A 56,341-nucleotide genomic window follows, 5' to 3' on the forward strand; every position below is an offset into this window, starting at 1 on the left:
TTATGGATGGATGTTATAAACTGCACTAAATATTGACTGGTAAAGCAGTACATTGTACTGAAATCAAAGTTGCCATGGAAACAGTTTCATTGAACTGTTCATTTGATACAACAAAACACAGTTGGTACACTTGGCTTATCTAAAGATCAAACAACAGGCTCTCCAGTGCATTAGAAAATTACATGTATATTGGCATAAACACAATAGCTGTATTTAATTAGATGCATTCCACTTCCGTTATGTACAAATATTTATGAACAAAGTCCCACATATTTATTTGCATTGTTTTATAAGTAGTCTTAAACAGATTTTGACTTTGGTACGATTGTTGGACATTTTGGATAGTAAAATAATTGTACATACGAAAAAAATTAGGAAAAACAAAATTTGGATAAGAAAGACACAAAAGAACAAGAATATGAAAGAAAAAAAAATTAGGTTTGAAAAAATGTTCTTTTTTTTTTGGAATGCTGCATCTTTTTACACTGCAATGTGATTGAGAAAACAAAGTGGTGTGATGCATCTTGCTATTGGGTGAGAGGGGGTATAATTCGGGATGAAGTAATTAATTTAATAAGATGTTTAAAAAAATGTGATGGGGTGAGGGGGGGTGGGGGCGGACGTTGACCTTTGACAAAGTGACCTGAAAATCAATAGGGGTCATCTGCAAGTCATGATCAATTGTGACCTTGACCTTTAACCTAGTGACCTGAAAATCAATAGGGGTCATCTGCGAGTCATGATCAATCTACACATGAAGTTTCATGATCCTAGGCGAATGCGTTCTTGAGTTACCATCCGGAAACCATTTTACTATTTCGAATCACAGTGACCTTGACCTTTGACCTAGTGACCTCAAATTCAATAGGGGTCATCTGCGAGTCATGATCAATCTACCCATGAAGTTTCATGATCCTAAGCGTATGCGTTCTTGAGTTATCATCCGAAAACCATTTTACTATTTCAGGTCACCGTGACCTTGACCTTTGACCTAGTGACCTCAAAATCAATAGGGGTCATCTGCGAGTCATGATCAATCTACCTATGAAGTTTCATGATCCTAGGCGTATGCGTTCTTGAGTTATCATCCGACAACCACCTGGTGGACGGACCGACCGACCGACCGACCGACATGAGCAAAGCAATATACCCCCTCTTCTTCAAAGGGAGGCATAAATATTTGTCGAAACCTAAACGCTAAGTGTGACGGACGGACAGATGGACAGTGCGATCACTATATGCCGCCCTTCGGGGTCATAAAACGTTGTTCCCGGAAAATTTTTCGCAGGCACAAGCAAACAAGGTAAACTATTTATTAATGAAATGTACATGAGCGTCAAGGTGCACGTTTTATAGTTTATTATAGTCTCATCCAATATTTACAATTTTCACAATGCATATATAAAACATAAAGCTATAGATACAACATTGGCCATTCATGAAAGGAATTATAAGAGACTTATTCAATGCTTATCAATGTATGTTACATGACTATCATGACTATACCTGGTAAAAACTACATTACCACCACCGACCCTATCAAGAATGCCATACACTTCCAATATAGTGTCCTTCATTACAAAATGCATTATTGCGCAAACAATTACACATCTAAAAAGATCTTCCAATTACCATGGCAGTGCTCCAGCTAGAATTTGAAAAGGGCAGGGTGGCTTTTTTGTCAAAAGGGCACTTTCGACGCGCAGTATTTTGTGAAAAGGGCACTTTCGACGCGCAGTATTTTGTGAAAAGGGCACGTTCGAGCGCGCGGGTGTTTCTGGAATGCTTTTATTTGCATGTTAATTTATATGTTATAAATAATTGTATTATTCCCATTATTATTAAACCATTCAAATATAATGTCTACAATGAGGATTAAACTAATTACAATGTAATAAGAGATTTATGAATTATCATATGTAAAAAAAAAAAAAAAAAAATTTTTTTTTTTTTTTTTTTTTGAGGGGGGGTGGGGGGGGGGGGCAGGGCGGAGGTTCGGGGGGGCAGGGCGGAGGTTCGGGAGGGCAGGGCGCGGCGCCCTTCGATTTAGGCCTAGCTCGAGCACTGCATGGTCATTCCTTGATTAAGATGAATCGTGGTGATAATATAAATCTCCAATGTAATATCAACTTAAAATCAGTTTTCATAATGTATTAAGTAAAATTGCTAGCCATACGTAAGCTTGAAGGGAAGTAACTCGAACCATATTGCCAACCATTTTTAAGCCCTAAAGAGTAACCTTTCTTCAACTTCATTCAAATGTTTTAGCAAGCAATTTTAGTTCATTGTTATAGTCCCAGTCTATATACAATGTATTGTACAAATGTCTTTCAGCATTCATAAAATAGATACATTGCATTCTATATGACCGTTCAACAAAAGACGTATAAGGGACCTTAATGTACATACATGTTATTCATTATTTACACTGATAAAAACATCAGTAAATTGATACAGTCTCACCTATGTACTTTTAAAATGTATTAAAACTAATACATGACTATTTTTATGCAATAATAGAAAAGTATATTACATGTTTAGATATAATAGTTTTAAAAACAGATTATAACCTGCACTATACTATACACGTCTTATTAACAGAATAAAATTTGTGTAAGAAATGTTGAGAATGCTGCTACTCTAAATAATATCCAGAATTTAGAAATTCTAAATTTAATAAATACAATACATCTTTGCATGTGGACTCGCAATTGGTGGTTACATATTTTAAAAGTGAAATAGTGGTTGGAATAGCATTCATACTCCAACTGAACATTCAGCATAAGATCTTAATGTGCATACTCACTAACAATAATGGTCTTTTAATGGTACTTCGGTGTAGAAAATATTGACGGTTGCGATCTATGTGGGGTCTGAGTTTTAATATATATATATATATATATATATATATATATATATATATATATATATATATATATATATATATATATGATCAAAATGTGTGATTTTGACCTTTGTGTGTGACTTTGACCATGACCCTAGCAACCTGGATCTTATATTTGAAACTCAGCTAGATAATGGAGAACAATTGTGACAGTTATAACAGAATTCCTTGATGCATAGTAAAGGAATTACCAATTAATGAATAATTCCTCAAATTTGTGACCTTTGACCTCAATGTGTGACCTTGACCTTAGCCCCTAGGATTATGGGTGTTGAATGTGAAACAACCCCAGATGATTGGAATAACTATAGAAAGTTGCATGACTCTGGCTCATGTGTTAATGAAGATAAAGCTCTAAGCTTCTATCAAAAAGCATTTTTTTCAAGATACAAAGGGCTATGATCTTAGCCCCTAGAATTATGGATGTTGAATGTGAAGCACCCCTAGATGATTGAGAACAACTATGGCAAGTTTCATGGCTCTGGCTCATGTGTTAGTGAAGATAAAGCTCTAAGATTATATTAAAAAGCATTTTTTTCAAGATACAAAGTGTACATCATCCTCTTATCCATATAATATACTCATACCAAGTTTCAATGAAATCCGCTAAAGCACTAACAAGATATGGCTCTGGACACAAAAGTGCCGGACGGACGGAAGGACGGACAAACAGCGCCAAAACAATATCCCTCCGCCTATTACTGGGGATAACAAATGCCTACGAAATGTTCACGACTTAAGTAAGGCTAACGGGTGTATACTTTAAATACAATATTTAAATGGTTCACTTTTTTGCAAATAGGACTAGATGGTGAATTATAAAAAACATTTATTAGAAACAAGATGGTAACATTTCAAACAATGTACAAAGCAAAAAATACAATTTCATGTTATGGTACAATTCTGCATTAACATGTTATACAATTTAACAACCGACGTTTAAACATGTGTTCAATTTAGGAACTAATCAGAACACAGAGCCCACTACTTACAACTAATAAAGAAAAAAAAATGAAATTAAGCATTCTACTAAAACTAAATTAAGAGTGAAGGTAGGTAACAACAATTTTTCATTTCAGAAACTACAGAAGTGAACTGCCAATAACGATTATACAATGATTTAGTGACAATTGTTTTGCTCTAAGGAACATATATATCTGAACTAGTTTTATGCAGGTGAAGTGTACCTGAACAGTTTTAAAAGATAACAGTGCAAATAAGGGACATTCTGCTATATACAACACAGGATTAATTTGTACCTGTATTTAAATTAGTATAAACCTGCATTTTAAACATACTGTAGTACATCATAATGTAGCCTAGATATTAGTATACATGTATAAATTTCATAGATAAACAACACACACACTAGGCCACCATGCCACTTTAAGGATTAGAAGATGCAAGATACAACCTTTTATTTATAATATGTATATAGTAATAATAAAAGTAAAAAATATCTATGTTCATGTTTAGCTATGGACGGACCACAAACTGATTATAACAAAATATCTAATATTAAGCTTTTTTTTCCTGTGTACATGCTATTTTTAAGGAAAACCTTGCACATTGCCTTAAAATAACTTTCTTTACCAGACCTGAAAATTGAAATATTAACACACTGACCAGCTAAGCAATTTTTTAAAACAGGTTGAAATTTGCAAGCCACAAAGGGATTCCACAGATCTCCCAATTCCTATGAGTGCTCTACTGCAGCTAACCAGGCAGTAAACGGTTCTTCATACATAAGCTTTATAACCAGTTCATAAAACTTGCAGCACAAACACAATGAATTTTAAAACATCTGATATCTTAAGACCCGTCAGGGCTCTAAAAAGACAAAATTAAGACACACATTAATTTTTTGATTGTACATAGTTGGATTCCAGATGATGCTTTTGTAGAGAGCTGGAGTTGCCATTTCAGGTTCTAGGACCACATCTTTTCAAGTTTCAAGTGTTTAACTCTCTTGTTTAATACTGTAAGGCAAAGTCAGGAAATCATATTGCTCACAGGAAACTTGAATGCATTCATGTCTTTCCTTCCAATAGAATATCCTTGATTTCACAACCATTGATGGACGCTGAAAATATAATTTGACAATTGTTAAGGACTCTCTATTATACCATTACAAATGTTTAAATTAATGTATAAAAACAAATTTAGTTGAACATGATTGTTAACAACTGTTTTACAATTGTTTGTTGAAATGTTTTATGACAATTTACAACATTTTACACTATTTTGAGTGTCAGTAATACAGTCCACCAGAACAATGTATAAAAGAGAGTTGTTTAAAATGTGGCAATCTAATTTAGATAAAATGACTGAATGGATAAATACAAAAAAAGATAATATAACTTAAACTAATAAGATATTTTAGAGTAAGCGCAATAAACTCAATGTTGGAAAGTAGAAATTGTTAATTTTTTTGCAAATAGCCATTTGGAAATATGCTTCCCCTGGTTATAGATAACATGCATACTCAATTTGAACACCATGTCTTATATCTCTGAAAAAATACAGACATAAACTGCCTAATAGAAATTGGAATGTCCTGATTAAAGCTATACTGTTTTACTATTAATTAAAGCTAATGTTTATGTTAATGTTTATTTAAAGTTAATTAAATACAGTGTCTTTATGTTGCCAAAAATTTGCTCATAATATCATTATAATTATTGTCTTAAACCTAGTTATATCAATTTATTACATACTATTTTATTTTTACTGTGTTTTAATATTGTAGCCGGTATAGTTTAATTGCTTAAGTTTCGTACGGCATTTTTATTCATATCACACAATTTTAGATTATTAATCCTTTAAGTAATGCTGCATAATAGTATCAATCACTCTTATATTTTATCAATTGAATGTACATATATATGTTTTGTACAACGCCATTGAGTATAATTATATAAATAGGTGTTTCATCAAATTAGCAAGTTTCAAGTTGCAAAGCTAAAACATAGTCCCACACAGATTTAAAGCAGGGTTTTGGGATAACAAATAAAACTCGAAACAGGCAGCAACTGGGTAATCCACAACAGGAACAACTAGGCCGAGAAAAAAATTGTTTTCAAAAGCCGACGGACCCTTTTTGTGTGCGGAGCAGACCCTAAGCATTTTATTGCCGTTTCATTTAAATCATTTAAAAAAGGAAATGCCAACCTACCTACTCTAAATCATATTGAAATATTTGTTTTGCAATATTAGTGGAAACAAACAAATTTTGTACGCACTAGTAAAATTAACATTATTGTGCAGTTTTTACCACTATTGTCACAATTAATTTAGTCCAAATATTATCAAGATAATGAGTACCGTTTACAATAATGAGCTATGAAAACAAACACTTCATTACTACACATGTAATTCTAAAAGGTAAATTGTATACGCACTAGTACAATTAACATTACAATGCAGTTTTTAACCACTATTGTCACAATAAGAAAAGAATTAATGTAGTCCAAATATTTTCAAGATAATGATTACCATTTATGATAAAGTGCTATGAACACAAACACTTAGTGACTATACATGTAATCCTTAAAGGTAAATTGTCAACAAGAGACTCTTTAAGTTTGTAAGGAACATAAAAAAATGCATTTTTGTATCCTGCAACATTATTTGCAAAATTTAAAACAGTCTGACAGAATTTTGACTCCGACTTAACAAACGCATCTCAATTGTCAAAATCTACAGTAACAGGAAACAGTGTTGATGCAATGTATTTACAGTTGAATAGTGTTGTTGAAGATGGATCCTTGTTATACCCCGTTATAAATAAAGGCATAATTTGAATAAATGATTATTCAGGGCCCTCAATCTATTGAATCTGCGGCTGAATTTGGGCCGCAGTCCCCCACTTGAAAAGTTTTTTTTTTCCCTTTTGGGGGGAAAAATTCCCCCTGATTATTTTTTTTTATATATTTTAAAGATGTGTCTCATGATTATTATATCTCAATTCTATTTCAATTTAATCTTGTTAAACATACTTAATTATGAGAAAAGAAATGAATATAGTGCAAACATGTACAAATGTAATAATTAGAGAGTAGTAAAAAAATCCCCCAAAAAGGGAAACGCCGCAAAAATTCCCCCTCATGAGGGTAGCGACCCGCTTCCCCTAAAATGGATTGAGGGCCCTGGATATAAAAACTGGTAGTGGTATCAAATGTTCTTGTCGCCGTGACGTAGTGGATATGGTGTCCACCTAGCGATTATGAGGTCAAGGGTTGGAACCCCTCTGTGGGAGCGTTCTTTAGATCTCCCCCATTGAAACCCAGGAAACAGACTCGAGAGTGTTTCAAATATTCCTTACTTTTAGGCTTTCTATGCAATCGAGCTTAAATAAATAGGTTTAAAAAAAAAATATTGTCAGGCTGACTGACAGTCTTTCATCTACACCTTCTTTTTTTTTTTAATTTAAACTGTACAGTTGTTTGCTTGAATTTGTTTTCTGCAATTTGGGCCCAATGAATTTACATGTACATGATACCCCACCAATGTCAACATGATTTAACTTAATTTTGACAATGGTACATGTATGTTAAATCACCTGGTTGTCACTATTGTTTTCAAAATTAATTGTATCGCGGGCATCAATTATTATCATGACCATAACAAAGGGTAAACGCAGATCTAGTACTTAATCTAGAATATAATTAAATCAGTATAAACAAGATTATTTACAATAAAGACTTCATTTGTCGATATCGTGATACATAAAAAAACAATATCATAGTGTAGTGAAATAAGGTCACTTCCAACAGCCTTGCTGTTGGGCTAGCTCTTTAGCGACGTGGTTAAAGTGTCGGACTACCACTCTGGAGGTCGTGGGTTCAATCCCCGGCTTGAGCTCAGTATTTTCACATTAATGGCGACGAGGCAAAAAAGAACTGTAAATGCGGGAATGGGTCTGAGCTGTTTAATGGTTTCTGGGAGGGCAATGCGAATGCAAGACATGCTGAAGCGGGCGTGTCTGGGCCTTGAAACATTAAAAGGGGGAGGAGTGTAGTGAAATAAGGTCACTTCCAACAGCCTTGCTGTTGGGTTAGCTCTTTAGCGACGTGGTTAAAGTGTCGGACTACCACTCTGGAGGTCGTGGGTTCAATCCCCGGCTTGAGCTCAGTATTTTCACATTAATAGCGTAAGTTCGACACACTTTCTTATAAACTTTATGTAGGAATGTTAATCGATAAATGATTATGTAAGTATACCTTAATTGTCGTCATCCTTGTGTCCGAAGATTAAAATTACCAAACTCATGATCTGAAAAGTTGTTTACAGTATCGACGAGTCTTGAAAACTTCGCAGTAAATATTCGCCGATTTGCCGTTTTGCAAGACGTTGTTTCATTGGTTAGTTCGATTTAGCTCTTATCAAACTGTTTGGGTCAAACAAAGTATCACAACAGTTACAAATATATCACCGCAGTGATAACTTTATTACCGCAGTGACAAAAATGTCACCGCGGTAAAAATTTTGTCACCGCTGTGATATCTATTTTAAGCTGTTGGCGTATCCGTACTTTTGACCCAAAGGGTACGTCATACACTACAGAATATTTCCGTTTATTGCTCGCGCTGGTGGGATAATGCAGTCGCTCCAATCCCTGGCACACCCTCAGTCCGCGGCATTCAGCGGCTGAGTGGCCACTAACGAAGCGTCGCTACAGCGCACCAACTGCATCGCTTTCTGGCGGATGCTTTTGCTCAGCAGGGCATACATTATCGGATTCCACCACCGTCTTAGCGAACCATGCGGACGTGCGGGATATGATCGGATTAATGGTGTCCGTGTTTCCGAACACCGTGTAGAATGACACGATTCCGTAAGGCGTCCAAGACACAAGGAATGCCACTGAAAAATTGTATTGCAATACATTACTTATCCCTGCTGCTACTAAAATCTAATTGATATAATTTGGAAATCACCCAGACGATTAACAGGGTATGACAAATTGCACATGAGTATCATATTAAGCCGTACGGTATCGAAAACATTGTGTTTTAATTTCTAAATCGGCCGTTTGATGCCCAGGGTACGACCAATGCCCCTGGTGATTTTTTTCGAAAATAAGTTTTCCATGTGTTGCTGTTAATTGACAAATAAACACCGATCTGTTGTTCTAATGCTTATGAATGAAATAAAGAATGATTCGTTCGATTCGATTTCCGATGTATTATATTTGGATAACTACGTGTGCTTTTGAAATGATAATACGGTGTTATAATTGATTTTTTATTTGCCAACACTATCATTATTGAGTTTTCGGAGAAGTGTTTATTACAGCGCATACCTTGTGTGGTGATAAGTCATTAAATAATTGCTCCATACCTCAAGTGGGCCGCGTCATATGAAAATGGGTCCGGTCAGAGGTTACCCTCTCGGCTAAGAAGTCACGCCATGTATTGTGGAATCCCAGATAAGCCTGTGCAGTCCGCCTTAATTAGATTTTTGCTTAGAAGAGACTTTATTTAAACAAAAATTGTCATAAAAGCGTAAGTTTTCGTCACTGATTAGCCTGTGCGGACTGCACAGGCTAATCTGGGACGACACTTTACGCACATTCATTATGCCTAGAATTCTCAGAACGCGACTCACATTATCTCATGACGCTGCTCAAGTGTGGTTGTCAGTAACTGACATTTGTCAGTAATAGCATGTCTGTCTAGCACTGGTTAGATCGGCAAACATGTTTAATGAAAGTGCAAGTAGATTAAATCTTAATAAAAACACGGTGAAACATATTTTGAAAAAATATCAAAACAAACGCAATGTCAAGCTGAGCAAGCGGAAATGCAAACTTACAGACTAAGCCCAATGAAGTTGTTACAAGATGAATCTCTTGTTGTTTTCTTTTCTTCGCCTCTCTTCTGGAAGCGAGCATCACTCGAACTGTCGACTGCTGTACCTTGAAAAATAATTGTCAAAGCTTTAGTTTAAAACTAGTTTTTTTTTTAAGCTCGATTGGGTGGAAAGCTAAAGGCTTATTTGAAACGCTCTCGAGTCCGTTTCCTGTGACTAAAACCAATACTTTGTGTCTATAGGGGAAATCAAAAGAACGCTGTCACAGTTGTTATTATGTAAAGTGTTTGAACAGCAAGACTCTATTGCAAAGTTCAACTTTTGATGGATAAATGTCTAAGATTTAATAACATAAGTGTGTTTATTTCTACGTTCAACAACACATAACTCAGGCTTAAATGAAACGCTGGCGAGTGAAGCGTACAATTCATGTCGATGGCATATTTTAAAGTAAATATCAATCGCTTCATTTTTTGCTACTAACAGACCGACAAAGCGCTTCCGTTAAAACCACTCACAAACTTTGTGTGCGGGGTATTTAACCCATTTAAGCCTAGCGTCTAGAAAAAAGGCCTTGGCAAACAGCGTAGACCCAGATGAGTCAACGCATGATGCGGCGTCTAATCTGGGTCTGCGCTGTTTGCTTAAAGGAATTTCTGAAGCTACATTCTAGATATAAAAATAAATATACTAGACATTCCTAATTTCGGAAATAAATTGATCCAATTTAGAAGGATTGGAGAGTCCTCTAGGCATAAATATGTTTATAATGAATAATAAGTACCCTTATCGCTTTGATGATCAGCGCGTAGAAGATGCCCATGATAGTCACAGGTAGGACGTAGCACACTGTTTCTCTCATGATCAGATACGCCTTTCCGGTGATGCTTCGGTCGTTCCAGACGAGCCCGCAACTTGTTCCGTGCGCCTCAAGCCCGTAGGTTCCGAATCCGAGCAGAGGCGAGACCGCGAGAACCAGCGAGAGGAGTTGGCACCCCGCAAAAGCTAGAGCGACGCGCGATTTTTCGATAGGGACGTTGTTGAGTGGCAAAGCCACTATACCCAGGTAACGTCTTACGGTGATGCATACGTGGTAGAACATGAACGATGTGCCGGAGTAATAGTTGACGAACGCTTCGTAGACGCAAGAGGCCTCTGACATGTGCACGTACCAGTGACCCGAAAACTCCGCGATACTCACGGGTACATATGCAAAACACATAATAATCAAACCGTTTACGAAAATTGCTATGTTGAAAAACATCTTTTCGTTTATCATTTCTCGATTTTTCAAGAAAACATCGATGGTAAGTCCGTAAGCGTTCAGAGCAATTCCCAAGATAAAAAATAGCATAATCCATAGTGCGGACGATATTTCAATCCACCGCGGGGTTTCAAAAGCGCCTGTTAGATTGAACATGATAAAATGTTTCTTCACGAGAAATGCAAAGATTGTTAGCAATGATGTTACCTTCTGCAAAATGTTGAAACAAAGGTCGTTATACAATCGGCTGGAAATATAAATAACATTTAATTAACAACATTTTAAGATTTGCTAATTTATATGACCAGTATACTTGACGTCTTGTGTTACCAAAACATATTACATAAAAAGAATGTGGTTCAAAATGTGGTTTAAAATTATTCCATATTTTTAGCTCACCTGAGCGATAGCTCGAGGTGAGCTATTGTGATCACTCAGCGTCCGGCGTCCGTTCGTCCGTCCGTCTGTCTGTCTGTAAACAATTTGTTAACATCTTCTTCTACTAAACCATTGAGCCAATTTCAACTAAATTTCATGTGGAGCATCCCTAGGTCATGAGACAAAAGAATTGTTAAAAAAAATTTGATCGCATAACCAAGATGGCCGCCATGACCATATATGGTAAAAACCTTAAAAAATCTTCTTGTCAGAAACCGCTCATCAGATTTTCAAAAAATTTCACAGGGATGACCTTTGAAGGCTCCCCTGAAAAAGTTGTTCAAAGAAATTTGATTCGTCAAAAAACATGGCCGCAGAAGCTCGTTGAACTTTGCATGTTTATTCGTTTTTGCCTATTTTGTGAAAACTTTAAAAAATCTTCCATATTTTTTGTCCGATCCTTTCCAAATTTGCACAGTGTCTTTATATCAATGAGGACACAAACCCTACAAAAAATGAGCATTATTGGTCCATGAAGTACAGAATTACCTCCCCTTGAATTGAGAAAATGGTGTTTATGCAATAAAGTCAAAATTTTTCATCCAATTCTTTCCAAACTTGTAAGGATTTAGCATGGTTCAAACAGGGAAACAACTACGGTTTATGCATGTTCTTTTTATTACAGAATTGCCTCCCTTTAATTCATTCAAAATCTCATTTTACAGCAGAGATTCCAAATCTGACCTGTAAATGAGCCCCATATTTACTGCCAGTGCTAGGTTACCTTTTCCCATTTGATCATTCTTAAGTATTGGTCTTGTAATGCTGCTACTGCTTCTGCTACTGCTACTGCTACTACTACTACTACTACTACTACTACTACTACTACTACTACTACTACTACTACTACTACTACTACTACTACTACTACTACTACTACTACTACTACTACTACCTGACTACTACTACTTCTTCTACTGCTACTACTACTACTACTACTACTTCTACTTCTACTACTAATACCACTACGAACGAACTACACTCTATACGACACACTACTACGACACTACACGACGACTACAAGGACTACTACTATACTGCCACCACCACCACCACCATCACCACCACCACCACCACCACCACCACCACCACCACCGGTCGACGACTATGCCACGACGACTACCTTTACCACACGACTACGATACACACGACTACTACCACTAGACGACTATACTACGACGACTACATACGTACTACTTCTACTACTACTACTACTACTACTACTACTACTACGACTACTACATACTACAACTACTACAACTACTATACTACTATACTACTACACTACTACTACTACTACTACTACTTTTACTACTACTACTACGCCACCACCACAACCACCACCACCACACCATTCACAGTTACAACAAACGTATTCACAACAAATGGCTGCTACTACAAACTTAACAGCCCCATATAGGGGTGGGCATGCATGTTTTACAAACAGCCCTTGTTTCTATGGGATTTTAACCACAACTGTTCATGTTTATCTCCGACACATATTTTTAGGTCACCTGTCATGAAGTGACACGGTGAGCTTATGTGATCTTGTGATGTCCGGCGTCCGTTGTGCGTGCCTGCGTGTGTACGTGCGTCCGTCCGTCAACAATTTGTTTGTGTAGACAGTAGAGGTCACAGTTTGCATCCAATCTTGATGAAATTTGGTCAAAATGTTTATCTTGATGAAATCCGGTTTGGGATTGTATTTGGGTCATCTGGGGTCAAAAACAAGGTCACTAGGTAAAATAATAGAACAACCTTCTGTAGACAATAGAGGTCACAGTTTTCAACCAATCTTTATGAAATTTGGTCAGAATGTTTATCTTGATGAAATCTGGGTTGGGATTTTATTTGGGTCATCTGGGGTCAAAAACTAGGTCACTAGGTCAAATAATAGAAAAACCTTGTGTAGACATTAGAGATCACAGTTTTCATCCAACCTTTATGAAATTTGGTCAGAATTCTTGATGAAATCTGGGTGGGATTGTATTTGGGTCATCTGGGGTAAAAATCTAGGTCAAATAAATAGAAAAACCTTGTGTTGACAATAGAGGTCACAGTTTTCATCCAATATTTATGAACTGTTGTCAGAATGTTTATCTTGATGAAATCTGGATTGGGATTGTATTTGGGTCATCTAGAGTCAGGAACTAGGTCACTAGGTAAAATCATAGAAAAACATTGTGTAGACAATAGAGGTCATAGTTTTCATCTGATCTTAATGAGTCAGGTGAGCGATTCAGGGCCATCATGGCCCTCTTGTTAGTATTTGTTGATGACAATTCATGCACGCTTCGTTGACTGAATATGTGATTGACTAGGAAGCCTTGTGTGTACTTGAAACTTGAAACTTGCTAATTTTATGAAACGCCTATTTATGTAATTATATTCAATGGCGTTGTACAAAACCTATAAATATACAATGTACATACAATTGATAAAAATAAGAGTGATTGATACTTTTATGCAGCATTAATTAAAGGATTAATAATCTAAAAATGTGTGATATAAATAAAAATGCTGTAAGAAACTTAAGCAATAGAACAATACAGGCTACGATATTCAAACACAGGAAAAATAAAATATTATGTAATAAATTGATATAACTAGGGTTAAGACAATACGTTTAATGATATTATCAGCAAAGTTTTGGCAACATAAAGATACAGTGGGTACAACTAAATAAAGAACAAATAACAATTCGTCGATATTTTGAATATTTGTTATTATGCGACATATACTTGTTTTGTTGCAAGTGATCATAGGAAATGCATCAGGAAGTCAAAACCACTATACGCCAAGCCACGACAGAAGATAAAATGCTCAGTTGTTCAATACAATGATGGCAATTATTATTATATTATATTATTACATATTTAAAAAAGAGTATATTTTGGGATGTTTCCAATTGTGTTCAGTTAGAAAAAGGAAGTAAATGGCGTCATGACAACGATTTTTTAAAGAATTGTTTTAAAAAAATGACACTGTTATTTATTATAGGAAAGTAGAATTATGTACAAAGGAATCATTCCAATATACAACGAGTAAATTGTTTATCTTTACAATACGTATATGCTAATGGACTTGGTATCTGTAATTGAATGTCAATTAAACAATTATATCAGAACAGAATGGACAGTTTATTAAGACTTATACATAAGTACATCGTCTTAAATGCAAATCATTATAAATACCTGTCAGTAATATATAGTAGGTAACCAAAATCAATATACTATGTATTTGTGTTAGTAGGTTAAATGAAATTTAAGAATTAAATTCAATGAAATTTCTTAACAAAATTAGAAAAGAGTATAATAAGGAATTTGAACAGGAGAAACATTATAATTTTAAAGGCAGTAAAGACAACTTATTACGTTTATAATACTTTGGTATATATAATAATACAGGGTTGGCATAATGACCGGTCAATTGAGTATTGACCGGGCCGGCGGTCAATACCTGGTTAAAACCGGTCAATACTGGTCATTATTGGTCAATACTGGTCGATTGAAAATTGTACAATTAAAACATTGCAAAGAAAGACTTTAAGCTATTCTACATTAAACCAATCATTATTCTGTAATTGATAAACTTCTTTTGATTTTTTTATTGTAAAAAAAAATCTTTAAAGCTGTACAAAACTAGAGCTTTGTCACAGACGTGACGTATACCCCTACGTGCTGCATTGACACAGACTATTTTGCATGCTGTCTTCACAAAACAAGATAATCTAATTTATGGTGATTTTTAAAGATTATTATGCCATTAACATTTATAACCATTTTGACCTTTGCACTCTTGCATTCTTTTACATGACACGCCGTCCAATGCCTGAGAACAAAATTCATGTACAGAGTTATTTTAAAATCCCACAATGAATGACATAGTTATGGGCTAGACAAGATCATTTATTGCCTTTTTTGACCTTTGAACTAAAAGTGTGACATTGACCTTTGAGATATCAACGAAATTCTTTCGGGCAACACACCGTCCAATTATTGTGAACAAATGTGCCAAATGATTTTAAAATCTCACAATGAACGACATAGTTATGGCCTGGACAAGCTCATTTATGGCCATTTTTGACCTTTGAACTTAAAGTGTAACCTTGACCTTTGAGATATCGGCGTAATTCTTTCGCGAGACACACCGTCCAATTATGGTGAACATATGTGCCAAATGATTTTAAAATCTCACAATGAAGGACATAGTTATGGCCCGGATAAGCTTTTTATGGCAATTTTTTACCTTTCAACTCAAAGTGTGACCTTGACCTTGGAGATATCGACCTAACTCTTTCGCCCGAAACACTGTCCAATGTTGGTGAACAAATGTGCCAAATGATTTTAAATTCTCACAATCAACGATATAGCTATGGCCCGGACAAGCTCATTTATGGCCATTTTTTACCTTTGAACTTGAAGTGTGACCTTGGCCTGGGAGATATCGACATAATTCTTTTGCGCGACACACTGTCCAATGATGGTGAACAAATGTACCAAATGATTTTAAAATCTCACAATGAATGGCATAGTTATGGCCCGGACAAGCTCATTTATGGCCAGTTTTGATCTTTGAACTCAAAGTGTGACCTTGACCTTGAAGATATAGACGTAATTCTTTCGCGCGACACACCGTCCAATGATGGTGAACAAATTTCCCAAATTATTTTAAAATCTCACAGAAAATAATATCGCCCGGACAAGCATTTGACCTTTGAACTCCATGTGTGACCTTGACCTTTGAGATATCGACCTACGTTTTTCACACGACACACCGTCCCATGATGGTAAACAAATGTACCAAGTCATTTTAAAATCTAACGATAAATGACATAGCTATGGTCCGTACAAACTTTCGGTTAAAAACGCACTAAGTGACACCATGTTCTAGTTTTGACCCGGCATGACCCATATTCAAATGTGACCTAGACATTATCTAATTACAACTTCTTACCAAGTTTGGTGAAGATCGAATGAAATTTCGGGACAGACAGACAGACAGACAGACAAAGTGACTCCTATATAGCCCCCATTACCAATGGTAATGTGGTTATAATTACTCCTTTTTTGTTTATGGAAACGGCCTCAAATACAAATACAAGGACTAAGGCATTATCTTTATCTCAGTGTATCACATCTGTTACTAAAGTAGTATTACTATTGTAGTTACCATAGTATTTCACTGATCTATCGATATATCTATTTGATAAGCAGATGGACAAACAAAGCCGCTGTGTTTTGTAGGGTCATGAATCTTGCCCCTAAGCCTTAATTGGTAATAAAATGCATGCAGTGTTGTGTCTCTGATATTGACAAGTGTGCCCTTAGGCTATATCATTTCACTCACACAAAAGGAGGTAACTTGCTATTAATTTAATCACCCCCTGTACGTCGATAATCCAAACTGAAATGGACAATTCAAACTGAAGATATTTTTTTCGGCCGAAACTGAAACTGAAATGTAGGTGATTATTTTATCATTTCTGCTAATTTAGTAACTATAAGGACGTAATTGTTCTAAACATGTGATAATGAATGTCTGACACACATATGCGTTTTGAGTTTTGCATTGATTTAAAAGTTTTCTAGTAAAAAACGATAATTTTGTCTTCGAAAAATGCTAATTTTCATGATATGCGACCTATGTGTTGAATTATTTACACGTTTATTGACAAAAAAGCAAACGAAACTGTAACATATTTATGCCAAATCATATCATGAATGTCCTTTAAAATTTTATTTTTAACACCTAGTGTGTTTCTGTGTTGAAATCGTGTGTTTGTAGGACGGGTATAACAGTTTATGGATAATCCAAACTGATATGAAAATTTATGTGGATAATAACCAAACTCAAAATGGATAATGCACAAACTTCAATGTATTGAACATGTTTTCCAAAGACAAGTTGGATATTATTCTTTAAAACACAACAATTAATAACCAAAAACTCACACGATTTGTATAGCGATATCTCGCTTAAACGTGCGACGGTCGCGTTCATAAAGGGCGACGGTCTTGTTTTAAGGGCGAAGGTCGTGTTTAAAGGGCGAGATATCGCATTTAAAAGGGCGACTGTTGCACAAGGGCGATATTTCGGGTTAAATGTATCGTGCGTCGCCGCGACTGTCGCGCAAAATATCGTTTATGGTGTGTCGCCCTTGCTGAAAGAAGGGCGAGATTATAGATGGCACTATCCGAATTCCGTAGGAAATAATATTTGTGGACTTTTAACTATTTTTATTTCCGATTTCATCAACTACGTATTATTCCTTCCGATTTTATGTTACTAACATTTGGACTTTTTGTAATTTTTAATATTTGATATTTCATTATATAGGGAAATACCGTCGATTCGCTCCTTTAAACTGATGACACATAGTTTAAGAGCCGGGGCGATAAGCTAGCACTTTGATAAACCTTTTTCTATCCCTTTGATAACGCCATGTTCAATAGTGAGTTGCTGATGTTGTTCATGTATGTTTTGTGGAGTAATATCAGCATATATGTTTGTCCGATAACCGAATTTTCCGGTTGTTTCATCTAAGGTAAGATCTCTATTTTTTTATTTTTCTACGTAATATTTAGTTCTGTTATGGATTATTATTTCTTTCAGGCATTTAAAGGACAATAACATCTATAGTTTTCAATTATCTTCTGTTGTTCCTGAAAAGAAAACAAAATCATGTTTTTATGATGATTGTTTAACAATGTGCTAAAATGCTTTTGTTGTCAGCAATTAAATAAATCTCGAAATATATACAAGAGTATTCATTTAACATAGATCTTTACATAAAAACATCTTGCAGTTTGGTTATTATTCATCAACTTCCTAATGATAGTTTGGAATTATCCATACACTAGGTCATTATCAAATTTGTATATTCTTGTCCCAAACAAATACGAATGTATTGCGTTTTCGAGCATTTACGCCAACCAATTTTTTACATATATATATGAAAGTCCAGGCATTAAAACATTAAAAACATTCGATTATAATTGTATTGTGCCTAAAACGTTTGACAAATTCATTTACTTTTTCCTGATTTTCAAACATATTCATTTTAGATGTAATTGTTTTTAATTGTTATGGGTTTATTAGCGAATTGTATCCGGCAAATAACATTTTATCAAAAGAAACGTTTATTATGTCACAACTTACCTTAAATAAACGTGTTCTTAGAAATAAATGACAGGGGTCTTTATTTCTGTAGCCATTTTTTTCTTCAGTTTGAATTATCCTACTCAGTTTGGATTATCGACGTATAGGGAGTATTAATAGTTACTCTTGACTTGCATCCTTTCTGTATAATGAGAGTCTTTTTTCCTTTCATATTTAAAAGTTCAATTGGTATTCAAATAAATAAGCAATACAAGTTCTTGGTTTTGCCAAAAAATGATGTTTTCCAATTGTGGGTCTACTCTATACTCTTCATTTCATTTTTTTCTTTTAATAATTATTTCTTTAATTGTTTTTTTATTTTTATATCAATGGAAAATAACATATTTTTTCACTATTTTGTTTAAAAAGTACTTAAAGAAATCTAGGCAAGAATACATGACAAGTAAGGTTTGTGTCAAAAAGGTGCCATTTAAGGCCCTATTATAAGTTTTGGGTGCTCCAACATGTATAGGCGAGAAGACAGTGAGAAGACTGTGGGGACAGGGGGCAAGAGGAACAACTAATAAACAGTAATTGACAGGTTCTTGTTGAATCAAGCACAGAATTATCTGAAAATTCATAATTCATTAGACCAACTGTGACTAATTTGAATTGTTTTGGGAGATTTCCCTACAAATTGCATGAACAGAAATAGTGCGTATTAATAGCTTAAGACATCATCTTTAATGCAAGAGCATCAAAACCAGCTCCGGTAAGAAAAACTATAACCTTTTGGAAACTACGAGAGATCAATATTGAAACATTTAAACAGGATATCACAGAGTCAGAAATACAATTTGAAAATATAGATGACCCTGAAAACCTTGTCCAAACTTATGATACTAAACTTTCATCTTTGGTCGACAAACATGCTCCACTAAGAACAAAATCTATAACCATGCGGCCGACTTGCCCGTGGTACACAGATGAGCTTCATGACGCTAAACATATCAAACGAAATTTGGAAAGAAAATGGCTAAAATCGAGACTCACTATTGATCATGAAATTTATAGAAACCACTGCGCCAAAATGAACAAAATATTGAAAAAAGCACGCGTACATTTTTATTCAGATAAAGTAACATCCTGTGGCCGTGATCAAAAGAGCATGTACAAAATCACAAAACACTTACTAGATGGCCCATCTGAAATAGCTCTCCCGTCTGGCAAAACATCCGATGAGTTAGAACAAGATTTCAATTAGTTTTTCATAAATAAAGTTGAAGGTATCAGAAAAGATATCTCTGAACATGCCCTATCTCAAGCAAATTCAAATCATAGTTATGATAATAACCCAACAGCAGAAACATGCAGTTTGACACATTTCCGTCCGACAACTGAGGACGAAGTTGAAAAAATCATTATGCAATCCCAAAATAAATTTTGCGAGCTTGATATATTCCAACGTGGCTCCAGAAAGAAAGCAAAACTGAACTGCTACCAATACTGACAAAAATCATCAATCTTTCGATGGAAACAGCAATTGTGCCAAGATCCTTTAAAACATCACGTATAAGACCTTTATTTAAAAAGCCCACCTTAGATAAAGAAAGACTACAAAACTATCGCACGGTTTCGAATCTGCCATATGTTTCAAAATTATTGGAGAAAGTTGTCAGCAGAAGAATAGATGAACATTTGACAGAAAACAATTTAAATTCAGAAAATCAGTCTGCATACATAAAGTTTCACTCAACAGAAACAGCTTTATTAAAAGTTCAAAACGATGTCCTAAAATCATTAGGTAAGAAAAAGGTCATTGTCTTTGTTATGCTGGATCTCTCTGCCGCTTTCGACACCATCGAACACATAACCCTTTTAATCCGCCGCGAACAACATTTCGGCTTAGCTGAACAACCACTACAGTGGGTAGCTTCCTACCTATCCGACCGCTTCCAAACGGCGAGCATTGACGGCAAGGTATCAGAACCTGTGCTGCTGACCTTCAATGTACCCCAGGGATCTGGGTTAGGCCCAAAATCGTATACTATGTATACTAAACCTGTTGGGAAAATTTGCAAAAAAACATGGACTCGGGCATCCCTTCTACGCCGATGACTCGCAGCTCTACCTTTCCTTTGAACCCACCGATGGAGCAGCCCAAGACGAAACACTAAATCGTGTTGAAAAGTGTCTCCACGATATCATTTCGTGGATGAATACAAATATGCTCAAACTTAACACCGACAAAACCGAGGTCATAGTATTTTCAAGTCAAAACAACGCCAAGTACGTAGATGGATTAATTATTCAAGTAGGGGACTCGACAATTAAACCATCGCAATACGTACGAAATCTCGGTGCTTGGTTTGATTCAAGAATGAACAAAGAACACCATATTAATGCTATAAGTAGATCATGTTTTGGTCAGATTAGGCAAATAGGTCACATCAGGCAATATCTTACACTAAATGCCACAAAATCATTGGTCAATTCACTTGTCACGTCTCGGCTAGACTATTGCAATGCACTGCTGTATGGAACACAAACATCAGCTATCAAGAAACAACAAAATGTTCAAGACACTGCGGCGCGTGTCATCACAAGAATATCCCGCTTTAGTCACATAACACCGATCCTAAAATAATTACACTGGTTCCCAGTAGAAAGAAGAATCCAATTCAAAATACTTTCCAATGCGTTCAAAGCCTTAAATGGACACTCGCCTGTATATCTGAAAAACCTACTTGAAGTCTACGAACCAAGGCGAAATTTAAGATCAAAGAACGAAGCGACTTCATTATAGGGATAATACACGTTTTCGAGGGCATGATCATCTGCGGGCGCTCTCAAAATCCGTTCCTGCCCGAGTGCGCAGCACGAGGGCAGGAGCGGATTTTGAGAGCGCCCGCAGATGATCATGTCCGAGAAAATGTGTATTTTCGCTATTATTGCATAAACAAATCACACATACCAAAATAATTTTAAATAACATTGAAAACAATGTTTTGTTCATTCGACATCGACAAAATAATTCGATTATTTCAATACAGTTCGAGGTTGTGTTTTACATATGCCTCACTCGGTCATCATCCGAAATGACGAGGCTTTACCTTCTGATAGGCAGTTTTCGATTTAAAATGTGTTTAAAAAGTGGATTAATTCAAAGTTGAAATGCATCCGCGTAAAGAAAGAAATGAGGAATTATTTTGGAATTTACAGCAGGAACGTTGAAGGTACATAAACACTTACATTCACAGCAAAGTCTTTTTAAAGTGTTGAGTAAATAACCTTAACTTCAATGACGTTGCCAATACAATAAAGCTGTTGTCAAGAGAGTGCAGATGGTATAACTTGAAAAGTGGATTGAAATAGTCATTATCCCTGCATGCATGAGGAAACTGATGCTTATTCAGTTTCCCATTTATGCTTGGAAAGTCGTCGAAGGCTGGAGAAGGGAAGTAACTGCGCGTAGACCAGATTATGGATATGAAAAACACATTACACGGCTTGAACGGCACGTGAATCGCATTGTTAATACACGATTTCTCCCGTTCTAGCCCTCCTTTTGTCAAGTTTCTGCACCCCGCCAGAGGGCATTATAGATAGAGTTTATGCAATAATAGTGATTCCAACGAAGATTAATATACGTATCATACGGAGAGCGAAGTTTCATGTACGCTGCTCCCAAACTCTGGAACTCATTTCCATCAATTATTCGAGGTTCTCCAACACTGAATTCATTAAAAAAGGCACTGAAAACTTACCTCTTCCTCCAATCTTATGCAATATAAGCAGTGGTTTATTCAATTCATTATATAAAATCTCAATCATCATGAACTTGAATTAACCCTTTTAAAGGAAGCATAATTATTTTTTGTTGTTTTACGTAGTACTTATTGTTTAAGTTTTAGATTTGATTGTTTCATTAATTGTCTTATAGCTATACACATAGGGTAGTTTTATAGTGTCATGTTGATCTTTCTAATCTATGGTTACTGTGCATGTTTTTACGTAGTACTTATAGAACAATAGAGTAGTTTTATAGTATAATTGAGTAGTTTTGATCGATTTCTTTTGAAACAGTGTTGCAAAATGTATTCGAATCTGCGATACGTAAAATGTTCTTATGTTAAGCGCCTTTGAACGTGCACTCTTGCATGAAAAGGGCGCTATATAAATCCGGTATAATAATAAATAATAATAATTATTGGCAACTTGTCTGTTTAATTTATATTATCAATATTGTTTGATTAAGCATTTAATAAAAATCCGGGTTAAGTTCAATCGACCAGTATTGACCAGTAATGACCACTACGGGAGTATTGACCGGGGCAGTTTTTACCGGTTAAAACCGGGGGTGGTCGATTGGTGCCAGCCCTGTAATAATAATTCAAATACTATCAGTGACTGCAAAGTGATACATACACTTTTTTCATGGGAATGACATCACGCAATTATTTCGATTAGTGGTATTTAAAATAGTATTTCATACAGTTAAAGCTCCCTTTACGTATTTACACACGTGTAATATTTCAAATACATGTTGGTGTTAATAAACTATGGAACTTAAGAACAGATGGATACATGTAACAAAATTAAACGGTTATATGAAAAAACGCAAATAAAATGGAATTCAGCCTCTATTTTCCATTGATTACAACAAAGGCAATAACGTTCTTCACGAGGGATTTTTTTCCGTGCGTATCTTCTGGTCTGAATTCTCTAAAGATAGGCACCCTTAATTTCACAAAGATAAAAAAAATAAACCCGTTTTACATTAAATTTATTGCAAAACGGATTGGAGTGTCTTATTGCAATTTAATTATACAATTTTCACGTTGCAATAAGACACTCCAACCCGTTTTGCAATAGGACACGCCAACCCGTTTTGCAATAAATTTATTGCAAAACGGGTTGTTATAAAAAAATCAAATTGCAATAAGACACTCCAACCCGTTTTGCAATAAACCCGTTTAACAATAAAATTTATTGCAAAACGGGTTGGAGTGTCTTATTGCAATTTGATTTTTTATAACAATTTGGGTATGAAAACAAAATTGGGTACAAAACAAATTGGTAGGAAAGTTTTTGGGTACGAAAACAATTTTTGGGGAACTGTGAAGTAGTACCCGTTGACATCTCGATAAATTTGAAAGAGGACGGGAATCAAGATGTGTGACAACCCGTTTTGCAATAAACCCGTTTAACAATAAATTTATTGCAAAACGGGTTGTCACACATCTTGATTCCCGTCCTCTTTCAAATTTATCGAGATGTCAACGGGTACTACTTCACAGTGCCCCAAAATTTGTTTTCGTACCCAAAAACTTTCCTACCAATTTGTTTTGTACCCAATTTTGTTTTCATACCCAAATTTCTTCGTACATATTTTTTTTCTTACCCAATATTTTTTTCGTACTCATTTTTTTTTTCGTGCCCACATTTTTTTGTTCCAAAGTTTTTGTTCGTACCCAACATTTTTGTCGAACCCAAATTTGTTGGTACCAATTATTTTTCGTACCCAAAGCTTTTTCGTTCCAAAATTATTTTTTGTACCCAAATTTTTTCATACCCAATTTGTTTTTCGTACCCAAATTGTTGTTCGTACCCAAAAAAGTTTTCGTACCCAATTTTTTTTCGCACCCAATTGTTTTTCGTACCAAAATTCTTTTATCGTACCCAAATTTAATTTCGTACCCAACACAATTTTTTGGTATAATTTTTTTCGTACCCAATTTTTGTCATTCTCAAATTTCTTTACTTACCCAATTTATTTTTTCTTACCCGCATATTTTTTCCTACCAGATTGTTTTTAGCATAATTTTTTCGTAGCAAAATTTTCGTACCCAATTTTGTTTCGTACCCAACATTTTGTTTAAACAACTTCTTGATATATTCACCATATGTTTTCAAATTAATACTGAATATCTCTTACGACAACACGGTCTCTCTCGACCATCCATGTCCACATTACCCAAGCCCGGGGCTCCTCCAACATAGGCCTTGCCTACCCAAATTTGCCTTTTAATATAACATCTATGAAGTGGGGATACGCGTCGGCCTGTGCCGCGCCACTTCTAGTTTATAGTTGTTGACCGTTGTTTAGTTTTGATATTACATTTTTGCAGCATATATCTTGGAAGCCAAAAGTTATCTGGTTGAAACTTTATAGGTAGCTAGATCTCTTTATGTTGATGTTACTAGCACTTGGAACTTAAATTATTGCTTTCATGGTTTCAGAATTATTGCCCTATGTATGTGTTTAATTTGAATTATGTAGGTAGCACATATAAAAAAACTGTAGGAGGCATCATCTTGAAACTTAAAAAATCTCATTGATGGGATAAGCATTGCAGAAGAACCATCTCTTCTGTTTTATACCTATTGTCCTTCGTTAAATCATTGTATTTAAATTGTTGATAGGCCATCACTGGCAAACTATTGTAGGTATCAAATTGAAACTGAAGGTTAATAGTTAAATGCTATGTTTATGCCCCCTTCCAAGAAGAGGGTGTATAGTGTTTTGCTATATGTCTGTCTGTCTGTCTGTCTGTAGACCAGTTTGTTTCTGACCAATAAATCGTCAATGAATTGATCGATTGGTTTGCTACTTCACATGTGCATTGGTTTTGGACAGTAGATGATCCCTATTTAAATTGGGGTCACAAAGGTCAAGGTCACTATCACATTATGTGTGAAAATCGTTTTAGAATCAATAACTCATTAACGAGTTGACCGATTGACTCGATACTTCACATGTGCATTGGGCTTTGACATTTTATGATCCCTATTGAAATTGAAGTCACTAGGTCAAAGGTCAAGGTCACTGTAGCAATAAGTGTGAAATTCGTTTCCGATCAATAACTCATCAACGCTTTGACCGATTGGTATGATATATCACATGTGTATTGTCCATGGACAGTTGATGACCTCATTGAGATCGGGGTCACTGGGTCAAATTTCACTTTCACAATAAGTTTGAAAATGTTTTCCGATCAAAAACTCGTTAACAAATTAACCGGTTGGCTTGATACTTCCCATGTGCATTGGACAGGTACAGTAGATGACCCCTATTGAAATTGGTGTCACTAGGTCATAGGTCGTGGTCACCGTCACAATAAGTGTGAACATTGTTCTGATCAACAACTCGATAGCGAATAGAACAATTGGCTTGATACTACCCATGTGCATTGGCCTTGGACAGTAGATGGCCTCTATCGAAATTGGGATCACTAGGTCAAAGTTCAAGGTCACTGACACAATAAGTGTGAACACAAATTCCGATCAATAAGATGTCAACGAACTGGCCGACTTGCTTGATACTTCACATATGCATCAGCCTTGGACAGTAGATGACCCCTTTTGAACTTGGGATCTTTAATTCAAAGCCCTGTTTGGAGGCCATATGTCTCCGACCGCGGTTCTCTTGTTATCCTTAATATGGACTTAAACCCTTTGAAGGATTTTCATAAAAAGCTAATGTCATTCAGATATCTAGAATGTGACCATCACGAAAGCTCAAAATGAAGATAAGGAATTAAAAGTAAAAAAAAATGAAGGATACAGCTATATCTTGGACTACCTGTCAGTTAACCGTAGTTAATATGTTTATATTTCAGCAATGCTTGAGGAATGAAAATAAACATCATTTTATTATATTTTATGCATGGTAAATAATATAATGTACGGTTGATTCTGTGCGTCATTTTTCTGACCAATAAAAAGAATATTCATGTTTCGTCGTGTAGACTGCAGACTGTGGACATACACATAATAATAGGGTTTCCATCGGATTTTAACAATTCTTTTGTTTTTAGTAAAGATTTAAGGTTAAATGTAAGTTTTTTTGTTGTTTGGCCAGAAATTTGCATTCATAATTGAAGATGGAGCACATTTAAGTTAATAGCCAGAGGTGAAATATGAATTTGAAGCTTGTAAAGCTTCTGACACGAATTTATGTCGGAACAATGCTACATGAATATGAACGATATCAGATCGGTTTAAACATGGCGTTCTCTGAGGACCATCTGCAAACAGTGTTATAAATAGGCTCACAAAATTACTAGAGTTTATAGAAACTACAAAACCTCCCAGCTTTTAGCTGTTTTATAAGACTGGCTACCTCAGGCGGTAGGGCGCTTGACCAAAAATCTTAGAAATTCAGATTCGATTCCAAGCTGGACAAGATACTAAACTTGCGTGACAATTGGACATAATTTCCGGCGTTCTTATCATCCAACCTCTAATTAAGAGCAGTTTTCAGGTTCTTGCTGAAGTTTGTGTCTTCATACTGGTTTACTAGCTTACAGGTGGAGTTAGCGAGTAAATTTACTGACGTCATATGTTTTATATAAGATTGTAAACTGCGAAAAAATGAATCAACATAAACATCTGAATGACAGCTTGATTTACCTGTTAATGTAAATCAATTTCTGTGACGCACTCAATTCCTTCATTCTGATGATTAACACATGAGTCGTGTTCTGAGAAAACTGGGCATTATGCATGTGCGTAAAGTGTCGTTCCAGATTAGCCTGTGTAGTCCGCACAGGCTAATCAGCGACGACACTTTCCGCTTTTATGGTATTTTTAGTTTCAATGAAGCCCTTACTAAGCTTTCCGAATATGGAAACCGCACTTAACAACATTAAAACGAAATGTGTGAGACAATGAATGTACCGGTAGTATAAATATATAAGAGCAATACCCTGCGGTTAAAGGGCTCAATTCATGCAGTGTTCTCAGTTAAACTGAGTGAAAGCCCTCTCGTAGAAGGGCTAGCATGTTTTGACAACTATTGTAACAACGAGAACATAATATATCTGCCAATGCCATCCTTCATGCAAGGCGCTTTTCAAGAAGGCAATTTGTAGTCATAAGTTCCTCACCTTAATGGCATGTATTTGGAATGCAAATGTTGCTCATCGAGTCCTCTTTTTTATGCAGCCACTTAGCAAGAAGGAAATGGGTACTCATCGATTTCTCTTCAATATGTAAGAAGCTAGGTGGATAAATCGGTACTCCTCGATTCTTATCGTTTTTGCCATGTGCTTGGTAGATTGGCAATCGGTGCTCCTCGTTCTGCCGAACACATCTGATTCCCATAATGCGTGCGAATTGTTGGCATTACCCAAAATGCGCTGTGCACATCCGATCAAAGAGTCACTTCATATAGATTCTAGTTAGATTGCAGGATGGATCATATTGGACCAGATAATAATAAACGCGTTAAATATCTGTTCTTCAACTAGTCTTAACAATGACTCACTATTATTGTATTTGAAGAAATTGAAGGAACGAAGTTATTGCAATCTTTTGGCTTCGGGAGAATTGGGCATTACTTCCAACATCAAATTAAAGCCGCTGACATTTATTTTTTCATATGATAAACTTCAACCAGTCGCTTATATAAGCACACCTATATATACAATATTGTATACGAGCAAAAAGTGCACAAACTATATACCAGACCATTCTGCATACTAGTATACGACAACACAAAAAGTACCAAAATGACAAGATCATCGCATTTATTGACAGCGTTACTTAAAACAAAGCTACTCTAGATCAAATAGAAGACGTAGCAGTTGAACTTCCATTCTGTATATAAACATTTGTGGTTATCATGAAAACCCGCATTGCTCCATGCTAATGTTACACTAAACACTATCGAATAAACATCAATTTTCGCGAACAGGTGTTTCTGAAATACTCCTTTAAAGGGGCCTTTTCACAGATTTTGGCATGTTTTGAAGTTTGTCATTAAATGCTTTATATTGATATTGATCTAAAAAGCTCCAGTAAAAATCAAGAATAAAATTTTAAAAAAGTAAAAAAAAAAGTAGAGCGCATCAGTGCTCGAACCAGTGACCCCCAGAGTCCTGGAGTAAAAACCAATTGGATCGCTCGGCCATCCTGCCAAGTGTGTAGGCCTGACGTATTTTATACTTTATATCAGCAATCTTCGTAGTTTCACAAAATAAAACGACAACAACAGAACTCTCAAAATTATTCAATCGTTTCGCGTTGCAACGCTTTATAATATTCAGGTTTTTAAATTGTCAAAAGATGCATATAATGGCTATATTAGACCATGGTAAATGTTCAGTATTACTGTTTCCTCACAAATATCTTTACTAAAACGAAAATTTGCGAATCTAAAACAACTTTTTTCAATTTTGTCAATTTACCGAAACGTGAAAAGATCCCTTTAATTCGCGATAAAATATTTTCGACTTTGTTGTAAGAAACAACGGATGACAAAGCAAATAGTTCAATACATGCATATAAATAAATATCAAACGATAATCAGTACAGTACTAAAAAAAGTCTACTATCACTTCTACTGCTACTACTACTTCTACTACAACTGCTGCTAGCCTGCTACTACTACTACTATAACTGCTTCAGGACTGCTACTACTACTTCTACTACTACTACTATAACTGCTGCTAGCCTGCTACTACTGCTACTACTACTACTGCTACTACTACTACTACTTCTTCTACTACTACTACTACTACTACTACTACTACTACTACTACTACTACTACTACTACTACTACTACTACTACTACTACTACTACAACTACTACTACAACTGCTACTACTACTACTACTACTACTTTAACAACAACTACATCTAGAACTACTAGTAGTACTTCTACTACTACTACTACTACTAGTACTACTTAAAATGATGATGATGATTATGATGTAAATGATGATGATGATGATGATGATGATGATGATGATGATGATGATGATGATGATGATGATGATGATGATGATGATGATGATGATGATGATTATGATGATGATGATAATGATAATGATGATGATGATGATGGTGAGGAGGAGGAGGAGGAGGAGGAGGATTTGTATTCTTTGATTATTCGTTTTGACTTAATCGATTCCGTCTGAAATCAACGGATACAAATAAAGCCACTAAGGTTTCGGCGTCGACGCTGTTTACGAAAAAAAAGACTTAAAGAAACCCCCACTGAGTCACAGCTTGAACCTATTCATTAACACTTGGACTTAATATAGATCAAGACATATTATCACATCTGAAATTCTGGTAAATACTTCATCTCAACGTTATGATACAGCCATTCGAAAAAGAAATGTAATACCATTTTTACCAAACAAAAAGCTTAGCTTTTAACAAGGTATTCCATGAGACATTTACTCCATCGACATTATTTGATCTTGAAGTGGCGAACTAAATCTTTAGCCAGCCTTATGACCTATGAAGTCTTCTGAATGCCATTAACTCGTGGAAATTCTCCAATCGGTATAGTTGATTAGAAGCAGACACGACAATAATTAATGCTTAGCAATTGACCTTATAGTGTGACCATTACCTTGGGCCGTGAAAACTGACTTGTAGCCATGTTTAAGGAAAACATTTCGAAGCCTAGTCTTATTTATAAGATGCGCAAACAATTTAGAGATACCTTTCATATGGGCTAAATTCTTTGGAACGTCTTATCGGGAAAAGTCCATTATGTGGTGGACACCAGAAAGCTTAAATTTTCATCAATTTACGTAAAATTGCAAAATAACATTTATTTACCAAATCATTGAGTTTTAGTTCAGAAGTCCATTTTTACCTCAAATATCGTCGAATTGAAGTTAGAAAGGTTCTTCAGTTAAACTTCTGCTTAAACCGCAACAACATCACTGACCTCTTGCTATATTATGAAACAGATTTAAATATCAACCAATCAGAAGAAGGCATAACGGTGTAACGTGTATGCGTAATTTTATTTAACATGAGCTTTTAACACCGACTTTTATCTAACTAGATCTAGTATGCTCATCTTTTAATAAGCATATGTTCAAACAGATATGGTGCAGTTTCTATTCACTCTTCTAAGTTTCAGAAACTTGTTATGAATGTCTTTTTCGCACCTTTGTCTGTGTTGTTTTATGTACTTACATTCAACGTTACATAGGACGGTATACTGTACGATCTGTATCAATATTATTTATGTACAGTATAAAAATAAAAGATGTTATTTATTTCAGAACATTTAAATTGTCACTTTAGAGAAAAAACAATGCTTAATTAATCCAGAAAAATATAATAACATTGGTTTACTATGTAACGCTCTGCACCACAACAGACGAACGCAAACTGTATTTTACGCCGTTTATTCTTCCAAATTTAAACCAGATTCTTTGCATCGAGGCCGTATTATCGATTTATATCTACACAGCGAGCGAATGGAGAGATATTAAAAATTGAATAGTGTTGGATTTAAATTGCTCAGGCGTGCAAAATTTAAAGTGTCATAACATAATTCTACGGAACATCATCGAGAAATGAATTATCTACACAGGTATGTAAATAATATTGCAATCCGTTGATATTAAGTGACTGATATCGGGGCTTGAATTTTGCGCAAAAAATCCTTGCGCAACAATATAGACAAAGAAGGAAAAATGTCCACCATTGTTTGACTGCCTCTTCGGTTGTACGCTCCAAATATTACCAATATAAAAAGTATCTTAATTTTTGAGAGCGTCAACAAGTTGGACTATTCAAAGCCTAGCATATATGAAGCAAAAACGTTTATGGAATCTGAAAGGCGGCAACAATAGAAAAGATGACCCTCAACAACTACAGGGACATTACATTATCATCATATACCATTAAAATGTTCCTTAATGGAGCGATGTAGGAAATATCAAATCAGGATTTCACAAAGATCTAGGGTAATCGAAGGTATAATTTGCACTGCGAGAATCCCTCTATTTGTAAAGGACCTCTTTTCGACCGGGTACCCGTGTTTCTTGGATGCGTCACACACCTCTTACCGGTTCTTTCACGATGGTCTGTTGATTCAAGACCAATTAACCCCATGCTAGGCAAATGCAATATATATATATATATATATATATATATATATATATATATATATATATATATATATATATATATATATATATATATTTATATATAAAATAAAACGCTTTTATTAAATTTGCCGTAGCTTTCGACCTCTCGGTCTTCTTCAGCGGCGTTTATTTGTGAATAAGCATATCATCTTTAGCGGAAGTGACGTTATATTAGCGCACGTTACATAGCGCGCCAATTTTAGTCTTTTGTGTTTAGTCCATATGGTTTGAACGTCCTCAGCTTGCGCTTCCAAAGTTGTTCGATGGTCTTCCGGTACTCGTCGGTTCCATTTAATTTTTCGAGTCCCATGACCCGGAAGTCTGCGACGCCGTGGCCGTTTGTGTAGAAGTGCTCGGCTACCGGGTCGTTGTGTCCGTATGCGGGACAGGTTAAGAAGATGTCGCTGGTACAGGGTATCTCCCGTTTCTCCTACGTATACGAAGGTCTTACACCGTTCGCAGTGTACAGCGTAAACTACATTGGTGGATTTATCCTTATTTCTTCACATTATATATATATAAGTAGTAACGCATCTAGTAGAGAAAAATACAGATGGTATATTCCGTGTATTTTCTGTATACCAGGGTGCCAGGTGCCAGGAAAGGATGTAAAAGCTCACCGCCTGTCTATCTAGCCTTCATTGGAGGCTTTATCAACCAGCTAACGAGATGTGGGAGCGGCCTATATATGCATTAAGATGTCATGCGTATGTATTCAGAATGCATTTTATATTATGTTTTCTAATTCACCGCCTGAGCAGCTGTCTTTTTATCCGGAAGAAGAGAGAATTTTTTAGCTGTTCAATATGCTCTTTTGGACTATAACAGCAATTGATCACTGTGTACATTTGATAGACATACTTGAACGTGCGTAAGCACAATAACATAACTGCTTAACCCATTTATGCCTAGTAGACTCTCCCATTCTTCTAAATTGAATCAATTTATTTCCAAAATAAGGGATGTCTCGTACAGGTATTTCTATATTTATAATAGTTCTTACAGAAATTCTTTTAAGCAAACAGCGCAGACCCAGATGAGACGCCATATCATGAGGCGTTTGAGCAAAGCAAAGCATCTTAGCATATCAGACTTGCATTCCGTCACGTTATATCATTGGAACATTTCCTTATACTATTAAACTAAGTCAATCCACGGATTCACACAGACACATTCAATATAAAGATTGTTTTCCGAATTACAGGAACACATCGATCAATATATTTGAATAAACGTTTTTTTAGCTCTGTATGTTAGACAGTGGTGGTCAGGAAAGTATTTCTTATTGTTAACGCTTCGTCAATACACTGGTACTTTTGCGAGCATTTAAAGTAACTTTGTACTGTTAATAGTTCATATTTATCCTTATTTCTGCACAGTAATTCACAAATTTTAAACAATAACTAATAACATGAAATTCGTCTACGATAACAATCTCTTTGCAACACAGGCATCATCGTTCGTTCTAGAAAATATTGTAGTTGACGTATCGAACAATTTTAATTTTAAGTTGTAAAACGGATAATCTTAATATCGCAATATATGAAATTAAAGATGTGGAAACAATGGCTAAATAACACTCATAAACATGCAGAAGTAATAATAAACGATAAATGTCTTGCACAGGGCTATTATTCACTTATCTATGACAATCCTGGGTATACATATCAATTATTGTACTTAAACATTGGCATAAAACACATTTTCATGGACAGCGTTTACATGATTAATAACATATTAGAAAAAATTCAAACCTGATTTGGAAATGGAAAGTAAGTTGATTAATTTTTCCTAGTTTAATTTTCCTTATTCGAATAAGGAATAAGGAACTGTTCCTTATTCCATTTTCAAGCTTAACGTATTTGATATAGGGTTTGAATGAAAATAATTCATACAATTCTTAAGTTAATTATAACAATATAACTTGAATACATTTACTTAATGTATTACGTTACAAATTAATGTTTCTTCTACGCGCTTGCATAAGATTTCCTTTTTAAACTGATCCAAAATTTTCTAATACGAATACTAACTTCACATTAACAACACCTAAAGCATATAACATTACATTATATGTATGTGATACAAAAGTGCAATCTTGTACATTAAAACATGTTTGCTTTTATTTATTATCCAGTTCCTTTTTCGCGGCTGAATAAGGAACAAGGAGCCAGTTCCTTATTCAAGTCGAAAAAGGAACTGACATTTTCTTACGTTAACATCAATACAATTGATCCAAAGTGAACCACATATAAATGAACATCATGATATATAGGTTGTATATTTAAATAATAACAATACATTTCTACATAGGTTTAAGTAATCATAATCCAGTTCCTTATTCAGTTTGAATAAGGAATTATTCAAATCGAATAAGGAACTGGATTGTTCTTTCTATAAATTATAAATTAAAATGAACCAACGTGACGAATAAATCAATGAACATTATTGTAAATGTAGGACGGGTATAACATATTAATTGCAGTACATTTCTTCTTTGTTGTATTTCACGATAACATAGTTCCTTATTCGGTTTCAATAATGAATAAGGATACAAATCGAATAAGAATAAGGCATTTTTTACTTAACAAATAAATGAATAAAGAGACGCATAAATCAAGAAAAAATTCCTGTAAATGTATGTTGGGAAAAAAATATATATATATGTATTGCAGTTAATGTCTTCTTAGTTCTCTTTTGTAATGAAAACCCAGAGCCTTTTTCGCGGCTTAATAAAGAAAACGTAACCAGCTGCACTATCTAAAATATGACCGATAACCACCGATAACAGCGCGATTTTGTCGGTTCCCATGACGTTTAATCGTTGAAGGTCGCCGAATTTAACGTGGGCATTAATTGAAAATAAACAACAAACACACACAACAACAACAACAAATTACAAAGTCATTTTGAAGAAATTTTCCATTCTAATAGAGGCACATAGACACTTTTTCTGAATCAGTCACGCTTTATTGTGACATCTCTATTGTGACGTCGCACTGATGTAAACGCTGTCCGACATATTTGCATTCGGTGCGAATACAGAACTGTTACGCTTAGAACGGCGAAGGACTGTTAACCATCAAGACTATAGCTGTTTTTTAGATCCCACGGTCAAGAATCGTGTGTCAAAGTAGAAAGTCGCCGAATTTACCGTTCTTCTGCATGGGCGAGAAACGCATATTCGCACTAAAAATTAAGACGAAAACACACTTTTACAGCTAGGATGCGCGCTTTATCGTTTCAATTATAAAATAAAATAAAATATTGAGGCATTTCGATTAAACTTTCTTGTGTTCTAGAGGCGCTTGGACAGCTGCTTCCGGTGCAGTCTTTCTTTTATGGTTACGTGGTGAAATCATTTTGCATGTTTAATAACATCCCTTCGTAACTGTTTTCGTTTGAAAACGGAATGAGATATATAAAACATATACAGTTTTCAGCTTTCATATAGTCATGAGCAAAGTTCAAGGTCAGATAAGACTTCAAAAACTGTACCAGAGATAAAAATAACAAATCTTACATTTAACCTCGCCAATAATAACGAAAATAAAGATGTGCTATGCGAGAATAATCCGAATTTAAGTATCCGAAATAGTGGCCTCTGTATAAGAAATTGGGTGTAAAGTTAGTTCGTTATTCAGAAGTCTGTATTTCGGACGATCACTTTCGTATATGTTATATGTAAGATAATGTGTGTGTGTGTGTGTGTGTTATTTAAGCTTTATTATGTTATATGGACATATTTTGTCGCATTTCTTTTTAATATTCTTTTTGACGATAAACGCTGAACAAAAGTTTGAATGGCCCAGATCCGTTAAGTGGCCCTATTTTTATTTCTGATATATTGGTCCAAGTGGCTTTATTTTTATCGTCTTTACTTTTCAACCGTATGTGCAAACAAAGCCAACAACGTGTTTTTCGTAAAGAATATTTAAAAAACATTGACATGTTACACAACACAAATATTATATTTTATCTAAAATAGTCAACATTTGCAAGCTATTCAAATTACAATGCCTACAATAAAAAACAAAACAAAAGGAAACTCATCTAAAACGTCTTTCATTCTTATCTGCATTACAGCATTTATATTGAAAGCAACTATTTATTAGCTTCTATTGTTATTTGGTTATAAAATAGTCAAACTTACGGTAAAAGTTTCGCAAAACAGTTGATTTCCGTTATTTACGGCCGTACGTTCGACATGCACTGAACGAAACACAAATGTTTTGCATTTGTTCGACGAGGCTAACTCGACCGACCTCCAACAGACCCACTCCGACGACCTTCGCGCGTTTGAACGGCACACGGGAGCAGACACAGCAGAGCTCGAGACATACGCTCAAATTATTAAGTTGTTCAAGAGTAACCTTCTTGATCTTTAGATTGTAATTGAATTCCATCACTTTTTGACCTCTTTTGTTTTTCGTCCATGCAGTCTGTTCCGTGTTTGTTATATAGCATTTGGTCCGAATGAAATACTTGTTCTGTTGCACAATTGTTTGTGGAATAAATGAAAAATTAAAATGTAGAATCTTTATATTGATGCCAAGTGCTTTGGATTTAAGATCGTATGTGAGAGACAATCTCGATGACGCGATGATCGTCTTCTCAATAACTGGACACTTTTTTGACATATCGGTTCCGAGCGGCTTTGGGAAATCGTTTCTTTTGAGCACTAATCTGATGTCTTGATCATTCTGCGACATATCGTTTCCAAGTGACGTCGGTAATTTGGGTTTCTCGGGAACCATGCTGTTACATACTTTGGCGTTGCTTGTACTTTCATGTGACTTCTGATTGTAAGCTTCTATACCATTAAGAGGGAGAATACCTGGTAAATCAAGAGGGTCATATCCGTCCAGTCGATGATTAAAACTTCTGTAGTCTCTAATCTCTAGTTGAAGAGACTTCCTCTCTGGTCTCATAGTATTTGCTGTAGGTGTTTGTAATTGTTCAAATCTCTTTTTCTCTGGGGTTGGTATCTGTGAATTGTATTTCAATTCAATGTTTGAATCAAAACCTTTCTGTTCAATGCTCTCCTTTGTGTCGGTATTCGGAATGTTGGAAAACCGTTCGCTCTTTTTGTGGTTGAACGTTTCGCTTGTAAACTGAAAACAAGGTGCATTCCATACTCCCTTCCGTCTCGTTCTCTCGGTCGGTTTTGTATGAGAAAACCTTCCAATTGTTTTTCCGTTTATGCTAAACTTGTGACTGAACGAGTCCCGGACTGACATAGATCTTGAAAAGCCCTCTTCAAGGTTATTCCATGTATTGGCAACTGTATTCCATGTTGACCCGACACCCATCGAAAATACATCGGCGATCGCTTGAAAGCTGCCCGTGGCATTTGGGAGAGAAGTTCGCCATCGTGTAGACATCGTTGGTGCTGTCAGTTATCTACATGATCATAACAATTTTTTCTTAAATGTGTCACAAGGATACTTACAATAGAAGTCAGAGTCTGACCAAGCAGTGCAGTTATCAACGCCATGTTTGGTTCATGTCAGAATATCGCAACGACTATGATGTCTTAAATACCGTTGGCCTGGCTTTAAACGGTGAGTGCTAATTGGTGCGTGATAGTTGAGTTTAAAGAGAACAAAACATCTTATATAACATAGAACGAACGAGAAATAACCGCAACATTGGCCTCAAACTGTCCGTTTTTGTGCAGTGGTCGACACAAACACTTCTTATATATGCGATCCAGGTTAATTCCCGCTCCGGTAGCATTTAAATTTGATAGGTGTTCACCAAACCGGACAGGCGCAGACATTATTGATGCAGAGATGCGATTAAATACGTACTGTGCTAAATAGAGGATAGTAACAGCTCCTTATTCTGACCGAATTCAATGCATTCCCTATTAAATTCACATTTAACTTCTCAAAAAATTGACATAGAGATAATCCGTCAGTCTTGCGTGAATACGCTAACTACTTTTAATGAAAGATGGTCTAAAAAATTCACGGAGAGTTTGATTCCGTACCACTACATAACTCGTATTGATTTATAACGGAAATAGTTTTGAAGTTACCATGGGAATACAACGCCTTGCATGAATGCTACTGACCCATTGGTTAACCTTATTTTAAAGGCACTTTGATATTTATTTACTAGACCTGAAACCTTAAAATATACCAAGACGTCTATAAATGACATTTTGGTATTTAATTAATTGCACGCTCATCTTCCTATTGAAGTCTGTCAACCACGGTCACAATATGAAGAATTATGTACTAGACAGCTCTGCTAAAAAATAATACTAGCTTTCTTTATGGCTAAACACGGCCACACTTAGGGACAAGGATGATTTCAAACCCAGAATGACACATACTAACGATTATTTAAGATCTATCGATTAAATACTTATAGCAAAAAACACGACACACACAGATATATTTGATTCGTTGTCGCAAGGAATCAAATTCGAGTTGCGCACTATTCAACCCTTATAATTGAAGCATTCTGGTAAAAACAGAATTATATCTCTTTGAGCGTCACAAAAATTAAAAGTTTTCGTTGCATGGTAAGCTTCTTTAAAAATAATCTGCATCAAACCGTGTTTCTTACTCTATCACGTAAGACTATACAATACTGATTGGTAGTAAATTATTGCTGAGAGATATACAGTTGGTGGACGAGCAAGCGAGACCTATTTGCTTTGGGCCTATTGCAGCAATCGCAAAAACTAACATGTTGTTAGCCTATCCCGCTCGCATAGGATTGACAAACATGTTATTTCGTATTTACATTGTGATAGACAGTTAACGGTGTACTGAAAGACAAACCTGTTATTTCGTATTTACATACATCATGTACGTGATAGACAGTTTCCGGTAAGTGACTTTATGGACATTTAGTAAGTTGTTGTTAAAGCGTTCGCCTGGACGTATACTTGTTATACAACCATTGAGCAACTGACCGAAGATGCGATTGCTTTCAAAGAAAATTTAGAATCACTATTGGATCCAACAGCTGAAAATCATAACTTTGGAGTTTGTTGTACAGAAAACAAGATTGCGTTGATAATCAAGTACACGGGGGAATGTGCATACTAAGCAGTTGGTTTGAACTTTTAAGTTGGAGCCAAATTTAAGGTCCGCTGAAACTGATAATTGCGATTCAATGTGTTTAATTTCAGGATTCCCGGTACTTCTGTCATTAGCAAGGGTCATCTAAAAAGGTGAGCAGCAAAGTTATCATCCATATATATTATGGAATGTTCGTTTCTCTTATTTTTTGTTAAAAAACAGAAGCTAAGTATAATTGTATGCCTTTATAAACAATTCAAACATATGCATTAATTACTTAAGTAAGATATATTGTAAAGCCCACCGAGTCAGATACAGTGTTCATGCAAGGGATTTTATGCTACAAAAGGAGCGCTCACGGCTCACAATTCACATATTATGCAATCTTCTCACATAACCTCACTCAGGACAAAACATTTTTTGTTTTATCAAAGTTTATCAAAACACAAAACGATGAAACATTCCGTTTAATTATAAAACAATTATATTTCACGAGTTACCTTATCGACCCTGATAGCATCATTCCTCAGTATGTTTCCGCTGACATTTTACCTGCCTTTCACAATTCAACAGTTCTTCTCAAACACATTGAATTATTTGTGTATTTACAACCCATTGCTTCCTTAACTGACCTAGGCGGATCCGCCAGAAATAGATAAACGGTTGCTGAAAGAAAGATATGCATACAAATTTTACAGAAAACAAGAACAAAACTGCCAAGATCTATCAAAGGTTTACTTAGTTTCAATTGCAAAAATCTATTTACTAAGGGCAGATACGAAGCATACGGTAAAAAGAGTTTTCACTCTTTTAGCAAACAGCCAAAATCGAATTGATTGTGCTTATTGTTATTTTGAGTTAACAGCATTCCAGATTTAAAGATTGTGTAGAGAGACTTATTTCGTGTTTTCTTATATGGCGTTGTAAATATTGACGAAGACATTTGAGTGTACGATGTTGCAGTTTGTTAAAACTTGTCATAAGTTTATTTCGTTCTTTTTATGTTGATAAAGTTCCCTGCTTGTAAGAACATTATGAATGGGCATTTTGCTTATTTTGCATTTACTCATATTATTATGGTCCATACCGTCACCATTCCGACGTAGGAATCTGTTGAATGACACTGTTATATTACCACTTAATTGCTTTTAAATAACATCATGAGATGATTCACGGTGTCTTCAGCAATATGACGCGGCTTAGGTTTCAACCATCATACGGTGATTGACTCCGCACAAGTTATTATATGTCCGTCTGGATTTTACACGATCGACCTCATGTTTCAATTGATTTTGATAACCAGATGACATGAAGAAAAATATTCTGAATAAGGTTTAACAAGTTCGGATAATATGTGGCCCTAGATAGGTGACAATTTCTTATATATTGACCAGGTTTATCGTCTAAGTCGATCATGTTACGTACTTAAACAAACTAAGAAAGAAACAATAATTTGAAACGATCGGATACAACGCGCCAAATAGGTAATAATAATGTGTTTGAATGTCTTTAGACTGTAATTATATTAGGCCATGAGCCAAGAACACTTTTGCACCGCCAGGGGTAAATTTTGTACGCCCTATTTTTTTTTAATCCTCAATATCCCCCGAGTCTCATGACACTTGGCACTGTTTGCAATTGGCTAGCGTGGCGTTACGGAGAAATGTAACTTTAAAATATATGAGTGTTAAACGTGTTTTAATAAAAAAAATTAGATTACCTTTCATACAATATGCTCACTTAATTTTTTCTTTGTAATGGTATGAAATTGACAGGATAAAATTGTCAATATGTTATTGATAACCTTATTTTAGCTTAAATTTTTGTTTTCGTTTACGGTAAATCATATTATGTTATCAATTATAGTAAAATAGTGGGGTAATCGAATACTTGATGTTTATTTACCTACTATTTGGTATTAGATAAATAACTTCATGTGAGAAATAGCTTTATAAGTTTACAAATAAAACACCAAGTTTCGCTCTCGACCTTGGTATGTGTTATTGTGAACTTGACAACAGGTGAAATGATATCATTAAGTTTGTATTCTGTATATTTATTCATGATTACATGTTTTGTGATTATTGTATAACTATGTTGTTCGAATCTTCGATATCGGAGGAAATAAAGAATATATACTTAATAAAAAAGGATTAAAATCATTCGAAGCCTACCTGTTATGTTTATAAAATGATATTTTCAATTAAAATATATGTGACACATACACATTTTACACATATTTGTATACGATTCACATAAATAGTCCTTAAACATACTTATTGTTTGTGACGCATATTATATCAGATCACAATTACATTATTCTTTCAAACAATATGTCAACAAGCTTGGTAAAATATTGACAATAATCAATTTAACAATTATTAACCATATTGATAATAATAACAATAATAGTGAAAAAAATAATGATGATACAATTGATAGCATACATAGGAATACATCAATCAAGCAAAAAATAGACCGACTAATACTCAACTTAAAAGATATTAATAACATGATAATTGTATCATCTAAATATACTACTATTACTACTAATACAACTACCACTACTATTACATGATAATTGTATCATCTTAAATATACTACTACTACTTCTACATAATAATAATAATAATAACAAGAAGAAGAAGAAGAAGAAGAAGAAGAAGAAGAAGAAGAAGAAGAAGAAGAAAAACAAAAAAAGGACAAGAAGAAGAAGAACAAGAAAAAGAAGAACAAGAAAAAAAAATAATGATAGCAATTATAATAATAATTACTCAACTTAGCAGATATTTCTAACTTGATAATTTTATCATCTTAAATAAAATTAATATTATTGTGATGATGATTATTACTGTTATAATAATAAGGATAATAATAATCATTGTTATAATAACAAAAACCATAAAATTACTACATCTAATTATAATAAAATGATAATAATGATAATAATAATAATGATTATGATTATGATTATTATTATTATTATTATTATCATTATTATTATTTTATACTTTCAAATCAAATTGTAACGAACGATTTGCCTTTAAACATTATCATAGTTAGGACACAGAAGTTATATCACTGATCATCAAAAATTTCATCAAGCAAATTGTCAATTTTAATACTTTCATCATTTGCATCTTTATCAAAATTGGTTTTATCCTTTTGCAATTTTGTACAGAGTCTGTTCACTAGCTTACTGGGGATATTGTCACTATCAGTGGACACATTATTTGCTTCCGTCTGCACCAATTTTTCCACCCCCTATTTTGAGGCATGCAGGGATATCTTCCATGGGCGTGTAACCAAATATATGTTTGGTACTTAGCACGCCTGGCGTGCATTTTAAGTGTTGCTTTACATTGATGTAGCAAACTTAAGTCAATAGTGTCGCATGAGTTTAGAGTATTACCTTTGATCTGACGTCTCTAACAGAATGTATCAGACCGGAGCTTATTTACATCTGAGTAATTTGTCTATGTCGATGAGTCTCCGTGGGTTTCCAGTTCCCATGTCAAATATGATTGAACACCCAATTTGTCTCCAAAACCTTATGAGAAAATCTGTTTCGGGTGATCTCACAATTATGGTTTGGTTTCTGGTTTAAATTCTTTTATGTGCATGGAATGCAAAATAATTACTGTATCTGATTTCTCATGAAACGAAAACAGAGATTCGCCTGGAACTACCTCAGTTATCAGTCCGCCATAGCAGACAGTATCGTTCACCAAGAACAAAATTAATTTGACGATCCTAAAGTTGGTTGTTCTGCATATTTGTCAGTGCTCCATTGTTCCAATAGTAATTTAAGAAGCGTTTGTTAAAATCGTGTGAAAGAAAACGTGTCCACTCCCTGTGCGTTTTGGTTTTTTCACCTGACAAAAGAAATGATGGTGATGAGTTGAATGCAGTTTTATGATGGATATCTGTGACTAAATCACGACCACACTTTGGAAGGTGACCTAAAACCATCTTGGCTACTTCTTCAAAGATATCAGGCACTGATACCAATATGTGTAGTACTGCGTTGCCATCAATGATACTTGTAACATCATTATTTAGTGTTGTTTCAATTAGTCTCCATTTATTGTAAAATATTCAGCTGTTTCCAAAGACCAAGGGACTGGAGACAGTGGATAAGAAAGTGTCCGTTCAAGATCAATATCATTCTTAATTGAAAGAAGGATCAAATGTGCCAATATATTGCGTTCAGCTTTAACTAGTGCCAGTGTGTTACTAGAACTTCAAACTTTTATACTCACTTCGAATGTGGCAAATGTCTTAAGTTTGTTTTGCTTGACAGAATCATGTTAAAATTTTTTTAATGATACAACCAGTGATAAAGGGTTCCATAGCAGCACAACCAATATCTACTGCCTTAAAAATGTTAGCAGATGCTTTAGGTTCAGCAGATGATAAACAATACAACTTATCAATTCCATCCTCCACATCAAATGGTTTTGGAAAATGTTTAAACAGTTAATCTTTGAGTGTATAGGTTATATGTTTTTCATTGTATCAAGAAGGGTGGTGTTTGATAATGTAACTAAGGTATCTTTCCTTAATCACTGTGAGCCGTTCCACATCATGTCCTAGTATAATATGCTCTTCATCATAATTACATATGTACTTGAAAGCTTCAGTATGCACAAATTGGTTAATGCTAATGTTTGCTTCTGAGCCTTCGTGACTTGCATGGCGAGTCCAAGATCTTGTATAATTCCTTCTGCAAGCATTGTGATACTTTATTACTTGGGATAAACATAACAGCGTATTAGCAAGATAAATAACTTCAGAAATTAAGTCCTTTTTTCGATTTGAAAAATAATAACTGTGAGGATTATTTAAATTGTTTGACAGAAAATATTCTTTAATGTAGTTTTAGCACCTTAGATACAATGTTATCAGATCACACTGATATAAATACAGTTTTATACGATTTTAAATCATGGGTTTGAAATAGTAGTGTTCAGTTTCAAAAGGTAAAAAGAGAAAAGCCAAAGTTGAAAGATGAATGGTTTGACCGAGAATGTAATATGGCAAAAGAAACCACTAGAAAACTGTTGAAAAGATTAAAGTCGCAGAGGTCTGATCACAATTTGAACGACTATATACGGAGTAAATGTAAATATAAAACAGTATACAGACAAAAACGCTTGTTATTTAATAAAAAGTATTTGCAAAATGTAGCGAGTTCTGTAAATGATTCATTAAAGTTTTGGTGTGAAATCTAAAAGGTTTTAAGCAAACCAAAATCGGAAGCTGATATATCTCTGGACAAATGGTTTGAACTCTTTAGTACATTATTTTTGAATGATAATACTGAAGAGGGCAGAATGGGAAAGTTTGATAATAATTGTGATGTTAACATGCATTTCTATGAAATTGAACAGCTTATTTTCAATTCTTTTATTAAAGATGAAGACTAATTACAGGGTATCAAATAACTTAATATGAAGAAAGCACATGGAGGCAATATATTACCCCAACACTTAATTTATGACGCTAGTGCATTATAACCTTTTATACGTAAACTGTTTCAGAGGCTCTTTACACGAGGGGATTTCCAGATAGTTGAACAAAATCAGTTATCATACCCTTGCACAGAAAGGTAGTCTAAATAATCCAAATAATTTCAGGGGTATATCATTATTAGATTTTTTTAGTAAAGTATACATTGCAATCATTACTAAAAGAATGACATTTTATATTGAAACATACAGTAGGCTTTCAGAAGCTCAAGCTGGATTTAGAGCTGGATATACAACTGTGGATAATGCCTTTATCTTGTATTCCATTGTTAATAAATATCTTAGCATGAAAGGTCGATCTGTATATGTTGCTTTCATAGATTTCCAGAAAGCCTTTGATTCAGTAAATCGGGGTATTTTATATAATGTTCTAAAACAAAATAGTGTAAAATGTCATTTGTACGAAGCTATACAACAAATCTATTTATAATAAAGTATGTGTTCGATCAGATGAAGGAGTATTTGATAAATGTTTTGTTGGACTTCATCAAGGGTGTAGTTTAAGCCCAATTTTCTTTGCAACGTTCATTAATGTATTGCATACAATGTTAAACAATAATAATACCAGAGGAATCAAAGTATTCCCTGATACTGTTGAAGTTTTCATGTTAATGTTTGCTTATGATATAGCCCTAATTGCTGACACTGTTGTTGGTTTGCAAAAAGCAAATTAAACATTTTAAATATATTTTGTACACAAAACAAACTTAATGTTTATATTGCAAAAAACAAAGTACTTGTGTTTAAACGTGGTGGCCAAATAGCAAGTAGATACAAATAGACATATCATAGCAGTCGACTAGATATTGTTAATGGTTTTACATATGTTGGTATATATTTTTCAAATAGACTGTCTATGTACAAAATGGCTGAGACAAAGTCTACCAAGGTTAAGAAGGTTATTACATGTATTTTAAACTCTTTTCAACATGTGTCCTGTTTGCAACTTAAAACAAATTCCAAAATATTTTACTCGAAGATTGCATTGGTAATGTTATATGGCTCAGAATTATGAGGTTTAAAACACCCACATTGTATAAATTCGTTGCAAATATATTAATGTAAAAGATGTTTGAATGTAAATAAAACAGCATGTAATGATGCCAGTCTAGGAGATACCGGTAGATTCCATATGCATATCTATTCATCATTACGTTGTATTAATTTTGGTTACGCTTATTAGATCTACCTAGATATAGATATCCTAGACTTAACTATGAAATGCATCTGTACTTTGATAATTCAGGCTTTAATAACTGGGCTAGTGATGCTGGGCTAAACTTATAAAGAGATGGTTTTGGTTATGTCTGGAAAGAGCAAAATTTTATAAGTTTTGAAGTGGAAAGTACACAAGTTTAGACAATGTTTTGCAAATTTCCAAGTTCATCACACAGCCTCGTGATAGAAAAGCGAAGACATTTTAATTTAGATAAAGAATTTCGTGAATGTTTATATTGTGAAACGATCATCGAAGATGAGTATCATTTTATGTTGATGTCGTCTGTATGATAATCTTCGTTATATGAATATGCCATTCTACTCTTGTCAACATCAACTGTAGAGAAATTCTATGATTTGATGTCTACTGAAAGTGAAAAATTAATACGAAACATTGCTGTGTATATATATATAACTCATTTAAAGAGAGAGATCAGCTGATGGAAATGTACAGATAGTAATGTTCATACTATCATACTCATATTATATCGTTATAATTATTATAATTTTGATGATGTATATATTGTGTTAGGGCCGGATGACATATATGCAAATAAACTATTGAATTAAATTGAATTGCTTCACGGGATATAATGTTTTGATCCTTAACTTCACAAAGCATCCGTTTATCAAAATTTTGAATCGCTGATAGCTTAATTAAATCCTCAGCATCATCATCATCATCAGGTAATGAATATACCCGTTTTTGAACAAGACTTGGATTGGTGAACAACTGGAAACATCACCTGTGTATGCCATGTTTTTCAAAATCCAATTGTGCGAGCCGATTACTAGTAAAGTGTTCTGGTCTATGTTATCAGGATTTGTATGTTGTTTTTGCTACATCTTTAAGTTTTTGGAAACAATAATCTGTTAGTAAATAAACCTATTCCTTTACTGTTCTTTCAAAATGAACAGTATATAGTACCCCCTTATGAATCGTTTGGCTAGATTTCAAGTTCAATGATTGTTTTAAGTTAATAGGCTTTTCCATAATAATTTCTTAAAAGAGGCAATTTAGAGAATTTCTGCCACCTTACAAACACAAGCACTATTTTAATACTATTAAACTTCACTTTTAAAAGACAAAATATACCTAGATACCTAGATTTCTTTTATTGAAAATTTTCTTAATTGAAAGCCATATAAAGAATAAAATAGTACACGTAGCTAGGATTTCATTTGTTCTAGTAGAATTCCTCTTCAGACTGTATTAATAATATATAGAAAACAACTTTTAATTATATAATTGTATATTTTTAAAAAAAGTATTTTATTTTTAATAAATTCGCAAAATTCACAGTATTGTCAAATTAAAACGGTGAACTTTTGCTTATAATAATTTGTTCCTCTCTCAATCACAGTCTAAGTTCAACTGAAAATTGCTATGGAATATGTTGTCTGCTTTATTACCAGGAGACACATCAATGCCATTTTCTTGGATAAACAGAGAGAGCTATATAAATGTGAGCGTAATAATAACACTAGAAAACATATATATAGAGCCAATTGAGCACATTTATCAACACAGCCTAAGGTGTGATAAATTTACTGGCATTCCCAGCAGTAAAAACCCTGCAGTATGAAAACCTTACAGTTGATAGAATATCATATTTTGGCTTAATTATGACTCATTTTTGAAAAATACATAAAAATGTATTTCTGATCTACCAAAATGGATCAAAAAACAACGAAATAAATTCCACTTACCTTTTCATGACATTTTGAAAGTCAAAACTTTGGTTTCGTATGTAGAAAATCAATAACATGAACGGATCCAAACAAAGGGACGTTCTTTTTTGTATAAATAGTTTATATTTAACCAGGTTTTTCGAAGAAAAAAACTGATTATTAGATTGGCGAATGTCGGCGGGCGGGCGGGCAGAACAAGCTTGTCCTGGCCATTACTCTGTCGTTCATTGTCAGATTTTAAAATCATTTGTTCACCATCATTAGACGGTGTGTCGCGCGAAAGAATTACGTCGATATCTCTAAGGTCAAGGTCACAATTTGATTTTGAAGGTCAAAAATGGCCATAAATGAGTTTGTCCGGGCAATAACTTTGTTGTTCATTGGCAGATTTTAAAATCATTTGGCACATGTGTTCACCATCATTAGACGGTGTGTCGCGCGAAAGAAATACGTCGATATCTCCAAGGTCAAGGTCACAATTTGAGTTTGAAGGTCAAAAATGGCCATAAATTAGCTTGTCTGGGCCATTACTATGTCATTCATTGTGACATTGAAATCATTCGGCACATTTGTTCACCATTATTGGACGGTGTGTCGCACAAAAGAATTATGTCAATATCTCTAAGGTCAAGGTCGCCACAACTAAACATAGATTGATTTTGAAACAACTATGTAACTATGAAAGGATGATAACTCAAGAACGCTCAGGTCTAGGATCATAAAACTTCATAGGTTAATTGATCATGACTGGCAGATGAATCCTATTGATTTTCAGGTCATTAGTTCAAAGGTCAAGGTCACAGTGACTTGAAATAGTAAAATGATTTCCGGATGATAACTCAAGAACGCTTAGGCCTAGGATCATGAAACTTCATAGGTACATTGATCATGACTGGCAGATGACACCTAATGATTTTCAGGTCACTAGTTCGAAGGTCAAGGTCACAGTGACTTGAAATAGAAAAATGGTTTCCGGATTATGACTCAATAATGCTTAAGCCTAGGATCATGAAACTTTAAAGTTACATTGATCATGACTGGCAGATGACCCCTTATGATTTTCATGTCACTAGGTCAAAGGTCAAGGTCACAGTGACTCGAAACAGTAAAATGGATTCCGGATGATAACTCAAGAATGCTTACACTTAGGATCATGCAACTTCATAGGAACATTGATCAAGACTGGCAGATGACCCCTATTGATTTTCAGGTCACTAGGTTAAAGGTCAAGGTCACAGTGACTCAAAACAGTATAATGGTTTCCGGATGATAGGTCAAGAATGCTAACATCTAGGATCATGAAACTTCATAGGAACTTTGATCATGACAGGCAGATGACCCCTATCGATTTTTAGGTAACTAGGTCAAAGGTCAAGGTCACAGTGACTCAAAACAGTAAAATAGTTTACGGATGATAATTCAAGAATGCTTACGCCTAGGATTATAAAACTCAATAGGTACATTGATCATGACTGGCAGATGACCTGTATCAATTTTTAGGTCACTAGGTCAAAGGTCAAGGTCACAGTGACTCGAAACAGTTAAATGGTTTCTGGATGATAACTAAAGAATAATTAGGCCTAGCATCATGAAACTTCATAGGTACATTGATCATGACTGGCAGATTACCCCTATTGATTTTCAGTTCACTAGGTCATAGGTCAAAGGTCAAGGTCACAGTGACAAAAAACTTATTCACACAATGGATTCCACTACAACTGACAGCCCATAAGGGGGCATGCATGTTTTACAAACAGCCCTTGTTTTCTAATTGAAATCAAGGTCAATTTAACACAAGGGGTTAACAATATACATTTTGAATTGTCTCCCTTTATCAGACTTTTTTCAACTGAAAACCTGGTTTTGTGACAATTTTGTCCCTTGTTACAATGAGGTTTGTGTGTGTGTGTGTATCAAAGATACACTATGTGGGTAGATTTGTCAATTCACAATGTCTTTATTCGATAGAATAGGCAGGGGCACAATGTATTTATTTATTGCTTGAAAAGAATAAATAGCAGCATTAATTCAAATTGAAAAGAGTAAAAAGGCAAAATAAGGGGTATGCGTTTCAAAGTCCCATAACTCTGTAAAGGCTCCACATAATTTCGCAAACTTTTTCCAGGGAATGCCAACTACCAAGAGGATTAAGAAAAACATAACCTTAAAATTGTCCTCTGGGGGAGCTGGGTCATAATGCAGCTCAAGGTCTATATATAAATTGACCTTAAAGTGATATTATGGGCATTTTGCAATGTTTAATTTAGCTGAAAATAAATACAGGTCAAAAGAGTTAGTTCAAATGTGGTTCCTTATTAATTATCTGCACTCATCTTGCTACCAGTTGTTTATAAAAATATATTTTATATACGATATTCTTACGTGACCCACCCAGTCCTGTAAGCCGAAATGATTAAACAAAATTATGTCTTTGTGTCGTATGAACGAATCTGCACTTAAACTAAATTTAGGTTCAAATCGTACATGCATGATCAGTTGTCAAACGAAAGAACGTTTGATATTCAAATGCATTATTTTTCTCTTTTCGGTATATATTGTTTTAGTATGTTGATGCTACATGAACAAATTTTAAGTGTATATGAAGTGAACACACCAAAAATAAACAACGGTTGCGATAGACACCAAGATGAGTGCCGATACTTGATCAGGAACCACATTTTAACTAACTCTTTTGACCTGTTTATTCTTTTCAGCTAAATTAAACATTGCAAAATGCCCAAAATATCACTTTGATGTGCATTTCGCGCCTCTAAACCGCAATATTAAATACATCGGAATTACTTTATTTAAACAAGCCTGTAGTCTTGTTCAAATATTTTTTAATTTTATACGGTTATGCTTCACGCAACGTGAATTCTTTTCCCCGATATCAGACGTATTCAGGGACATATTCTTCTACGTTAAGATATCGGCACAGACTGCACGAAGTGTCTTTTATGCACTAAAGATTTATGCAAATATATTTCAATAAATTGAAATATTTGCAAAACTAAAGTTCTTTAAGTTCTTAACGGTGTGTTTATATTCAGTCCAGCCCGTGTGTAAACGCCTGAAAACACCGTTTATACTGCACCCTGAATAAAACGGGTTTTAATTGGTCCCTGGACACGAAATCGCCGATTCGTTAAATATATATTTTCCATCAACGATAATTGAATCTATTTGATTTATTTTCCATGAAAGACCCTAAAACTACAGAATGCTAAACGTGGACAAAACAATACGAAACAAAAAGTGATAACAGGTACGTGGAAAATATATAATGTATTTGAGATGAAGAAGGTGCAGTTAGTTCGATGCGGTCTGATTTCCGGCTTGGACCATTCTTGAGTATGTAATTTCCGATGACGTCGCGTCCCCGGGGAGCACTCCTCGAATCTGCAATTTAAATCAAATAATATTATATAACCCAACATTGCTATGCCTCATAAATAATGATAAAAATTACAACTATACAGTTATATGTTATATGTATGCAAACGAGTTTTCACCTGAGGTGCATATTTGTTTTGAATATTGATGCTGAAAGTGGTTGGCATACTGTCCTGTACAACAGCCACATGGTCATATACTTCCCTGTACTTCAGACACACGGTTGTATGCTGCCCTGTACAACAGCCACATGTTAATGCACTGCCCCGTACAACAGACGCATGGTAAAATACTGCCCTGTACAACATCCTCATGTTTGTGTACTGCCCTGTACAACAGCCGCATTGTCATATACTGCCCTGTACAACATCCTCATGTTTGTGTACTGCCCTGTACAACAGCCGCATTGTCATATACTGCCCTGTTCAAGAGCAACATGGTGATATACTGCTCTGTAAAGCAGCCACATGGTAGTATACTGCCATGTACAACAGCCAAATTGTAATATACTTCCCTGTAAAACAAACACATGGTAAAATACTGCCCTGGACAACAACCACATGGAAATATACTACCCTGTACAACAGCCACATGGTAGTATACTGCCCTGTACAACAGCCACATGGTGGTATACTGCCCTGTACAAGAGCCACATGGTGGTATACTGCCCTGTACAAGAGCCGCATGGTAGTATACTGCCCTGTACAAGAGCCACATGGTAGTATATTGGCCTGTACAAGAGCCACATGGTGGTATACTGCCCTGTACAAGAGCCGCTTGGTAGTATACTGCCCTGTACAAAAGCCACATGGTAGTATACTGGCCTGTACATGAGCCACATGGTAATATACTGGCCTGTACAACAGTCACGTGCTTATATACTGCCCTGTACAACAGACACACGGTAATATACTGCCTTGTACAACAGCCAAATAGTAATAAACTGACCTGTACAACATACACATGGTAATATACTGCCTTGTACAACAGCCACACGGTAATATACTGCCCTCTTCAACAGCCAAATAGTAATAAACTGACCTGTACAACATACACATTGTAATACACTGCCTTGTACAACAGCCACACGGTAATATACTGCCTTGTACAACAGCCAAATAGTAATAAACTGACTTGTACAACATACACATGGTAATATACTGCCGTGTACAACAGCCACACGGTAATATACTGCCCTCTTCAACAGCCATTAGGCGTTTTCTTTATTTTAATCGTCATTTGATAACGCCAGTTCTTGTATTACGTTTTAATGTTAGAATGTGCTCTTGAATTTGATGCCTAAACAAATGTTATTTTTTTATGCATGTACATATTTGTAAAGCGCCTTTGAACGCACAATACAGTTTGAAAAGGGCGCTATATAAATGTGGTATTATTATTATTATTATTATTATTATTATTATTATTATTATTATTATTTTTATTATTATTATTATTATTATTATTATTATTATTATTATTATTATTATTATTATTATTAGTATTATTATTATTATTATTATTATTATTATTATTATGACAACTAATGACTCAATATGCCCATGCCTCATTAGCGAAATAAATATGATAATGATAGTAATTACGCGACAAGTTCCACACCATAACCACGACTGCGACCTGCGCCAACACAATTAACAAAATTAAAAGACAAACACCTCTGGACAGATGTTGAGAAAGCATTATTCAAAATACATACAACTTTGATTGTGTTTGGCAAAACAACATGTATTCAATTGATACGGAAAAATACGTATTTCTGATTTTTCTCCGAAAATTAAGTTTATAGTTAATGTTCATTTTATGATTATGAAGTTCAACGAACCCACTTTTAAACCTGTCAATGATTTATTTCTAAAACAGATAAACACAAATTACTGTTCATACCACTTCACAATTTGATGTACATTGAAGTCGGTTTAAGTTTTTCATATGTGATGAGATTTCACGCACATACATTCAGTCCCGTTTTCTTCAGAGCGCGCAACAGACGTATTTCAGAGACGTTTACTCGACGTGCTCCAAATACGTTCCGATGTGAGGTCTCCGTACGGGCTTTCTGTGTGACAAGTTCAGCACCCGATTGTATAAACAGTTAAACCGGCGGTTAACCACATACCGGCGGTTAAAAGTCGGTAACATGTTGGTTACTGGTCGGTAAGCGTTTGTATAAAATTTGGTTAGCTATACCGATCGGTTAAAACCCAGTTACAACATACCCTGCTTCCCTAGGTGGGTAAGTAACAGTAACCAAGAGGTAACTTACACAAAATGGCCGCGGCGCGCGACATTATAAAAGCTAACCATCGACGACCTTCACAATTTCGACGAGTAAACAGACCATTGCAGCGACTGGCGCTTTATTTGACTTTATTTACAGGGCAATACGATTTTCGACTTCGGACGACGAATTTAGGGACGCACAGAACGTGTTTCTTATATTCTGTTATGGGTATGCCGTGTGTGATCCGATGCATCAATGGCGCCCATGTTAAAATCATTTCTCCGAGAACAGGGAACAACAAAAGTACAAACAAAAGACAAAACACGTTTGAACTAGTATCTTACCTTTAATAATCATTTAAAATCCATAAATAATTCATTTAACTCAATGATTGACGAGTTTGCATCTAGGGGCTTTGATAACTATTTTAGCATAGTTAAATAAAGACCCTTATGCCATTATATCATTATATTCAAATAAGAACTCAATAAACGTTCTTCTTCGTCACACGCTACGTCATGTACTCTGTGTACATTACTGCTGTTAAAATGAACCGGAACAGTTTATCAAATGTGTCGTGTTCTGAGAAAAATGGGCATAATGCATGTGCTTGAAGTGTCGTCCCATATTAGCCTGTGCAATTCGCACAAGCTAATCAGGGACGACACTTTCCGCTTTTATGACATTTTTTGTTTAAATGAAGTCCCTTCTTAGCAAAAATCTATTTTTGGCGGAAAGTGTCGTCCCTGATTAGCCTGTGCGAACTTAACAAGCAAATATGGGACGACACTTAAAGCACATGCATTATGCCCAGTTTTCTCAGAACACGACACAAATAATAGCCGTTGGTGAACTCGGTTGAATTTGCAGATTTCTGCATACAAAGATATATTTAAACTTGAACAATCTTTTATTTGTCTATGGTAAATTCCCTTATTGTACAAGAAAGTAAGTAAGTTTATTGTAAACATAAGCCAAATTAGAAGAATAGTCTAGCATGTTACGACGACCATGTATAATTTTTATTTTTCATCTAGAACAACTAGAAGAATAGATGTCTTTGTAAGCACTCTCTTGCATTTTGGAGTTAGAACAAAGAAAAACTACAACGGCGTGACACTCTTCTCGAGCGCCATGGGGCTCCGGAAGAAACATCGCGCCCCCACCAACTGTACGGCATGGAGTACTACGGGTGCTCAGAATACGACGTTTACATCATCATCTACGGAAAGCTCGAGGGACTCCCGGAGCGTCCATTTCCCACAACGAACAATTTAACATTCCCTCCGTCACGGGTTGGTCCATTTAATTTAGTTTTGTATCATACCTATAATTTTTTCATGTTGTCTTGATTTCTGATTTTTATAATGGCATTTCAAATTGCTTTTACCGTAGCGTATAGAGTGGTTTTGCATCATTTAATTCTATAGCAGAGCTTTTCATTAGAGCAAGATGAACAGACGTATTTATAAAATTAGCTTTTGACAATATTTTCTCAATAATTTAACAGGTTAGATAACTAGGAATTTGTTAAACTTTTATAACTTTTGCAATGTTGAAGATAGCAACTTCATATTTGGGAGCTGCATATTTTGAGTGGTGAAAAGTCAAGGTCAAGATCATCCTTCAAGGTCAAAGGTCAAATAGTTTTAGTATAGTTTAGTATAGTTTATTCAACATACATTAGGCTTTAAGCCCATGAGTAAACACATTTTACAACACAATATATTCACAAATGGTCAATGGCGTACAGAATTTCGTTCCTAAAACTTTAACCTTTGTTAAAGTTTGGTCATACCTTTTTTAATATTGAAGATAGCAACTTGATATTTGGCATGCATGTGTATCTCATGGAGCTGCACCTTTTCAGTGGCTAAAGGTCAAGGTCATCGTTCAAGGTCAACGGTCAAATTTTAGCTTCAAAGCGGCGCAATAGGGGGCATTGTGTTTATGACAAACACATCTCTTGTTTTAATGTGTGGCTGAGAACGCGTCTTGACTATTCTGGTATATTCAATATACCATTAACAGGAGTTTTTGTGTGTGACCAAGAAGCGAAGATATCAGACATATTTCGTATTGTCATTTTGTTTGAAATGTTAATAACTGTTCTTTACTCGATCGTCAAATGTTTTAATATTTTGAGCTTTTAGCACGTAAATAATCGCTTAAAAGTATGTTTACTTACTGAAATGAATTACATTAACAATAAGTTTCTTTAACAATACGTTTGTTGTTGTTTGGGGGGGGGGGTTGTCATATATATATATGTTTTTCACATAAAGAAAACAGCTTCAACAACATGTAATTACCTTCCGCTCTTTCCGTCTACACGTGAACGACGATACAAGCATGTTTATCGAATGCCAAATTGTACTTTGATGAGTGAAACTGAAATTGTCGGTCAGTTGACATCATTTTGGGTCGAAATTAGCATTATGTTGAGTTACGTTTACATTATGTTGTGTTAAGTTGACATTTTGTTGCGTTAATTTAACATTATTTTGGTTTTAGTGAATATAATGTTGGGTTACGGTCACAATATAATGATTTTAGTGGACATTTGTTTGGGTCAAGTACAATAATGTTTGGCAAAGTAAACATTTTGTTGGGCTAGGTTTTCATTATAGCTGGCTAAGTTGATATTTTGTTACGTTAACATTATGTTGAGTTAAGATAACACAATGCTCGGTTAAGTTGACGTTATGTTTCGTTAACGTGACAAGACCTATTGTTTTTCGCCTATACGAAGAAAGTGTTGAGCTGCACGCATCTACTCATGAACGATCGAAGAATCAATATGAACTAGGTAAATAGTCAGTAGGGCATATCACTAAGAGTACCTTGATAACGGAATACCGTTAGTGCCATCGTTGTTACACATTAAAATCCAGAGCATGACACTGCGATAGTATAATGGCGACAATGCGATAGTACGATGGCGACAACGCACTGTCGCCATCGTATTGTCGCATTGTCGCATTGTCGTCATAGTACTGTCGCATTTTCATCTATCACCTTCCGGTACACATGCGCACATCGTATTTTTTTCTTGATGGAACCACTTTTAAAAATACTTTAAAATTCGGCATATAGTTTGTCACGGGTTTTAGCCTTATTTCATTATATCTGTAACCTCTTTCAAAGTACATCTTTATGAAGTCAGCCATTTTGTTTCTGCAATTGGAATAGTTTGCGTACCGCAAGGCGATAGTCGACAATGCGATAATGCCATTAAACGATGATGACAGTGCGGCAATACGATGGCAACAGTGCGATGCTACGATGGCTACAATGCAATAATACGATGACGACAGTGCGACATTACGATGGCGAGATTGCGAATGTACGATGGCGACAATGCGATAATACGATGACGACAGTACGATAACGCGATAGTACGATGGCGAAAATGCGATGATACGATGGTGACAGTACGATATGACTATCGCATTGTCGCCATCGTACTATCGCATTGTCGCAATCGTACTATTATCGCATTGTCGCCATCGTACTATTATCGCATTGTCGCCATCAAACTATTGCACTATCGCAGTGTCGCCCTCTGGATTTTAATGTGTTACCCATGGTGGTCCTAACGGTATTCCGTACTTGATAGTTTGTACTTTAAGCGTTCAGCCTTGCGAAGCGTTTCACTGATGGATTGCTTGCACGTACTATATTTACAACTCCTTGGTGGTTTAAATAACGTGTTTTAACAAGGTTTACCGTACACAGGTAAGTGCATAATTATACTTTCCTTATAAGTTTATTTTAGAGTAAAATGGCAATATT

General features: G+C 35.1%; 1 protein-coding gene across 1 annotated transcript; it reads right to left on the reverse strand.

Moving 5' to 3' along the window:
- Window positions 1–8,579: 8,579 nt before the first annotated feature.
- On the reverse strand, window positions 8,580–10,880 carry LOC127831024 (pineal opsin-like). Its single transcript, XM_052356039.1, has 3 exons — window positions 10,503–10,880; window positions 9,722–9,824; window positions 8,580–8,770 (listed from the first exon to the last, which is right to left on the reverse strand). The coding sequence occupies exons 1-3, from the start codon at window positions 10,878–10,880 to the stop codon at window positions 8,580–8,582; spliced, it is 672 nt and encodes a 223-aa protein (XP_052211999.1).
- Window positions 10,881–56,341: the final 45,461 nt, after the last annotated feature.

The sequence above is a fragment of the Dreissena polymorpha genome, chromosome 1 (genome assembly GCF_020536995.1).
Source record: "Dreissena polymorpha isolate Duluth1 chromosome 1, UMN_Dpol_1.0, whole genome shotgun sequence".
NCBI lineage: Eukaryota > Metazoa > Mollusca > Bivalvia > Myida > Dreissenidae > Dreissena > Dreissena polymorpha.

What these genes read in the sequence shown, in the direction of transcription:
- LOC127831024 (XM_052356039.1), bottom strand. Translation starts at nt 10,880, where the DNA reads ATGTCAGAGGCCTCTTGCGTCTACGAAGCGTTCGTCAACTATTACTCC. An exon ending in TGATCATCAAAGCGATAAGG is followed by an intron (nt 9,825 to 10,502) that starts GTACTTATTATT and finishes TTATTTTTCAAG; the next exon opens with GTACAGCAGTCGACAGTTCG. An exon ending in AACTTCATTGGGCTTAGTCT is followed by an intron (nt 8,771 to 9,721) that starts GTAAGTTTGCAT and finishes ACAATTTTTCAG; the next exon opens with TGGCATTCCTTGTGTCTTGG.